At 43.6% G+C, this 72,089-nt stretch overlaps 3 non-coding genes and 1 pseudogene across 3 annotated transcripts; all 4 read right to left on the reverse strand.

Moving 5' to 3' along the window:
* Positions 1 to 7,125: 7,125 nt before the first annotated feature.
* trnar-acg (transfer RNA arginine (anticodon ACG)) lies at positions 7,126 to 7,198 on the reverse strand. The gene has a single exon. It is a non-coding gene; the product is annotated as a tRNA-Arg (tRNA).
* Positions 7,199 to 11,464: 4,266 nt separating this feature from the next.
* Positions 11,465 to 11,554, reverse strand: trnap-agg (transfer RNA proline (anticodon AGG)). Its single transcript is given in 2 exon segments — positions 11,465 to 11,500; positions 11,519 to 11,554. It is a non-coding gene; the product is annotated as a tRNA-Pro (tRNA).
* Positions 11,555 to 18,860: 7,306 nt separating this feature from the next.
* LOC144484230 (Ig heavy chain C region pseudogene) lies at positions 18,861 to 20,176 on the reverse strand (annotated as a pseudogene).
* Positions 20,177 to 30,373: 10,197 nt separating this feature from the next.
* trnap-ugg (transfer RNA proline (anticodon UGG)) lies at positions 30,374 to 30,463 on the reverse strand. The gene is given in 2 exon segments: positions 30,374 to 30,409; positions 30,428 to 30,463. It is a non-coding gene; the product is annotated as a tRNA-Pro (tRNA).
* Positions 30,464 to 72,089: the final 41,626 nt, after the last annotated feature.

The raw sequence follows: 72,089 nt of genomic DNA on the forward strand, positions 1-72,089 counted from the left end.
TTAATTTACGTAATTCAGGATGTGAAAGAGAGTTTCACAAACTCGACCAACATACGATGCCACCACCGGGTGGCGTGACTTTCATTGCGAAGTTTTCAAGTTGGCGCCTGAGAATCAATAAATGTCTTTTCTATTTGTCTCATTCAGTGAATTCATAGTGAGCAGAGAGCATGAGGATGCCACAGTAACTATGAAGCGGACAGATGAAGTCAGCAATACCCATTGAAGGTCACTTGTGTTCCCTGCTGTTGCATTGGCTGGAAATAGATATTGTTCAGCTAACATAAGGAGAGATGGAATTAGGCGCTTTGGAATCACAGAAAAATAGGCAGAGGAATCGACAGAAATGCAAGGACAATGACAAGTCAGTGAGAGAGTTAAGCGGAGACACAGTGAGAAAAACAAATAGACAAAGGGAGAAGCAATGACTGAGATGGCAGCAGAAATTCAAGGAATATATGAAGTCAACAATATAAAGTACAATCTGATATGGGAAAGGTTTATCCTGAAACATCTACTCGATTGAACTGTGATTGTAGAGCATCAGGTCACCGGTTCATTTAAATAAGTTTACATTTTGGGCACAGGTCAGGGCACAGTTGGTTATGTAGAGAGTGATCATCATTAACAATGGAATTTGATCAATGTAACAGAGTCCAAAACAAACATAGTGGTCTCCTAACAAGTAAGGCAAATTATAAGGATGTTTGCAGATTTCTGAATTGGTGACTTATGATGAGAATAATGAAAGTCCCCATTCCCCAGTGCCATGCGACGTCTTGATTGAATACGTGATGCATGAGCTTCCTCTTTTGGTGCTGAGTGGTAAATGGCCTTCTCTCTGGAGATTCAATGTATTCATTATATTTTCAAAATATGTTTCTGCCAAATCTTTCCTGATTTGTATTATTGTTACTGTGATGCAAGCTGTAGATTTTAGGACTCCTGTGAAATTGAATGCGAGTTGTTTTCTACATAGATAGCTTTGAAATTTGCTGTTGAGTGCAATGACGGTGGGTTCAATGCCTGTAATGTTTTGAGAACAGTCCCCAATTAACAAAGAAGGCTTTTATTCCCAACCGTGGTCGCAGCCAATGGAAACATTCCAACGACCAGGGCATTAATTGTGTCGCAGCTTGAGGTATTTCCATTCACTGGTATCCAGCTCACCACCGACTGGTGCAGCCAGACCAGAAAGTGGCATGATTGTCTTTTGGAAGAATGAGTCGAGTATGGTTCTGTGCTGGATCTGCCTGACAGATTGGATTCTGCAGTTTGTTTTCTCCATTGCGGCTGGAAAGAGTTAGGTTTCAGTTTCATCTGAGGTTAACTTAGTTTCCTCTGTTTGTGTTTGAGCGGCTCAAAACTCACTTAACCTCTGGCCATGAGTCTCAGCAATCCTCAGTCGCCACGAGCTCACATCTCCAGTGTTAAGCAGGTTTCTGAATGAGGGTGAGCCTTCTTTCTATCTCTGTGAGTCTGGACGCGCAAATATAAACGGCAGCATCAGTCAGGCTCAGGTCAAATATACTTAAACTCATGAATTTGTACGAGGTCTGGAGATAGACGTAGAGTCATGAAGTCATAGAGATTTACAGCATGGATCCAGGCCCTTCGGCCCAACTTGTCCATGCCGCCCTTTTTAAAAAAATCCAAAGCTAGTCCCAATCGCCCGCATTTGACCCATATCCCTCTATACCCATCTTACCCATGTAACTGTCAAAATGCTTTTTAAAATACAAAATTGTACCCGCTTCTACCACTACCTCTGACAGCTTGTTCCAGACACTCACCATCCTCTGTGTGAAAAAAACTGCCCCTCTGGACACTTTTGCATCTCTCCCCTCTCACCTTAAACCTATGGCCTCTAGTTTTAGACTCCCCGACCTTTGGGAAAATATATTGACTGTCTAGATGATCCATGCCCCTCATTATTTTATAGACCTCTATAAGATCACCCCTCAACCTTCTACGCTCCGGAGCAAAATGTCCCAGTCTATCCAGCCTCTCCTTATAACTCAAACCATCAAGTCTCGGTAGCATCCTAGTAAATCTTTCCTGCACTCTTTCTAGTTTAATAATATCCTTTCTATAATAGGGTGAACAGAACTGTACACAGTATTCCAAGTGTAGCCTTACCAATGTCTTGTACAACTTCAACAAGACGTCCCAACCCCTGTATTCAATGTTCTGAGCAATGAAATCAATGACGCTGAATGCCTTCTTCAGCATTCTGTCCACCTGTGGCTCCACTTTCAAGGAGCTATGAACCTGTACCTCTCGATCTCTTTGCTCTGTAACTCTTCTCAATGACCTACCATTAACTGAGTAAGTCATGCCCTGGTTCAATCTACCAAAATGCATACCGCGCATTTATCTAAATTAAACTACATCTGCCATTCGTGAACCCACTGGCCCAATTTATCAAGATCCCGTTGCAATCCGAGATAACCTTCTTCACTGTCCACTATGCCACCAATCTTCGTGTCAACTGCAAACTTCCTAAACATGCCTCCTTTTTCCTCACCCAAATCATTAATATAAATGACAAATAACAGTGGACCCAGCACCGATCCCTGAGGCACAACGCTGGTAAGAAGTTTAACAACACCAGGTTAAAGTCCAACAGGTTTATTTGGTAGCAAAAGCCACACAAGCTTTCGGAGCTCTAAGCACCTTCTTCAGGTGGTCACAGGCCTCCAGTTTAAAAAACAACCCTCTACAACCACCCTGTGGCTTCTGTCATCAAGCCAATTTTGTATCCATTTTTAGCTACCTCCTACAGAGCGACATTAGCTACATCGAAGCGACTTTTAAAAACATCTGCTTTATTTTCATAACTATCAGTATCTTTCCGCACTATAAACACGGGCTGTGTGTCTGGATGTTGTCGGTACCAGTACAGCCTATAGTCGCTCTCTGCTCCTTGAAAGTGGAGTCACAGGTGGACAGAGTGGTGAAGAAGACATTCAGCGTGCTTGGTTTCATTGCTACAGGTTAAAGTCACGATCTCGCCTTCTCTCTTCACATCTGATGTGAGCGGCTGGGTGACAGAATCTCCATGTCTCAAATATGGAAATAACAACACAGAAAATGGTCAGAAGGGTGTATGATTAATTTGTGGTCTGGAACCAAGCTTGGGAAACGTGTGAAACAGTGCAGTGTTTTTTGCACATAATTGCCTGTCAGGAATGACCCCCACAGCAGCTGCATTGCCGCTCTGTAAAAGGGGAGCTGTGTGTTTGATTTTATCCGGTCTAATCCCAGCCTTCAATAATCAGCTTCCTTTTTTCGTATGTTCTCAGCTCCCTCCCTTCTGTCCCCAGTGGTGCTGTGTGACACCCAGGTGGTGAGATAACAGACAGTAACCAGACGCACCGTGAACTGGATTAATATAATCATCCTTACAGAGAGACCTTCCACATTTAGCCATTGACTTGGGGAAGAATGTAGAAAAATGGGGTTTACGAACATGGGACAGCAGTAGGCCATTCTGTCCTTCGATTCTGCTTCGTCATTCAGTTAGATCAGGGCTGATCAGCCTGAACGCCACTTTCCCGCGCTATCTGCATAGCGCTTAATGCCATTAGGCTCCCAAAAGCTGTTGATTTTATTGAACATGCTCAATAATTGACATTCCACGAAAAGCCCTTATTTTCTTACTGTGACCCGGAAGCTAATGGAGGCTAAATAGTTCTGCCCTTGTTTTTTTTTCTCAATACGTACATTAGCCTTATTATCAGGACAGTTTTAACAGTGATTCCAGTGAATTTTTTCTGTGTGTGGGACATGGATACCACTAGTTGTCCATCGGTAGTTGAGATCAACCACATTGTTTTGGCTTTGGAGTCACGTGTAGGCCAGACCAGGTAAGGACGGCAGATTTCATTCCCCAAAGTACATGAGTGAACAAAATAGGTTTTTCCGACAATCGACAATGGCTTCATGGTCGTCAATAGATTCTTAGTTGTCGATATTGTTTTCATTGAATCGGGTCCGCACAACATTCGCTGAGTTTCTGGATGAATAGTCTCAGGATAATACCCCTCGGCCATCGCCTCTCCTGTTGTGAGTATCAGCAATACCGAAAATGTATAGAAGCACCACAGAGTGAATCATGCTCTATTTATAGCCCAATATTATTACCATTCTCTGCTCCGTTCATCTTGTCACTCTGGGGCAATGTTTTTCTTTCATACCAGGCTCCCTCTGGTTTCTGTCACTGCGTCTCTCAGTCCACAGTAATACACCGCGCTGTCCGACAGCCGCAGCTCACACATGCTGAAGTTCCCCTCGCTTTTCGACCTCTCGATATATGCAGAAAATAGTGTTCCCACACCCTTTGCACTGGGAATATCTCCATAATAAGAGATATAGATCAAGAAGATGGGGGCTTTCTCCGTTCTTTTTGCTGGGAACTTTCTCCCGGTCCTGGCGATACAATTGAATGTAATATGCACCAGCTGCTGTGCAGTTAACCTATTGGTCACCGGGGCATTGAGTGTAAAAAATGGCGAGTCATATTGCAGCTTTATAGCACGTTAGTTAGGCCGCACTTGGAATATAATTTCAATTTTGGTCGCCACACTACCAGAACGATGTTGAGGCTTTGGAGAGGGTGCAGAAAAGATTTACCAGGATGTTGCCTGGCATGCAGAGCATCAGAATCATAGAAACCCTGCAGTACAGAAGGAGGCCATTCGGCCCATCGAGTCTGCACTGACCACAATCCCACCCAGACCCTACCCCCACATGTACACGTTAATCCCTCAAACCTACGCATCTCAGAACTCTAAGGGGCAATTTGAGCATGACTAATAAACCTAACCCGCACATTTTTGGACTGTGGGAGGAAATCCGAGCACCTGGAGGAAACCCACGCTGACACGAGGAGAATGTGCTTACGCCACAGACCGTGACCAAAGCCGGGAATCAAACCCAGGTCCCTGGAGCTGTGAAGAAGCAGTGCTAACCATTGTGCTACCATGTCGCCCATTAGCTAAGAAGAGAGGTTGGAGAAACTTGGTTTGTTCTCACTTGAACGACGGAGGTTGAGGGACGACCTGATACAAGTCTACAAGATTCTGAGGGGCATGGCTAGAGTGGATAGTCAGAAGATTTTTCCCAGGGTGGAAGAGTCAATTACTAAGGGGCATAGGTTTAAGGTGCGAGGGGCAAGGTTTAAAGGAGATTAATGAGGTAAGTGTTTTACACCGAGTGTGATGGGTGCCTGGAACACGCTGCCGGGGGAGGTAGTGGAAACAGATACGATAGTGACATTTAAGGTGCGTCCGGACAAATATATGAGTAAGATGGGAATAGAGGGATATGGTCCCCGGAAGGATAGCGGGTTTTAGTTCAGTCGGGCAACATGATCGGTGCAGGCTTGGAGGGCCTAAGAGCCTGTAACTTTCTTTGTTCTTTGTTCTTTGAGTCCCATTCAAACTTCATCGCTGTAACCGGCTCCTTTGATATTGAGTCTCCAGTAGTGACACCGGCAGAAATTTAGAAATATTGAAAGTTAAGGTGTTATTATCATTCTATTGTAACTCATAACATCAGAACACGGATCACATTATCATCTACAGCAAAGCGGACCTAAATTACTGTCGACATCGCTTGCAAGAAGAAGTTTATGTCCCTTGTAAACTTACCAGGCAAAAGAGCTGAAACAGTGAGAAACGAATACAAAATGATCCCCAATATGTTTGCAGCGAGTTTATTGCGGAATTAAACAGAATGGGTTCAATCTGTAATTGTTTGGGTGAAGATATTTACATGTATTTCCGGTCTCTCCAGCGATTGGTTAATTCCCAAACGAATCAACTGGTGACGTCCAATCATGTCCCTGATTCTCCAATTCATCCAATCAGCTCACAGACCCTTTGTTCTCCAGTTTATTACGTCAGCGCAGGGCCAGTGAATCAATGAAGTTGTTTTCCCCACAGCGGGACCGAAACGAGGATTCACCGCAATGTTTGACCTTTCGCCAAGACAGCTTCTGAGGTGGTGACAATGAGGTAAATGGTTAATGTTGTCCTTGTAACAATGTCGGGAGTTCCCATTCAACAGTCTGAATATTTTGCATATCCTTTTTCACGTTATATGAAATTGAAAATATCTACAACGAAGAACGAATGTTCCAAAATACCCTTTTTGATTTTGATGCCCTTGCATTTAATATCAGCGGGGTTCTTGTCAAACATATTGGAGGGCCGAAGGGCCTGTTTCCTGTGCTGTACTGTTCTCAACAGTGGGTGGGGGCGGTGGCCGGGGAAGGGGTGTGCTTCCACAGGTTGATCATCAGATTCAATGTCACCGAGGAGATCCATCTACCTGCCTAAAGAATGTTCCTGGAGACCCATCTTCTTTCTCAGGAGGTCCATGTCCACCTCAGAATTTCTATTACCTAAATTGACCGCATCCAACACTCTCGGAGGCAATGAGTTCCAGGTCCTGAGCACTCGCTGTGGAAAAAATGTTGCTTCCAAATCTTCTTCGCCCCCGCCTTGCCCAATATCTTAAAATTTGCCCCTCCCCCTCTAAACTTTCCCTAATCTAGTCCACCTCGATTAAATCGCTCCTCAATCTCCTTCGCTCCAATGGACAACAATCCCAGCATCACAAACCAGAAACTTCTGGCTAATTTGAACTTTTCAAAACTAAACTTACTCCAAAGAAATTCCTCCATCTGATTTAACTGAAATTTGTCAACTTTTAAAAAACATTTCTGTGTATTTTGCTTCTTAAAATTAAACATGTTTAATCAGAGTTCATCAACGTTTTAGAAAATGTTTTCACTATTTTGAAAAATGTAATGTTTCCACGTATTTTTCGAGAAATTTCCAACTTTTTAAAAGGTAGCTTAAACTTGCTAACATATTTCCCCGAATACTTTAACGAGAATTCGTCATTTAAAGAAACTATTTTTTTAAAAAAAACTTAATTGAACTTTATCAGTATTTTTTTCTTAAAATAGTCAACATTTTTTTGAACAATCATTGGCGAAGATAAATTTCATCATAGAAGCTGACTGCATTTGGTCAACATTTCTCTGAATTTGTCAACACACATTTTTCATTCACACGAATATGGAGTTTGTGAACTATTGTTAAATTATGACACCGAGCCAGCTAGGAGTCGAACCTCGAATCTTCTGATCCGTAGTCAGACGCGTTATCCATTGCGCCACTGGCCCACAGAAAAGCCGCATGCAGCAATGTTTACATATCGGTCCGAGGCTTCAAAATCGGCAGAAACATGGTCAAAACATTTTAGTGAGGAAATGTTGCATAATTAAAATTTTCTCTACTCACTTACAGTAATTCTACTTTGCCTTGAATTGAGTTAACCTGCTGTGTTGGAATTCGAACCCTGGTTCCCAAAGCTTCAGCCTGCTTCTCTGCTTTATCAATCCAGCGTCAACAACATGACTCGAAAACGTACCCCTCCCGCCAGTGAATCCACGATTGAATATTACCTGAATGTAGTATCTTACAATCATATGACATTGGCCCTTACTTGAGCCTCAAAATACATTCAGGAAAAGACAAAAGTGCGGAAAATTCACGACAAACAGCAGGAAAGAAGACACACCTATTCTGACTCAGCACGCATGTCATCAGTTTATTCAGTGGCTAAAAGAGCAGGGCAGAGGATGGGAATCCTGTGGGAGTAACTCACCTCCCGACTCCCACAAAACAGTCCACGATCGACGTGGCACAAGTCAGGAGTGCGATAGAATATTCTCCACTTGTCTGCATGATGCAGGAATCCACCAAAGGCATTTTAGACAGCATCTCCCAAACCCAAGACCGCTTCCACCTGGCAGCTCCCCTGCCACCCACCCCCCTCGCCCCCTCTCCCCCCCTCCCCCCTCCAACGCCACACAGCCAACACCACCCTCAAGTCCCTCAGCATTCTGATTTGGAAATATATCGCCGTTCCTTCACTGTCATTGGGACAAATTCGTGGAATTCCCTCCCTAACAGCACTGTAAGTGTACCTGTACAAATGGATTGCAACGTTTCAAGAAGGCAGCTCACCACTACTTTCTCAAGGCTAAATACTGATGGGCAGTGCATGCTGATCTAGCCAGCGACACCCACATGAACAAAAAGAAACATCCAGGCAGCTCACTGAGCCCATAATCATGGTGCCAGCTGAAGAGGTGAATGGAGATAAAATGAACGTCAAGTTACATCGCCAACCCTGTTGATCATATCTTTATTTTCGAGCGAGTGTGTTGTGCTGATAGTTTCCTCACAGTTTGTGCTCAGGTTCTCAAACGAAACCCCATGTGGACCAATCCCAAAGTCTGCAATGCAAAGAAAAAAACAAAATCTGCAGCTCATGAAATCTGATCAAATCTTCGTGGGAGAGGGCGGCACAGTGGCTAGTTCTGCTGGCTCACAATACCAGGGACCTGGTTTCGATTCTGGGGTTAGTCACTGTCTATGTGGATGGAGATATACAGCTTTTTAAAGTTGCAGCAGTAGCTCACCGATAGTCCCAGTAACCTAACGCGTAAGGCACTGGCTTCCTAAACCAGGGAGCATGTGTTCGAGTCACTTCTGGGATGCGGCTTATTTTAACACTTAGGTGTCCAACATTGGCAAATGCATTTCTTGCCAACTAATCCTGGCTATTTCTGGGCAGATATGTTTTGGGTGGTACATTGGTTAGCACTGCCGCCTCAAAACGCCAAGGTCCGAGGTTCAAATCTGGCATCGGATCGCTGTCTGTGTGGAGTTTGCACATTCTCCCCGTATCTGCATGGATTTCCTCCGGGTGTTCCGGTTTCCTCCCATTGTCCAAAGATGTGCGGCTAATGTTGATTGACCGTGTTAAATTGGCCCTAGTGTCAGGGGTATTAGCAGGGTGAATGCATGTAGTTACAGGAGTGGGGCCTGGATGGGATTGTGGTCCGTACAGACTTGATGGGCCGAATTGGCCTCGTTCTGTACTGCAGGGATTCTATGATTCTAATGGAACCTTATAACATTCTGACCGGATGAAACAGGGTAGATTCAGAAAGAATGTTCTCGTTAGTGGGGAGTCCTGAACTCGGGATAATAGTTTGAGGATAACGGCTGAGATGATGAGACTTCCTTCAGCCAGAGAGTGGTGAATCTGCAGAATTCACTCCCACAGAAAGTAGTTGAGGCCAAACACTATGATTTCAAGAGAAGTTTAATATAGCTCTTGGGGCTAAATGGCGGATCAGGGTATTGAATTTGATTATCAGGCATGACAACAATGAATGGTAGATGATGTTCCAATGACCTCCTCCTGCTTCCGATGTTTTGATGTAACAGGGATAAGAAGAAACAGTAGGGCTAGTCTCGGATTTCAACTCGGGATCTCGGTGGTTAAGGCATACCAAAATGCGATTCAGACCCCTACACCAAGGAGCCTATAAGCAGCCACTGATTGAAAGAAAAGATGCTCTCTTGGCCATTCAAAACCGATCAGATAACTGCAGCGAAGGCGGAAGATGCTGCAGAAACTTAGGAATTCAGCCAGAATTTGTGGACAGGGAAACAAAGCTCATCTTTTACGTCCATGGCCTTTCATTACAACAGGAAAAGGTGAAAAATGTGGGAATTTGAAACGACTGAAACTCAGGAGGGAGGAAATGTAACAACAGGAAGAGTGTGGAAGTCAGGAGAAATGAAACTATTTGATTTGGTTTTATTTATTATTGTCACATATATTAGTATGCCGTGAAAAGCATTTTTACTTGCGCGCTATACAGACAAAGCGTACTGTTCATAGAGAAGGAAACGGGAGTGCAGAATGTGGCATTGCAGTCACTGTCAGGGTGTAGACAAAGATCAACTTAATGCAAGGTAATGGCCATTCAAAAGTATGATGGCTGCAGGGAAGAAGCTGTTCTTGAGTCGGCTAGTACGTGACCTCAGACTTCTGTATCTTTCTCTCGAAGGAAGAAGATGCAAGAGAGAATGTCCGGGGTGCGTGGGGTCCTTAACAATGCTGGCTGCTTTGCCGAGGCAGCAGGAAGCGTCGACAGAATCAATGGATGGGAGGCTGGTTTGAGTGATGGATTGGACTACATTCACGACCCTTTGTAGTTTATTGCGGTCTTGGGCAGAGCAGGAGCCATATCAAGCTGTGATACAACTAGAAAGAGTGTTTTCTATGGTGCACCTGTAAACCTTGGTGACAGTCGGAGCTGACATGCCAAATTTCCTAAGTCTTCTGAGAAAGTAGAGGCGTTGATGGGCTTTCTTCACTATAGTGTCGGCATGGGAGGCCAGGACAGGTTGTTGGTGATCTGGAGACCTAAAAACCTGAAGCTCTGGACCCTTTCTACTTCGTCCCCTTTGATGGAGACAGGGGCATGTTCTCCTCGACGCTTTCTGAAGTCAATGACAATCTCCGTTTTGCTGACATTGAGGGAGAGATGACAGAAATGAGAAATGAGAAAATACTTTGCAGTTCACGGCCTCAGGGTGAGGTACGCACTAAATTAGAAAATGAGTACACCACAGAATGAGGCCATGCTAAGGAATGGCAATATAATTCCAAGTCAGGATGGTGAGTGACTTGGAGGAGAACTTGCAGGTGGTGGTGTTCCCATGTGTCTACTACCCTTGTCCTTCTGGATGGAAGTGGTCATGGGTTTCGAAGGTGCTGTCTAAGGATCTTTGGTGAATTGCTACCGTGTGTCTTTTAGATACATATCGCTGCTACTGAGCATCGGCTGTGGTGGGATTGAATGCTTGTGGATGTGGTGCCAATCAAGCGGGCTGCTTTGTCCTGGATGATGTCAATCTTCTTGTGTGTTGTGGGCGCTGCACCCATCCAGGCGAGGTGGGAATATTCCATCACGCTCCTGACTTGTGCCTTGTAGATGGTGGACAGGCTCTGAGGAGTCAGGCGGTGAGTTATTCGCCGCAGTATTCCTGGCCTCTGACCTGCCCTTGTAGCCATTGTGTTTATGTGGCGAGTCCAATTGAGTATCTGGTCAATGGTAACCGTATGGATGTTAACAGTGGGGGATTCAGTGATGGAACAACTATTGACTGTCAAGAGGCGATGGTTAGATTTTCTCTTATTGGTGATGGACATTGTCTGGCATTTGTGTGGCGCGACTGTTACTTGCCACTTGTCAGCCCAAAGTCTAATATAATGCAGCACACTGCGGACTTTCAAAATCTGAAATAGAAACAGAAAATACTGGGTTATGTCAGTACTTCTGGAAGTATCTGTGGAGCGAGAATCAGAACGAACGCTTCCCGTCCAGCTCTCACGTGGCAGGCGCAGACATGATGGATGTCCGCGCCTGCCATGTGGGTGTCCCAGTGGGCTCTATCCGTGCTGTAAGATTCTGTGCCTTTATGACTCTTTTTCGGAGCCAGTCAGCAGAAAGCCATCCCGCCGTTTGCACCTTAAACAAATCACAATATCTCCTTTCGAACACAATATTTCGGTCAAAACGGGGCTCGCCCGGGATTTGAACCCGGGACCTCTCGCATGCTAATGGGGCGAGGTACCCTAAGCGAGAATCATACCCCTAGACCAACGAGCCTGCACGTTAATAGCCAGCAAAATAAAAATTGTTTAACTTTCTACAAAGCAGTTCTGACACCTCGAGTGAAAGCCGAAATTGATTAAATAACTTACCGCATCAGCATTTGTGGACTTTAAGTTCCAGCAAAATATCCGTCCAATATTGTTACCTCGACTGTTTGCAACTGTGGGTTTTTGTTTATAAAGTACACATGTTACAGTCAATAATTTTAACCCAGCGACTTCAACATGTGACAACTCTGAGTCTGCCTTTGATACTTGATCACTTTTGAAAGGTGTGGTCTGTCTGATGACATGGTTCACCTGGGAGATCTGTGGGTTTGTGTGAAAGGATCGGGGAGCGATTGGACTTGATGTGATAGTAATATGAGTAAAAACATGTTAAACTTCCCAACAGTGACAATCAGTAACCTCAGTGAGGGAAAACACTTAGACGCGACTGTATTGTCAGGTTCACTATGAGTAAATTTTCGCTGATTTTTAACACCATGTGTTGTCCTGACAATGAATCATTGATTATCGACCTGTGCCAGATTTTGTATGAGGCCCGCGGGAGCCTCATTCACTGTGGCTCTCCCTGCCTCTGACCTGTGCCACACTTTTGTCCCACCTCACGCGTCCTACCTTGCTATTTACCACTGCAAACTCAATTTAGAAATGTAGTTATATTTTTCTTAGCAATGTTATTGTAGATGGATTACTTCAAAGTTATTATATTGTACATGTAGTTCGATTACAACATTGACACACTAACCATTACGAATTTTCACTTGGATACCACAGCATAAATCCATTTCTGCAGTATTATTGTTGCTGCTATTGGAAGTTATAGTTATTGCCGTGCAAACATGTAACTTTTGTATTATCAGTATCATTGTTGTGCTTGAATTATCACATTGTCACCTCTCTGCGCATGTAAATATGTATCATCTTCTCCCTGTTCCAGTGGGCGAATTACCACAACGTTATCACGATATAATTCTCGATATTCTTCGTGTTGTGGATATTGAGAGCAATGGATTGAGTCGTACAAATAATTGCTGTCTGAACATAATGAAATATTTTATTGACAGACCTTAGGTGTCAATGGGTTTTTGACAGTATAGGAGGATTGCAATCGTGGCTCTTTGGTGAGTAATTGGTACACACCCATAAAAAACACAAGAACACTATTTTCGTCTCCAGTCTGTATCCTGGACTCTCATTACACAAGTCACAATTTCTCTCCATTCTTTTCTGATTGCTTTGACTATGTTGACCGAGGTACGGTAACTGGAGGCATATTTTGCATGGAATATAAGTGATTTTGGAAATGCCTGCGGTCAGTTGCACGCCTCTCTCTGAAATTTCAGAAGACATATTGAATGGACCCAGTACTGCTTGCGAGCTCCAAATCTGATATTTACCTTCAAATATGCACTTCAGGTCAGATTTGTTCATTTACCCCTGCAATGAGAGTAAGACTCTCTTCAATTGCGTCCTTTACATCTGCCAGTTCCAGTATTGCATTATACACCAGCAATTACGGCTAATTCTCAGGTTAGGAGCTCCTTTCAACATTGCCTTTGTAAATTCAGAGAAACGCCAATTGGCTCCCGCTGTTTTGATTGAAGATTTATATTTTGGTTTAATGCAGGCATTTCCAACAGTGAATAGTTTAAGAATAATTCTCCAGATGGGGCAACTTTTGAAGTTGAACGAGATGGGAACTTTCCAGTTGAATATGGCAATTAATGTATTTTTATAATTACATATCCAACGTGTCCTGTAATAAGTTGCTGACTATTCCTGAAGTTGCATTTATGGTTATTTAATATTTTCTTAAATTTCATTATATTGTATTGCATTATGCAGTTCCATGTCACTGACCCAGCTTATTTATAATTCTTATGATTATGTGCATGGGAACCCGAACAAGGGACAGTTTGCAAAGCAGAATCAAGTCGCAAACGTTTCAATTTCTTGCACAATCTTGTATCATTTGGATGGGAGTTGAGAAAATAACATCTTGTCTATCGTGCTGTCACCCATATGTTCCCTTTCCTTCTCTATTTTACAGCAAACTTGGCAGTCATTTTAATCCTATACCGAAGGAGCTGTGGTCTCTCCAGATGTATAATTTACTATGTGGTGTCCATGGCGTTGATGGATCTCTTGGTCATTATCACCAGCGTGATATTAAGCCGGACTGCTGGGATTTATTTCCCCGGCAGTTTCCTGTCAATCACACCAATATGCATTCTGCACGTTGTGATAATCTACGCAACCATTGACAGTTCTGCCTGGTTAACGGTTGCTTTCACCTTTGATCGATTTGTGGGCATTTGCTGCCAGAAGCTGAAAATCAAATACTGCACGGAGAAGACAGCAGCGTGGGTCATAGGGACCGTCTGCACATTGAGCTCTCTAAAAACATCCTTCCTGTATTTTATCTTTGAACCTCTGCATATAATTGACAACATACCTTGGTTCTGTGTTATAAAACAATTATTTTATACATCCCCCGCATGGGACGCCTATGATTTGTTTCGAACAATTTCAATGCCCTGTATCCCATTTATTCTGATTTTATTGTTCAATGCTCTGACCGTCAAACACATTGTCGCGGCTAATCGGGCCCGCAGGAGACTCCGGGCACAGAGTAATGGAGAAAAACAGAGTGACCCAGAGGTGGAGAAGCGGAGAAAGTCCATTATTTTACTCTTTGCCATCTCGGGCAGTTTCATCCTCTTATATACGTTATTTTTTGTGACGATACTCTATGTCCGAATTGCAAAGGTTCCTTATTTTTCTGTTCCTGATATTAGTGAATGGTCATTTATCTTGGAGGAAAGCGGATATATGCTGCAGTTTCTGAGTTCCTGCATCAACCCGTTTATTTATGCTGGGACTCAAAGGAATTTCAGAGCCGAGTTAAAGAATGGAGTGAATTATCCACTGAAATTATTTATTAATTTGTTTAAGTTTTGAAAAATGAGATAGAAAACGAAAATTTCATTAAACTCCAACAATTCATCTACTTCTCAGTGCCACAATAGACCACCCTTCAAATGTTTCTTTTTTGTCGACACGTGCACAATATGCGAATTCAAGAATTTATAAAGAAAACTGAATCACTGTAAAACAAAATCGGTATTGCAATCTCGTGTATCCACGGGATTCGCTTGTCTCCAACCTCAGTGGTGGTCCAGTGATCAAGATTCGACCAGTTTATCTCCACGGCCGCGGTTTGATTCATGGTCAGTTAATATGGACCAAATCATTGTTCACCTATTATAATAATATGACTCATAGGAAATGCGTAACTCTTCTGAATAGTGGAGTGAGAGTTGAACATATAGACAAGGAACAGGCGGAGCCCGATCAGACACTCGAACGTTCTCAGCCATTTTAATAAGATCGTGACTCATCTGATAGTAATCTGCACTCCTCATAATCAAGAAAACCTAACACCCCCTTGCTTAGCAAGAATCTATCCACCTCTGCCTTAAGAATATTCAAATACTCTGTTTCTACCGCCTTTTCAGGCAGAGTTCCAAAGATTCACGAGCCTCTAGAACATAGAACATTACAGCGCAGTACAGGCCCTTCGGTTCTCGATGTTGCGCCGACCAGTGGTACCAATCTAAAGCCCCTCTAAACTACACTATTCCAATATCATCCATATGTTTATCCAATAACCACTTGAACGCTCTCAACGTTGACGAGTCCACCACTGCTGCAGGCAAGGCATTCCACGCCCTTACTACTCTCTGAGTAAAGAACCTACCTCTAACATCTGTCCTATATCTCTCACCCCTCAATTTAAAGCTATGTCCCCTCGTGCTAGCCAACACGATCCGAGGACAAAGGCTCTCACTATCCACCCTATCTAATCCTCTGATCATCTTGTATGCCTCTATTAAGTCACCTCTTAACCTTCTTCTCTCTAACGAAAACAACCTCAAGCCCCTCAGCCTTTCCTCATACGATCTTCCCACCATACCAGGCAACATCCTGGTCAATCTCCTCTGCACCCTTTCCAACATTTCCATATCTTTCCTATAATATGGCGACCAGAACTGTACGTAATACTCCAAATGCGGCCGCACCAGAGTTTTGTACAGTTGCAGCGTGTCCTCCTGGCTCCGAAACTCAATCCCTCTACCAATAAAAGCTAACACACCGTACGCCTTCTTAACAACCCTATCAACCTGGGTGCCAACTTTCAGGGATCTATGCACATGGACACCCAGATCCCTCTGTTCATCCACACTACCAAGTATCTTACCATGAGCCCAGTACTCTGTATTCCTGTTACTCCTTCCAAAGTGAATCACCTCACACTTTTCCGCATTAAACTCCATTTGCCACCTCTCAGCCCAGCTCTGCAGCTTATCTATGTCCCTCTGTAACCTGCCACTTCCCTCCTCACTGTCTACAACTCCACCGACTTTAGTGTCATCCGCAAATTTACTAATCCATCCTTCCACGCCCTCATCCAAGTCATTAATAAAAATGACAAACAGCAGTGGCCCCAAAACAGATCCTTGCGGTACACCACTAGTAACTGAGCTCCAGGGTGAATATTTCCCATCAAACACCATCCTTTGTTTTCTTACAGCGAGCCAATTCCTGATCCAAACCACTAAATCACCCTCAATCCCATGTGTCCGTATTTTCTGCAAAAGCTTACATGGGGAACCTTATCAAACGCTTTGCTGAAATCCATGTACACCACATCAACCGCTTTACCCTCATCCACCTCTTTGGTCACCTTCTCAAAGAACTCAATAAGGTTTGTGAGGCACGACCTACCCTTCACAAAACCGTGCTGACTATCCCTAATCAAATTATTCCTTTCTAGGTGATTATAAATCCTATCTCTTATAATCCTTTCCAATACTTTGCCCACAACAGAAGTAAGGCTCACCGGTCTATAATTACCAGGGTTGTCCCTACTCCCCTTCTTGAACAAGGGGACAACATTTGCTATCCTCCAGTCTTCTGGCACTGTTCCTGGAGACAATGACGACACAAAGATCAAAACCAAAGGCTCTGCAATGTCCTCTCGAGCCTCCCAGAGAATCCTAGGATAAATCCCATCCGGCCCAGGGGACTTATCTATTTTTACCCTTTCCAGAATTGCTAACACCTCCTCCTTATGAACATCAATACCATCCAGTCCAACAGCCTGCATCTCAGTACTCCCCTCAACAACACTGTCCCTCTCCAGTGTGAATACCGACGAAACATATTCATTTAGTGTCTCTCCTATCTCTTCAGACTCCACGCACAACGTCCCACTCCTGTCCTTGACTGGCCCTAATCTTACCCTCGTCATTCTTTTACTCCTATAGAAAGCTTTAGGGTTTTCCTTGATCCTACCTGCCAAAGACTTCTCATGTCCCCTCCTGGCTCTTCTTAACTCTTTCTTTAGGTCCTTCCTGGCTAACTTGTAACTCTCAAGCGCCCTAACTGAGCCTTCACGTCTCATCTTAACATAAGTCTCCTTCTTCCTCTTCACAAGAGATTCAACCTCCTTAGTAAACCTCTGAGTGAAAATATTTCACCTCATCTCCGTTCTAAATGGGTGACCACTTACTTTTAAACAGCGGACCCTAGTTCCTATGTGTGCAACAAGTGGAAACATCCTCTCTACATCCACTCTGTCAGGACCCCTCGGGATCTTATATATATTTAGTCAAGTCAACCCTCACTCTTCTAAATTCCAACAGATAGAGTTTACCCTATCTCACCTTTCCTCATAAAACAGCCCACCCATTCCAGGGAGTAGAATGATAAACTTTCTCTGAATACATTTACAGATTTTTTGAAAAAGTTGCTAATACCATACACTGTACAGCAAAATAGTCTCACTCGTGCCTTGCAGAGCTGAAACATTTTCGTGGTACTTTTGTACTTAATTCCCCTCGCATCAAGTGATAACAATCTATTAGTTTACCTCATTATTTGATGTACCTGCCTAATAGCCTTTAGTGATTCATGCACTCGGACACTCACATTCCTCTGCTCCTCAGAGCTCTGGAATATCTCGTCATTTAGATAGTATGCTTCATTCTCACAAAATGGAAAATTTGATTTCATTTTGTCATCTAAAGCTCATCAGAATTCTGCATCTGTCGGCCAGAATGCGAGAAAAAAAATAGCAAGTCTGGAAGCATTTGTGGATCGATCATTGAAACTCATATTTCATGTCCATGACCTTTCACATTGATTCCAGGGCACTCAGAGACAAATGCTTGCAAAAGGGTCCTTCCAACTCGAAGAAATACTCCACCCAATGTTGCCAGCTCCACTGTCTTGAACAGGGGTTTGATGGATACAAGGAAATCATAAATAACCTTGACAATGCTTAGTGGGAAGTGAACGTTCCAATATGCAGTTACATTGCACTTCATAACTTGCTTTGTCGAAGTACAATTCGGTGGAAAACCATAACCATGCGGCAGAGAAATTGATCCATCATTAGAATCAGAAAGTGCCATTCCAGACTAGGGGGCTGAAATAAATCTAGGGGTACTCGATATGGCTCAAAGTAACAAGAGATTTGTTGCCAAGAATATATTAGTATTTACAACAGAAGCTCAAATAAAATCTATGATGTAGATATGATTCCGAAGGATCTTAACATACAATCACATCAAGTGAACAGTGAGGAAAATAATGCAACTCTCCTCCCAGTCTCATGGGGCAATGGGCTGCGAGCAACTAAAGGGAGGGTGATGGACAACGAACGGACCAGAGACACAGGAATGTCAATTTCATACATGCGTTTGGTAGCAATGAGAAACGATCAGATTTCAACAGGAGGAAAGCTACGGTAATTATTCCGTGCAGCCATGTAGTGAATGAGATCCAATACTTCTCTCATTTGTGGCGTGTCGGAATTGGGAGCGCTCGGTGTAAGACTTGGGCCAGTGCAGGTACATTTCCGATTTGATTTGATTTGATATATTATTGTCACATTTATTGGTGTGCAGTGAAAAGTACTGTTTCTTGCGCGCTTTACAGATAAAGCATACCGTTCATAGAGCACAAAGGGGAGAAGGGAAGGAATGGGTCCAGAATGTAGTGTTACAGTCAGAGATACGACGTCCAGAAAGACCAGATTAATACATAGTTAGTCCATTCAAAAGTCTGATGGCAGAAGTGAAGAAGCTGGTACTTCCCTACTAAACAGTTTTTTCTTTGACAAATTACGCAGCATGAATTGAACGCCAACGCCCGTGTAATAAACTTGGGCTTGAGGGAAGGCCTAATATTGCTGTTTATTTAAGAGCTGAAATGTAACCGACTGTTTCTCATTCACATGAATTGATGATGTCTGTCAGTGCAAGGGCAATGTTCACAAAACTAGGTTTACCGCTGGATTTATCAACTGTTCTGTTGATGATCTTCAAGGGGATGGCTTCATGTCCCACCACACAGGAGTAAGAAGCGCCGCTGGCCCACTCCTCCGCTGCAATGGATAACAGGCTGTACATGAAGAAGGAGCTATTGACCTTCTTCCCCATCACCTGGTTGTTCCTGTAGTTCCCAGGATTCACCGGCTGGCAATTGACGGTCCACTTGACAAAGGTCTCTCGTGGGGAGAAACCTCTCACAAAGCAACTGAGGGAGACGAATCTCGGAGAGGAGACTTCTTCTGCCGAGGGCAGGAGGACAGAGACGGACGGTGCACGAGGATTTGGATCTGCAGAAAATGCAAAATAAATGTCAATAAACTGGAGAATTCCAGAAGTAGTGAAAGAGGTTGACAAGTGTGAGAAGAATCTTTGTTCTCCTGAATGTAGAATATTTTCCTTGTCCCCTTTGCATTCTTACCCTGCTCGGAGTACGGACCAGTGCCGTCATTCTCTCCGAAAACTGCGAGTTGGACTTGAAAGTTGGATAGAAATGACAGCAGAGAAGCAGGCCGTTCCGCCCCAGTGCTCTGTGCTGGTGGTTAATCTCCACAGTTTTTTCGACGAGTATTCAACCCTTGTATTCTTTTTCTCTTTCGCTACCTTGCACAATTTTCCCTGAAATCTATGCCCTGTACATTCAAAGGTTTTGGTTCGTGGCATTATCAATTATCATTGTGATTCACTAAAACAACAAAAAAAAACAATGTTCTTTCCACCAGCGTAGGGGAGAGGCACAGGCATCATTTTATTGCTCCAATCTCACCTCGCACCTTCTTTCTTCTGTATGAAATTGCTTAAATCAAACGGCAGATCCGGATGGCTCACCGCACAATCAAACTCAGCCCCACTTTGCCAGGCTACTGTCGAGATGTTTAAATTGCTGACCACGCTGAAAGGATCCTCTCCAGGTATTTCGGCAACCTCTGATTTCAGACGCTTCTTTTCTCGAATCCAGGACACGTTGACTCCATAAGGAGCATCAGAAATTACGCAGGTTAAGGTCACGGTCGCCTCCAGTAAGACCTGTTCCATTGGTGGTGGCAGTATCATCACTGTGGCATCAGGATATCGGGGAGGATCTGTGCATGAAAGAAATGAACATCAACCCAAGTTCCGTCTTCAGAATCAGGACAGCAATGTTCAGCATTTAGTCTCTAAATAAAAATAAATCAACTGCGAAATATCAACCTCTATCAACTTTTACGTTCCATATTTATTGGAAAAGCAACTTGGTCAGTACTCAAAGTCGCTTTATAGAGTGGATACACTTTCCAACGCTGTATCACAACGCTATTACCAGTAAAGGGTCCGAAACATCTATGGGATATGGCGTGTTTTGCGAGGCCAGCATTTATTGCCCATCCCAATGCCCTTGAGAAAATGGTGGAGAGCCTTCTCGATCCAATGGAGCCTAGGTGCTCCATGTCCACCCACAATGTTCTTAGGGATGAAGTGAAGGATCAGCGATATATTTGTAAGTCAGGATGGTGAGTGGCTTGGAGGCAACATCCAGGAGGTGGTCCTCCTCCTGCCCTTGTCGTTCCTGAGGGCAGTTGGCGTGGGTTTAGAAGGTTTTGTCGAAGGAGGCTTGGTCAGTTCCTGCTGCGCATCTTGCAGATGATACACACGGCTGCCACTGTGCATCAGCCTGGAAGAACAAAATATTTGTGAAATGGTTGCCAATGGAGCGGCCTAGATAATGCTCAGCTTCTTGAGCGTTGTTAGAGCTGCACTCATCGAGGCAAGTTGATAACGTGTGAAACTCACTCACTGAATGGCAGCAAATTAGAATGAAACTGTCTTTGCTGATGTGATGAAATTTTGAATGATGAGCAACCCGAATATATCTCTTACATCATAATGAAACGCAGATTACATGAGTGAAAATTAGAAGTTATGTGCTTTTTATCAACTTCAGTAAGTCCCTGGTTATAATTAACATTAAAAGGTTCGTCATTGCAAGAATCAATTCCGGCCTCCCAGATTGCCTGGATCCACGACAGTTCGCCGACCGCCGCAACAGGTCCATAGCAGATGCCATCTCCCTGGCCCTGAACCCAACCCTGGAAGTGATAGATAACAACGACACCTATATCAGGCTCCAATTTATCGAAGACATCTCAGCCTTCAATAACAATATTCCTATGGAAACTCTTCTCCAAACTCCGTGGCCTGGGGATCGGCTTTTCGGTCTGTGACTGAATCCTGAACTTCCTCACCCACAGACCGCAATCAGTAAGGATTGGCAACAACACCACCACAACGATCATCCTCAACAGCAGTGTCCCACGAGGTTGCTTCCTCAGCTCCTTGCTGTATACTGCTTATACGCTTCTGACTGTGTGGCCGAATTCTCCTCCATCTCGATTTTCAAATTTGCTGATGACACCACTGAAATGGGCTCGATCTCAACCAATGTCGAGACAGAGTACAGGGATGAGATAGCGAATCTGATGAAGTGGTGCGACGATACTAATCTCCCCCTCAATGTCAACAAAACGAAGGAGATAGTCATCGGCTTCAGGAAGTATAGTGGAGGACATGCCCCTGCTTATATCAAAGGGGACGAAACAGAAATTGTCGAAAGCTTCATGTTTTCAGGTGTCCAGATCACCAGCAACCTGTCCCACTCCTTCCACGCCTACGCTGTATTTAAGAAAGCACCAACGCCTCAACTTTCGTAAAAGACTACGGATATTTGGCATGTCCGCTACGACTTTCACCAACTTTTACAGATGCACTGTAGAAAGCATTCTTCCTAGTTGTATCACAGATTTGTATGGCCTGCGCTCTGTCCAAGACCTCAAAAAACTACAAAGCCCAGTTCATTGGAAGTAAGTGTGCATTTAGAAGACGGAGTAAAGAAGGCAAGTTGTATGTTGCGTTCAAGGTAAAGAGGATTTGCGTATATTTTTCACAATCAACCACACTTTCTACAACAGAATAGGTAGAATTGCTAGTTGTCACTTGTCAGCCGAAGCCTGGCCTTGCTTCATTTGTGATGTGGAGATTCCGGCTTTGGACTTGGGTAAACACAGTGAGAAGTCTCACAACACCAGGTTAAAGTCGAACAGGTTTATTTGGTAGCAAACGCCATTAGCTTTCGGAGCGCTGCTCCGGAATCTGGTGTCATCCTTCATCATTCCCCACACCCCCACTTCTTGCCTTCAAACAACCGCAGAACCTCAAACAGACCATTGTCCGCAGCAAACTACCCAGCCTTCAGGAGAACAGTGACTACGACACCACACAACCCTGCCACAGCAAATTCTGCAAGACGTGCCGGACCAACGATACGGATGCCATCATCTCATGTGAGAACACCATCCACCAGGTATACGGTACATAGACTTGCAACTCCGCCAACGTTGGCTACATGATACGCTGCAGCAAAGGATGTCCCAAGGCATGGTACATTGGGGAGACCATGCAGACGCTACTACAATGGATGAATGAACACCGGTCGACAATCACCAGGCAAGAGTGTTCTCTTCCTGTTGGGGAACACTTCAGCAGTCACGGGCATTCGGCCTCTGATCTTCGGTAAGTGTTCTCCAAGGTGGCCTTCACGACACACGACAATGCAGAGTTGCTGAGCAGAGACTGATAGCCAAGTTCCGCACACATGAGGACGGCCTTAACCGGGATATTGAGTTTATGTCACACTATCTGTAACCCCCACGACTTGTCTGGGTTTGCAAAATCTCACTAACTGTCCTGGCTGGAGACAATACACATCTCTTTAACATGAGAACATAAGAACATAAGAAATAGGAGCAGGAGTAGGCCATCTAGCCCCTCGAGCCTGCCCCGCCATTCAATAAGATCATGGCTGATCTGAAGCGGATCAGTTCCACTTACCCGCCTGATCCCTATAACCCCTAATTCCTTTACCGATCAGGAGTCCATCTATCCGTGATTCAAACGTATTCAACGAGGTAGCCTCCACCACTTCACCATTCCAGAGATTCACCACCCTCTGAGAGAAGAAGTTCCTCCTCAACTCTGTCCTAAACTGACCCCCCTTTATTTTGAGGCTGTGCCCTCTAGTTCCAGTTTCCTTTCTACGTGGAAAGAATCTCTCCATCTCTACCCTATCCAGCCCCTTCATTATCTTATAGGTCTCTATAAGATGCCCCCTCAGCCTTCTAAATTCCAACGAATACAAACCCAATCTGGTCAGTCTCTCCTCATAATCAAAACCCCTCATCTCTGGTATCAACCTGGTGAACCTTCTCTGCACTCCCTCCAAGGCCAATATATCCTTCCGCAAATAAAGGGACCAATACTACACACAGTATTCCAGCTGCGACCTCACCAATGCCCTGTACAGATGCAGCAAGTATCTCTGCTTTTATATTCTATCCCCCTTGCGATATAGGCCAACATCCCATTTGCCTTCTTGATCACCTGTTGCACCTGCAGACTGGGTTTTTGCGTCTCATGCACAAGGACCCCCAGGTCCCTCTGCACAGCAGCATGTTGTAATTTCTTTCCATTTAGATAATAATCCAATTTGCTGTTATTTCTTCCAAAATGAATAACCTCACATTTGTTAACGTTATACTCCATCTGCCAGATCCTCGCCCCCTCTCTCAGCCTGTCCTAATCTCTCTGCGGACCTTCTACGCCCTCCAGACGATTCACTTTTGCACTTATCTTTGTGTCGTCTGCAAACTTTGTTACCCGACACTCAGTCCCCTCCTCCAGATCGTCTATATAAATGATAAATAGTTGAGGCTCCAGTACCGATCCCTGCGGCACGCCACTAGTTACCATCTGCCAAGCAGAAAAGCACCCATTTATTCCGACTCTCTGCTTCCTGTCGGATAGCCAATCCCCAATCCACGCTAACACCCTACCCCCAACTCTGTGTGACCCAATCTTCTTCAGCAACCTTTTGTGAGGCACCTTATCAAATGCCTTTTGGAAATCCAAAAACACCGCATCCACTGGGCCCCCTCCATCAACCGCAATAGTCACATCTTCATAAACATTCAACAAGTTCGTCAAGCACGACTTTCCCCTCATGAATCCATGTTGCGTCTGCTTAATCGAACCATTCTTATCCAGATGGCCTGCTATTTCTTCTTTAATGATGGATTCCAGCATTTTCCCAACTACAGACGTTAAGCTAACTTTTCCTGTGCTTAACCCTCTCTCCACTCACATAGTCCGTACCTTTAAGATTTGATTATCTGCAAAGACTCGCATTCCAACCATTATTTTGTAAATTGAGTTTGTCTTTATATGCCCTGTTTGTGAACTGAAATCCCACTCACCTGATGAAGGTGCAGCGCTCCGAACGCTGGTGGCTTTTGCTACCAAATAAACCTGTTGGACTTTAACCTGGTGTTGTGATACTTCTTACCTTGCTTCATTTAGCCATAGACTGCTTCAAGTGTCTCTGCATTTGCAAATGATGCTGAACATTGCACAATCATTGGAGAACATCCCTCCTACTGACCCTATGATGGACGGAAGGTCCCGAGGAACTCCTGTAGTGATGTCCTGGAACCTGAGTTGATTGACATCAAGCAACTGAAACTATATTTTTTTGCTCGGTCTGCCTCCATCCTGAGACGTATATTCCCCTGATTTCCACTGACTGCAGTTTTGCTCGGGTTCCTTGACGCCGCACTCCTTCAAGTCACATCTTTATGTCAAGGGCAGCCATGCACATCTGTGGTTTAGACTTTGTGCAATAAATCTCATCATCACGTTATTTTGCAATTTGATCCCTTTGTAATGACTGTTGCCCACGATAAAAGGAAAATGGAAAAATGCCCACATTTTAAAACGGAGAAATGCAGAACTTGAGAAATTATAGACCAGTTAATTTGAAACAGGAGCATCCGGAGGAAACCCATCCAGACATGGGGAGAAAGTGCAAACTCCACACAATCAAGTTATGTTCACAATAATTGAATAATTTATTTGAAATTAAAACGATATTCATTTCAAACTCGCATTGATTTCTTTGTACCAAGATGAGACATTTTCTTGAGCTGAACACAGTTTATTTAAGGATGCATTCGTTTCTAAGTTCATTGAGGTGCACTTAAACATACTCCCGAACTGATGGAATTTTGCATTCACTGAAATGACATTATATTACTCCAGTGGGAAAGATCTGTTATGTTGAATTGATTCGCACTCATATTAGCAAATCATAGAGAACAGAAGAGGCCCTTCGACACATCGAGTCCGCAGCGACACATTAGGGTCACCTAACCTCCCCCTTAATCCCATTTGTCAGAATTTGGCCCATAGCCCTGAATGTTAAGATGTGCCAAGTGCTCATCCAGATGTTTTTTAATGGATGTGAGGCAATCTGCTTCTACTACACTCCCATGCAGCAAATTCCAGGCCATCACCACCCACTGGGTAAAAATCTTTTTCCTCACGTTCCCTTAAACCTCCTGCTTCTCACCTTGAACCTCTGTCCCTCGTAACTGACCCTTCAACTAAGGGGAGCAGCTGCTCCCTATCCACTCTATCCATGTCCCATAATCCTGTACACTCGATCAGGTCGCCCCTGAGTCTTCTCTGCTCCAATGTAAACAAGTCAAGCCGACGCAACCTCTCTTCATAACTTAAATGCTCCATCCCAGGCAGCATCCTGGTGAATCTCCTCTGCACCCACTCCAGTGCAGTCACATCCTTCCGATAATGTGGGGACCCAACTGTACACAACGCTCCAGCTGTGGCCTCACCAAGGTTCTATACAACTCCAACATGACTTCCCTGTTTTTGTCCTCTATGCCTCGACTGATAAAGGTAAGTGTCCCATATGCGTTTTTCACCACCCTACTAACATGCCCTTCTGCTTTCAGAGATTTGTGGACAAACGTTCTTGTGTCCTACCATTCATTGAAAGCTTTCTTGTCAAATTACTCCTTCCAAAAGTGTGTCATCTCACACTTTGCATGGTTAAAATTCATCTGTCACTTATCTTCCCATTTGACCATTCCATCTATATCTTCTTGTAGCACAAGGGTAACTAGCCCAAGGCCTCACTGCTAACCACCTGTCCAGTCTTTGTCTAATCCACAAATTTACTAATCGTACCCTCCACATCGGCATCAATGTCATTTATATAAGTGACGAACCATACGCACCCCAAGATAGATCCCTGTGATACGCCACTGGACATTGGCTTCCAATCACTACAGCAGCCTTCTGTCATCGCCCTCTGTCTCCGACAAATGAGTCAAATATGAATGCACTTGATTGAATCACCCCGTATCCCATGTGAATTTACGTTCATTACAAATCTCCCATGTGGGGTCTTGTCAAAGATTTTGCTGAAATCCATGTAAACTCCATCGGCTTCACTACCCTGTTCACCTGCTCAAAAAATTAATCAAATACTATCGGCATGACATTCTTCTGACGGAGCCATGCTGACTAACCCTGGTCAGCTTCTTCAAGCGGCACGGTGGCACATTGGGTAGCAGTGCTGCCTCACGGTGCCAGGGACCCGGGTTAGTTTCCTGGCTTGGGTCACTGTCTGTGTGAAGTTTGCACGTTCCCCCCGTGTCTGCGTGGGTTTCCTCCGGGTGCTCCGATTTTAATCCCACAATCTGAAAGGCGTGTTGGTTAAGTGCATTGACCCGAAAAGGCGACAGAGTGTGGCGACTAGGGGAATTATCACTGTAACTTCACTGCAGTGTTAATATAAGCCTTACTCGTGACGAATAAATAAAGTTTTAAAAAAACCTTTAACTTCAAGTGAAGATAAATGCCCTCCTTCAGAAGCTGGAGGTTAATTTTCTTGATACCTGATTTATAGAGTATGAAAATAAAACACTGTTTAATGATTCGAAAATGTTTTTTGCTTTGTACTTCATGAAACAATTAGGTTTAATTAAACTCACAAGACACCTGGCCGTTGTTATAAAACCAATTTCAAATTATCATATATATATTAAATATATATTTAATTAAGTCGAATCTAATTTTAACAATTTGAAATGAATCATACCTTCGACTGCTTGATTTATCCATAAACTTGTAAACTCTCGACGTTTCTAAATGCGCTGATATATCATATTCTCAGTGATTATTTTCCATGTTGAATTTACGAAGGAACGTTTTGGGACTTTTCAAATCTGTCTGAAATCACACCACACTAACATGATGGGCAGTAACATTAGTTGGTCCCTGAATTAGGACTTCCTGGATTACTATATTGAAACTCCAATATGATCGGTAAAAGTACTATCTAACTTTAATAACATTGGTTTTTTTCATATTTTCTCTGGTGATTCGTACAATCTACGAAAATGCGTTTTAAATACATTTGTTGATGGATAGAATATACAAAAATGATAAACTTTATGAGAAAAAAGTGATTGAGGTAATCTGCAACACTGAAAAGTAATGATCAAATCGAGTTGAGTTTTTGTTCCAATTAATATTTAATGGAATTATGAATATGGTCCAGCTATTATCTGTTTTTCTACTGTAAATCTATTCTCTGTACAGGACAGTGATGTGAGACAACATTTTGTTATTAAACTCATAACTTAAGTTAACCTTTTAAAATTATATTCATTGTTTGAAGCCAAGCTTTTATTTGTCAGTCTCTAATCAGGAGGGTTCAGGAGGGTTTCCTGACACAGCATGTGGACAAGCCTACAAGAGGAGAGGCTGTACTTGATCAAATACTGACCAATGAACCTGGACAGGTGTCAGATCTCTCAGTGGGAGAGCATCTTAGGGATAGCGATCAGAACTCTATCTCCTTTAGGCTTGCATTGGAAAAAGAGAGGATCAGGCAAGCTAGGAAAGTGCTTATATGCAGTAAGGGGAAATATGAGGACATTAGACAGCAAATTAGAGGAGTAAATTGGAAGGAGGTATTCTCGGGGAAATGTACTGAAGAGAGTTTTTCAAGGAATGTCTGTCTAGAGTTCTACAGGACAACGTTCCGAGCAGACAGGGAGGAGTTGGTAGGTTAAAGGAACCGTGGTGCACGAAAGTTCTGCGGGACCTAGTCGAGAAGAAAAGGAAAGCGTACAAAAGGCTCAGAGAGCTTGGCGAAGATAGGGATTTAGAAGAGTATACGGCTTGTAGGAAGGGACTAAAGAAGAAAATTAGGAGAGCCAGAAGGGATCACGAGAAGGCCTGGCAGGTAGGATTAAGGAGAACCCTAAGGCGTTCTATAAATATGCGAAGAGTAAAAGGATGAGACGTGACGGAATAGGGCCTATAAAAGGTGAAGGCGGGAAAGTCTGTAAAGAACCAGTAGAAATCGCAGAGGTGCTCAATGAGTATTTTGCCTCGGTTTTCACAGAGGAGAAGGACCTGGGTGGATGGAGTGCGGGCGTGCGGTGGACTGAAAGGATTGAGTATGTGAACTTTAAGAAAGAGGTTGTGCTGGAATCTTTGAATGGCATCAAGATAGATAAATCACCGGGTCCGGATGGTATGTACCCCAGGTTACTGTGGGAGGCGAGGGAAGTGATTGCAGAGCCTCTGGCGATGATCTTTGCGTCGTCGATGGAGACGGGAGAGGTGCCGGAGGATTGGAGGATTGCGGATGTGGTTCCTATTTTCAAGAAGGAGAATAGGGACAGCCCAGGTAATTACAAACCGGTGAGTCTAACCTCAGTGGTTGATAAACTGATGGAGAAGATCCTGAGGGACAGGATATATGAGCATTTAGAGAGGTTTAGTATGCTCAAGAATACTCAGCATGGCTTTGTCAAGGGCAGATCTTGCCTTACGAGCCTGGTGGAGTTCTTCGGAAATGTGACTAAACACATTGACGAAGGGAAGGCGGTAGATGTGGTTTATATGGATTTTAGCAAGGCGTTCGATAAGGTCCCTCATGCAAGGCTTCTAGAAAAAGTGAGAGGGCATGGGATCCAAGGGGCTGCTGCCTGGTGGATCCAGAACTGGCTTGCCCAAAGGAGGCAGAGAGTGGGTATAGATGGGTCTTTTTCTAAATGGATGTCGGTCACCAGTGGTGTGCCCCAGGGATCTGTTCTGGGACCCTTGCTGTTTGTCATTTTCATAAATGACCTGGATGAGGAAGCGGAGGGATGGGTTGGTAAGTTTGCCGACGACACGAAGGTTGGTGGGGTTGTGGATAGTCTGGAGGGATGTTAGAAGTTACAGAGGGACATAGATAGGATGCAAGACTGGGTGGACAAGTGGCAGATGGACTTCAACCCAGATAAATGCGTCGTGGTCCATTTTGGTAGGTCAAATGAGATGAAGGAGTACAATATAAAGGGAAAGACTCTTAGTACTGTCGAGGATCAGAAGGACCTTGGGGTCCGGGTCCATAGGACTCTGAAATCGGCCCCGCAGGTGGAGGAGGTGGTTAAGAAGGCGTATGGTGTGCTGGCCTTTATCAATTGAGGGATTGAGTTCAGGAGCCCGGGATAAAGATGCAGCTATATAAGACCCTCGTCAGACCCCACTTGGAGTACTGTGCTCAGTTCTGGTCGCCTCACTATCGGAAGGATGCGGAAAAGATTGAAAGGGTGCATAGGAGATTTACAAGGATGTTGCCTGGATTGAGTGGCATGCCTTATGAGGATAGGCTGAGGGAGCTCGGTCTTTTCTCCTTGGAAAGACGAAGGATGAGAGGAGACCTAATAGAGGTGTATGAGATGTTGAGAGGCATACATCGGGTGGACTCTCAGAGGCTTTTTCCCAGGGTGGAAATGTCTGCTACGAGAGGACACAGGTTTAAGGTGCTGGGGGGTAGGTACAGGGGAGATGTTAGGACTAAGTTTTTCACACAGAGGGTGGTGGGCGAGTGGAATCGGCTGCCGTCAGTGGTGGTGGAGGCGAACTCAATAGGTTCATTTAAGAGACTCATGGATGAATACATGGAGCGCAATAGGATGGAGGGTTATAGGTAGGTCGAGAAGGTAGGGATGTGTTCGGCACAACTTGTGGGCCGAAGGGCCTGTTTGTGCTGTAGTTTTTCTATGTTTCTATGTTTCTAATCAGATAAAATCTGAGCCGTCCTACAATTTAAATAAAATCGTCTGATTAATTCCTCGACTGCCAGTGATGTTCAATACTCAGAAAACTAGAATCATAGAAACCCTACAGTACAGAAAGAGGCCATTCGGTCCATCGAGTCTGCACCGACCACAATCCCACCCAGGCCCTACCCCCATATCCCGACATATTTACCCACTAATCCCTCTAACCGACACATCTCAGGACACTAAGGGCAATTTTTAGCACAGCCAATCAACCTAACCCGCACATCTTTGGACTGTGGGAGGAAACCGGAGCACCCGGAGGAAACCCATGCAGACACGAGGAGAATGTGCAAACTCCACACAAACAGTGACCAAGCCAGGAATCGAACCCAGGTCCCTGGAGCTATGAAGCAGCAGTGCTAACCACTGTGCTACCGTGCCACCCATAAATACGGGCTTGTCCGGGATTTGAACCCGGGACCTCTCGCAAGCTTGTACAGTTAAACACCCAAAGCGAGAATCATACCCCTCGACCAACAAGCCACCAAACTGCCTCAAATTGGAGGAGTGGCAATTATGTCGCTGTCCAAATAGCAAGGACAGTGAAGGAATAAAAATACCAAAAATGTATTAACTGCATACATCTGTTGCCAAACATGAGGGTTAAACTGTTGCTTTGATAAACGAAAACTTCAAGTCATCTGTTTTCATCAGGGATGCAACCATTATTTCCAATCCACATGTCAAACTTAACACTGCTGAAGACTCAGGATCTTCTTATTGAAATAATTTGAAGCATAATCCAAAAGAAAATCCAGTGGTGTTGATCGTATGCAGAGCGCTGCAGAATTGTGAAAGAATTATATTACCACGAAAGCATATTTAGTCAAAGTATATTGCAGCCACATAAGTGGCAGTTATTCAATTTATATTGTCCCTCTTAGCAACAACAGTCCTTTGGAGGATCACGCCAACATATCATAACATTTGATGGATGGGTTGATGGTTAACAGGAAATACAGGCAGACTATAAGGCAGAGGATACATTTTGAAGAGTTAGTCATATTGCCCTCCATCTGGAGACTAATATAGTTGAGTTCAGGGTACGATGGAGGATTCCCTTCACTGGTGAATCAGAGAGGTTCCCATGACAACTGTTAGTTCCAAATTCCATTCTAATTGCCTTCAAAGCCACCACCTACTCTGATGGGATTTGTTCCCATGTCGCCACAGCATTATCCCGGGCACCTCGATTACTGGTCAAGTTCCATTAATAATATGCCACTGTCTGCCCGATAAAATAAAGAGGTGATGGGGGTAATGTAACAAACAGTGACATTTGGATGCCATGACATTTTGTTTCCGGGATCAATGAATGAATTGATTGATATATCCATAGATGGGCCCGAAAGACGTTGTTCTACATTCTCCCCTTTGTTCTCGTGTACTTCATTAATTGAACCAGGTCCTTTATTTCATCTGTGTCGACCACCTTCATTCCTTACAGAGTTGTTGAGTGAATTCAATCCCCAGACTATCAGGAAACATCGACTGTCCGTCACCAGACGATATTCCCGCTCTTCTGCTGATTCTTCCACTACTGATGGTGAGTCTTCACCTCAAGGACAGAAAGAGGGAACATGAAAAGTATGTCGACGGAGGGTTGTAATATTTGGAACATGTGATCCTTTCATGGACAACAAACCACTCAGCACATCTTCGCCCAAATTAGTGAAGCTAACAGATGAAAAACTTAACGATGTGGCAATGTAACTACTTGATAGCTGGCATTGTTTAATTACTTTCCAAAGCGGAGTTATAATTAATAAAAAATAAAGATTCATTGTCGTTACAAATCACCATGCACTCCAGTTAGATATCAGCAGTTTCTGTGATTATAGAATCCCTACAGTGCAGAGAGAGGCCATTCGGCCCATCAAGCCTGCACCGACAATAATCCCACCCAGGCCCTATCCCCGTAACCCCATGTATTTACCGTCCTAATCACCTTGTGTACGTGTGAGAATGAGAGAGAGAGATTGCGTGTGGTGTGAATAGCTCCCTCTCTCCTTCAAATACACTGTCATCAGCAACTTCTCAAACAAGTCTTTGTCACATGCCCTTGTAAACTAACATCTCATCTACCATTCCTCCCTAAAGCCATTGAATGTTTTACCTTCCACATATTGTAAATTGTTTTACCTTTCTAATCGTGTATAGTAAAGTTTGTTTTTATTCAGATCTGTGGAATCTTATGCCTTTATTCACTTGCGAACCATCAGAAACAGTGCCTCATGCAATGTCCAAGGAGGGCCTGACCAGCACAATAGTAATGTGGTTCAGCGAAACATAAATTTGGAAAGAAATGACTGTAATAATCAAGAGGCCTAGGACTGTATAAAACATATCTGATAATTTCCATATGTTTTTCAGTCTGAACTTTGTTGACGCTCCCACGTGATGCGCGTTGGACAATTTTATGATGTTTAGCGTGCTGGGTAAATGCGTAAAAATGGTGTGAGAATGCAGGTTCTCTGGTGTGGATGACCTTTGGCTACTGCCAGCATCATTTATACTGTGTGGAAATAACTTACCTTTTGTGAGGAACTATGTGTTGCAGGTGACTTTTACTTCAGTTATGGGAGTACATTCGACAGCATATGACTTACATTGCCATTCCGATTCTCTTCTGTTCCAATGTCACTGAGCCATGCTGGTTTTAGCCTCATGGCTATCATATTTCTTAAGCAATACCAAATAATGAATATTCCACATGATAAGCATGTCTTACATTTGCGCAAGTATTAACTAATTAATTCTAAACTATGTTAGACTGCACGGATCGGCAGCTCCCTGTGGTCTCGAAGCATTCTAAACCCCTCCCTGAATGATCATGGGAAGTTACTGCTCAATCAGTTTGTTCAACAAACTGTAAATAGTTGTAGAATTTAATTGCCTCCCTATAGAATTCCAATAGTATAAATGTGGATTTATTGGACCTTGTCACAGAGAATCCCTGTGATCAACCGTCATTATTTCTCATACAGAATGCATGGTCGAATAACTGGTGTAGTTTATGGCATTTACTATCCAATTATTGCTGCCATTGGGGTTCCGGGTAAGTCATTCTACGAAATCATTAACTTGACGTGCCGCTGTTTTATGAAGTTAGTGCTGAACATGGCAATAAAGCACATGACATAATTGTTTCCAGGTATCTTCTAAAAACTTATTTGCTCAGTGGTGGCCTATCATTTCATTATTTAATTATGTTTTATTTAAACTCAAGTCTTACTCATTAAGTCTCTGACACATTCAATACTCTGTGGCTGTTCTTGCCAGCATGCGTTTATGAAAGCGAGGCTGCTCATTTCTTTGAAATCTATAGTTGCTGTGAGAATACATTTACAGCAATACAAACTTTGGGCATGATTCCACAATCACCGGACATGACATCCCAGTATATACCCTGTATGGCTGCTGAGAATTCTCTTTCAACGAGGTCGCCACTCACGCATCAAACTCCAGTCAATATATACCATTTTTCGCTTCTCATCATGGAGCAATTCATATCATTGCTCAGCAGAATGGAAACTGCTGTTTCCAAGCCAGCAGGATTTCTGATGCAAACCATCTGATGCTCCTTAAATTGCATTAACTTGATACATCCTACCTACTGAGAAGATTCCCGTGGAATTCTAACAAGCCAAACTGAATCCTTATCACATTATACAGTTTAACAATGCAACTGTAACTGATATATCAACCGTATTTACAGACTATTTCGTTTATGGGATACATGATACAAAGGTTGAATGCCAAATGTCGTATACGATCTGGGCATCTTCAGCCTTTCAGTCCTTAAATTTGCAATTATTGTCCAGAATCACATTGCCTTTCTTCCTCACTCTGTTCCTCACATGCTTTCCTTAAGCGTATTTCGTCGTCCAGTTATTCAGCATTTAACATAATTAATATCTGCTCCTGTTGTTCGATGTCAAATTGTACTGCAGCACTTTCCTGTTAAGAGACTTGGGAAACCTTTTGCCTTCAAGGTGCAACATAACTGGAGGTTGCCCTTGTAGCTCTTTCTGAAACACAATTGACATTGAAAAATAATCAATAGCCGTCTCTTCTAACGAAGGTGAACTGGAAAATATGTCCAAATAGGTCTGTCACACCCAGTCCTTGTTTGGAATTTGTTGAATAACTTTACAACTTTAATTTTCTTTTTCCTCTCAGTTAACGTGGTGGCGATTGTGATTCTGTCCCGAGGAAGGTGTGGTCTCTCCAAATGCATTACTCGTTACCTGATTGCCATGGCAGTGACGGATCTCCTTGTTGTTGTCATCGCTGTAATATTCAATCGGATTATTGGCATTTATTTTCCAGTAAGTTTTATGTCGTTGACTCCAGCCTGTACTCTGAGTTCTGTGATAATCTAGGCAAACATGGAGTGTTCTGTTTGGCTCACCTTATTTTTCACCTTTGATCGTTATGTAGCCATTTGCTGCCAGAAAGTGCGTACAAACTATTGCACTGAAAAAACAGCGGATGTGGTGGTAGGAACGGTTTGTTTGTTGAACTGTTTGAAAAGCATTCATTCGAACTTTATATATGAGCCAGTCTATATAGTGGAAAATGTGCCTTGGTTTTGCAAGATAAAATCAAGCTACTACACTTCCTTCTCATGGGCAGTTATGACTGGTTTGCACGTGTATTAAATCCTATTCTGCCTTTCCTTCTGATTTTGTTGTTTAATGCACTGACCGTGAGACACATCCTGGCGGCCAGTAGATCCCGCCGGAGACTCCGGACTCACAGCAGTGCAGAGAATCAGAATGATCCAGAAATGAAGAACAGGAAGAAGTCTATTGTTTTACTTTTCACCATCACGGGAAGTTTTATTCTGTTGTGGACGACATACGTTGTGAATTTCCTCTGTGTGAAAATCATAAATGTATCTTATTTCGCAGGGTCCAATTTCAACGACCCTAAATTCATTCACCAGGAAAGTGGAAACATGCTTCAGCTGCTGAGCTGTTGCACTAACATGTGCATTTATGCAGTGACGCAGAGGAAATTCAGAGAGAAGTTCTAAAATGCAGCAAAATATCTTGGCAATCTCATTGTAAAAATAGTAAAGTAGAATTCCAAAAGGTTTGGTTTAAATTGCAAATGGAAATGTATCTTGTCATCTCTGGCTTTTTCTCCTTGACATGTGGGGTTAAATCGTCTTCGGCAGCTCTGTAAAAAAGTGCCAGCATTTTCTCTTCTGTTCCACTGAGATGCCATGTAAGAAAGTTAGTAATGTGGATGAACAGAATCACTGGACGGCCAATTATCTTTTAAGTGGCAGATGGACTTCAACCCGGATAAGTGTGTAGTGATCCATTTTGGCAGATCCAATGGGATGGAGCAGCAGTATAAAATGAAGGGTACCATTCTTAGCAGTGTAGAGGATCAGAAGGACCTTGGGGTCCGGGTCCATAGGACTCTTAAATCGGCCTCGCAGGTGGAGGATGCGGTCAAGAAGGCGTATGGCGTACTAGCCTTCATTAATCGAGGGATTGAGTTTAGGAGTCGGGAGATAATGCTGCAGCTTTATAGGACCCTGGTTAGACCCCACTTGGAGTACTGCGCGCAGTTCTGGTCACCTCATTACAGGAAAGATGTTGAAGCCATTGAAAGGGTGCAGAGGAGATTTACAAGGATGTTGCCTGGATTGGGGGGCATGCCTTATGAGGATAGGTTGAGGGAGCTTGGTCTCTTCTCCCTGGAGAGACGAAGGATGAGAGGTGACCTGATAGAGGTTTACAAGATGTTGAGGGGTCTGGATAGGGTGGACTCTCAGAGGCTATTTCCAAGGGCTGAAATGGTTGCTACGAGAGGACACAGGTTTAAGGTGCTGGGGGGTAGGTACAGGGGGGATGTCAGGGGTAAGTTTTTCACTCAGAGGGTGGTGGGTGAGTGGAATCGGCTGACGTCGGTGGTGGTGGAGGCAAACTCGTTGGGGTCTTTTAAGAGACTTCTGGATGAGTACATGGGATTTAATGGGATTGAGGGCTATAGATAGGCCTAGAGGTGGGGATGTGATCGGCGCAACTTGTGGGCCGAAGGGCCTGTTTGTGCTGTGACTTTCTATGTTCTATATATGTTCTATGAATAGATTGACAATAACACAATCCTCTTTCATTCCACTCATCTCCTGCTGCAGTGAGCGCACAAACACAGTGAGGGCGCTCCCTCTTGTGGCGATGTGAGGTAAATGGTCTCTGTCTGGGAGATCACTGAATCCTCAGATTACTGAAGGATCATGTTGAAACATAGAAAAGCTGGAGGATTGTGCTGCTGTATTTTCTTATTCCTATTATATTTATTGTAATGTCGACGAAACTATTCACAGAATTGATACCAATCTCAGAAACAGCTGCAAGTGAACTCGCGCACACACACACATTCACAGACATCCACTCTCAGACAGACCCAGGCAAACTCGCACACACACGCAAGCACATTCACAGATATACAATCTCAGGCAAACACAGGCAAACTTGCACACACACATTCGAAGAAATACACTTTCAGACAGACACAGGCAAACGCGTAGACATCCACAAACACACTTGCAATCACAGACATGCAGACAATGTAAAACACTGAGACGTACACAAATGCACCTACACACTCAAATGCAAACACTATCACACACACACTCCCAAACACAGCGAGAGACTGAGATCATGCACGGTTGATGCCAATTTCAGTCTAAATAACCTGCTGGGCACTAAAATAATAACAGAAGCAAATCTAAAGCTCGGTGTGTGGGTCTTATTGCGAAATGAGAAACTATATCAATATACCCCCATAGCTCAGAGTGGGAGTGGAATTGATGATTTGTCGGCTGTCTGTGATCTGCCTGAACAAATCTTAAATTTGAGAGGTTATAAAGTTTGAATTCTAGCTTGTATAAAGCAGAGACAAGATGATGTTGAAAATAATCAGAATGACTGCCATTATCTGTCGAATTGGAAAAATATGTTCACGTGACCTTTCACCTGAACTGAAAAAACATAGAGCAGTTTTAAGGAAGTACCAAGGCGTAGAAACACTGCAAAGGGTACAGAACAAAATGATAGGATGGCACGGTTAGGATAGGATGGCAGGCAGAAACACTAAATAAAAAAGCAACAGTGGTACATGTTGGATGTAAAAATGTGGAAATGGAATAAGAGCTACTGTGTATCATCTGAAATATAAAACATACACACAAGCATATACACAAACACGGACACACATCATGCACACATACACACAAACGCACGCACAAATACACGCACATAAAGACACACAAAACGAAGGCGCATGCACAAACATACACAAGTACAAGCACACACACAAATGTACACAAACAAATGTACACACACACACGCGCGTGCACACACACAAAGACATGCAAGCAGACACAACCATATGCAACAATACTGAAAATCATCGCACAAACGCACACACAAATTCACGTTGCAAAGTTGGAGATGGGGTGCGGCAAGATTACAATCTATCATTGCTGAAATCAGCATTGATTCCCTGATTTTTGGCGACGCACTGACATTTATCCTTATGTTCGGTTACAACATTTGGGAGCAGAGAGCAGCGAAAGGCATTGTGAATTCTGTTGGGTCAGTTTTTATAATGATATTTCAATTGTTTTCCGAAAGTCGATTTTTCATTGACATCATGCTGGAAAGTTTACACAGAACCCCTCTGTGTGAAAAACATCCATGTTCACTCTATAAAACAAAGTTTTCAAATCAGAAACAAAACCTCTCAGGCAGAGCAGTTCAGTCCGTGCAATGAACTTTTAATTAGGTGTGAAAATATGCTGAAGTATTTGGATGGCAGTCTAAAAACAGAATTAGGGTCTCATCTGATGACAGAGTCCTACCAAGAATGAAGGAGTAGTCATTCTCATTTCTAACTATCTGTGAACTTTAATTCACAGAGAACCACCATCAGTTTTCTCAGCTGAAGGGAGATTTACTAAAAGTGTTCAAATCCATCATGTATTTCGATGGTGTAAACAAGGAACAAACGTTTCTAATAGCAGGAGGCCCTTTAAACTGAAAACAATGATTTGAGGCGACTGGAAAAATCAAAAATGGCATGACAGTGAGTTGTGAATTCGAACGCGCTGCGTGAAAGGGCGCTGGCAGCAGCTACAAAAATATCTTTCAAAAGAGGAGCTGGTACATGGTTGCAGGGGTGTTTGTTTAGAGGGCTCTGGGGAAAGAAGAGGAGAAGGAGATTAATTGAATTTCTCCACCAATCAATCTAAGAATGTATGGCGAGCCGATTTGCCATTTTCTGTTGTATTTCATTTAACAATTCCCTCCCCTCTCTTCTTATTGTACATAGAACATAGAACAGTACAGCACAGAACAGGCCCTTCGGCCCACGATGTTGTGCCGAGCTTTATCTGAAACCAAGATCAAGCCATCCCACTCCCTATCATCCTGGTGTGCTCCATGTGCCGATGCAATAGCCGCTTAAATGTTCCGAAAGTGTCTGACTCCAATATATCTACAGGCAGTCCATTCCACACCCCAACCACTCTCTGCGTAAAGAACCTACCTCTGATATCATGAACCCTATAGTTATGCCTCCTTGTAATAGCTCCATCCAGCCGAGGAAATAGTCTTTGAACGTTCACTCTATCTGTCCCTTCATCATTTTATAAACCTCTATTAAGTCTCCCCTCAGCCTCCTCCGCTCCAGAGAGAACAGCCCTAGCTCCCTCAACCTTTCCTCATAAGACCTACCCTCCAAACCAGGCAGCATCCTGGTAAATCTCCTCTGCACTCTTTCCAGCGCTTCCACATCCTTCTTATAGTGAGGTGACCAGAACTGCACACAATATTCCAAATGTGGTCTCACCAAGGTCCTGTACAGTTGCAGCATAACCCCACGGTTCTTAAACTCCAACCCCCTGTTGATAAAAGCTAACACACTATAGGCCTTCTTCACAGCTCGATCTACTTGAGTGGCAACTTTTAGAGATCTGTGGATATGGACCCCAAGATCTCTCTGTTCCTCCACAGTCATCAGAACCCTACCTTTGACCCTGTAATCCACATGTAAATTAGTCCTACCAAAATGAATCACCTCACATTTATCAGGGTTAAACTCCATTTGCCATTTTTCAGCCCAGCTTTGCATCCTATCTATGTTGCACTTTGGAAGGACAAACCAAAGAAGAACGTACAGGGTAAATGGTAGGACTCTGAAGAGTGCAGTTGAACAGAGGGATCTGGGAATACAGGTACAGAGTTCCCTAAAAGTGACGTCACAGGTGGATAGGGTCGTAAAGAGTGCCTTTGGTACATTGGCATTTATAAATCGGAGTATCGAGTATAAAAGTTGGAGTGTTATGGTAAGGTTGTATAAGGCATTGGTGAGGCCGAATTTGGAGTATTGTGTACAGTTTTGGTCACCTAGTTACAGGAAGGATGTAAATAAGATTGAAAGAGTGCAGAGAAGGTTCACAAGGATGTTGCCGGGACTTGAGAAGCTGAGTTACAGAGAGAGATTGAATAGGTTGGGACTTTATTCCCTGGAGCGGAGAAGATTGAGGGGAGATTTGATAGAGGTGTATAAGATTTTGATGGGTATAGATAGAGTGAATGCGAGCAGGCTTTTTCCGCTGAGGCTAGGGGAGAAAAAAACCAGAGGGCATGGGTTAAGGGTGAAAGGAGAAAAGTTTAAAGGGAATATTAGGGGGGGCTTCTTCACGCAGAGAGTGGTGGGAGTGTGGAATGAGCTGTCGGATAAAGTGGTAAATGCGGGGTCACTTTTAACATTTAAGAAAAACTTGGACGGGTTCATGGATGAGAGGGGTGTGGAGGGATATGGTCCAAGTGCAGGTCAGTGGGACTAGGCATAAAATGGTTCGGCGCAGACAAGAAGGGCCAAAAGGCCTGTTTCTGAGCTGTAATTTTCTATGGTTCTATGGTTCTTTCTATGTCTCTTTGCAGCCTACAACAGCCCTCCACCTCATCCACTACTCCACCAGTCTTGTAGATCGAAGCTACATCATGGAATCAAGAAACATAAGAACATAAGAAATAGGAGCAGGAGTAGGCCATCTAGCCCCTCGAGCCTGCCCCGCCATTCAATAAGATCATGGCTGATCTGAAATTGATCAGTTCCACTTACCCGCCTGATCCCTATAACACCTAATTCCCTTACCGATCAGGAATCCATCTATCCGTGATTTAAATATATTCAACGAGGTAGCCTCCACCACTTCAGTGGGCAGAGAATTCCAGAGATTCACCACCCTCTGAGAGAAGAAGTTCCTCCTCAACTCTGTCCTAAACTGACCCCCCCTTTATTTTGAGGCTGTGTCCTCTCGATCTAGCTTCCTTTCTAAGTGGAAAGAATCTCTCCACCTCTACTCTATCCAACCCCTTCATTATCTTATAGGTTTCTATAAGATCCCCCCTCAGCCTTCTAAATTCCAATGAGTACAAACCCAATCTGCTCAGTCTCTCCTCATGATCAACACCCCTCATCTCTGGTATCAAGCTGGTGAACCTTCTCTGCACTCCCTCCAAGGCCAATATATCCTTCTGCAAGTAAGGGGACCAATACTGCACACAGTATTCCAGCTGCGGCCTCACCAATGCCCTGCGTCCTCCTCTTCTTACCTGCCATTTTCCTTCGTTGTCCTATTGCTCTTTCTATATTTATTGAAGATCCTTAAATTTAATTGTTTTATTTTTCATCCCCACTGCTTTTTTCCTTTTTTTTATTACCCTTGCACTTATTTTAATAAGATGGCACTGACAGATGAATTGCAATTTCTTCATAGATAAGGATCTCCTGTGAATTTGAGCGGAACTTGCGCAATTCGGTTTTACATCATCCAGGTGATTGCAGGTTCCAGGTGGTCTAGTTCCCAGGTTTGTAATCTGTTGTCAAAGGACCCATGGCAAGTTGCTGCAATGTAGATAATACACGCTGTATGCGATGTGGAGAAAGAGAATGCAAAATCTGTGGATGGGGTGCCAAACATCAAGGCTTCTTTTACCCTGGATTGGGTCTTGCTTCATGATTGCTGTTGGAGATGCGCTCGTCCAAGGAAGTGAGCAGTGTGTCCATCACACATTTTGCATGCTAGATTGGGGAGTGGCTTCATGGGAATCAGGATGCGCATCGCTCCGAGAGAGCAATCTTTCTATGTAATTCGACGTTAAAGGTAAATTGTGGATTTATACGGCTCTTCGCAATACCGGTTGACATTTCAAAATATTTTACAGCCAATAATTTATTGTAAGTGCACTCGCTATTATAACAGAGAAAGTACACACGGAAAAGTAACACAAACAGCAATGTGGCAATGATTACAGAATCTGTTTATGTGATGTTGATTTTGGGATAAACATTGACCTGGACACCAGGGAAAACTCCACTACCCCTTGTATATTTTATTTATAATGCACGATTACAATCTGCATAATCACATTATATGACAATTCAAAGTTAGTATCACAAAAATTGCAGTAAAATTGAACTGTTTTTCAATACATTACAAAACTATCTGAGGTGTCTTTTATTTACCGTTAAGACTTACATTTACTTTTTTTTGTCAAACGCTCTCTGATTCATTCTCTGTCCACTTCCTGTGATACTTGAATTGAAAACTCGTTTGAAGACAGGCAGGAATTCAGAGAGACACACGATCTATTCATCCAAATTCAAGAAGAAACGATTGAAAAGAATGGGGTAAAAAGCCAGGAAGGATCCATTTGCATAGTGCTCACACTGCTATCTGTGAATTAAGAGATAGAGGGTTCATACCATGACACTGACTACAGACAGGAATCAAGGGTCCAAATTCTGCTTGGACATCTAGTGAGCTACTCAGCTATGGAAGTCCCCTGACCTCTTCCTGTGTCTCCCAATAATGCCCTATCTCCCGCAACCAACAATTATTTCCGTAATCATTCACTGCCCCCTCTCCCACTGCAACTTCCATTCCATTTCTGACTCTCCCATTCCCCTCTCTCCATTATTCCGTCTGCCTCTCCGACTCACTCTCTCCCTTCCTCTTTCAAGATCCCTTTCTGCTTTTCTCAAGCCCTGTCATGGGCTCTGATGAATAGGAGCAGGAAAGGGTTAAGTGCCGCCTCAGAACTGCTCTGTCATTACCTCTTGAACATCCTTGAGTAAATGCACCTTTCCTTAAGAGCACTGACGGAAACTGAACTCTTTTCTCCAAACGTGGCCCGACCAAAGTCTTCTTCCATTGCAGCAATTCAACCATTCTCGTGTCGCTCAACTACTTTGGAATGAAGGTCAAAATTGTATTTGCCTTCTGGATTGCTGTCTCCACCTGTAGGTTACATGTGTACACAAGGACGGTGAGAGATGTCTGCACACCAACATATAATTGATTCTCACCATTTAAGTGTATTATTTTACTTTTCTCTATTTTTCTCGCCAATGTGAATAACCTCTTAATTTTCCTCAGTATATTCCTGTCGATCATTTTTTTGCAAAAACGCTCATGTTCCCCTATCCATTTGCAGCCTCTGTGTGTCTCGCCTTGCTTTGTATCAACGCTAAATGTACATTATCAGAAAAGAATGGCGAAGTTAAATCGATTCCTTCTCTTTATTAATAGCATCCTATTGGATCACAGCGTTTCAGGAACGGTTTCTTTCCCAACCCGGGACTGTAAATCCGGATCCATTCCCTTTTATAAGGACAGTAATTGCATTCAGTGTCAGGGTGTTGTTAGTAACTGCCTGCGACCTCACGATATGTCAATCTGGGGACACAGGAAGTGAGCTGAGAACATGCTGAAACACGACAGCAGATTATAGAAGGCGAGGTTTACAAAGGGTATCTTCAAATATCGAGCAGCCCTTTTACAGAGCGGGAAGATAGAATGCGACTACTCAGCATCTGGGTTGTGTGGGGGGCATTCCTGACAGGTAACGATGGAGGAAAGACATTTCGTCCTTTCTCTAGTTTCCCAGCCATGTGATAAATCAGAATTTGATCAGCTGCCGATCGTAACTTTTCTGTTCTTCTTTCAGATGGGGCTCATGCAGACACTGTCACTCAGTCGCTCTCATCAGATGCAAAGACAGAAGGAGAAATGGTGACTTTAAACTGTAGCTATGTGACTGCAATGAACGGCTATACGTTATCTTGGTACCGACAGTATCCAGAGACACAGCCCGAGTTTGTACTGCTGAAGGACACGAATAATTATGAAGAGAACGCAGATTTTGCTGAAACACGTTTTTCCGTGGAGCTCCAGATCTCGACTAAATTCACCAGTTTGACTATCTCAAGTTTGCAGCTGACAGACACTGCCACATATTACTGCGCTCTCAGCCTCACAATGCTACAAAGCAGTCTCGCCCCTGTACAAAAACTGCGTGTGGGAGCTCCTGTCTGTTGGGGGTTGTGTGGAATCTGGGACAGATGCAGCCACAATGAGCAGCACCGTTCTCAGCCGCTCAAACACACAATGCAATTAAGCCACATGAACCTCGAAACAAACTGACTCACAACTGTTTCCTGGAGCGACATAGAAAATGGAATAAACTGTAGAATCGAATTGGACAGACGGACACAGACCAGAATCATACCTGAATCTATCTAATCCTGGGTCTTAGAACTACTGTGGTGCAAGTCTTCCCTGTAGTAAATTGCATGCCAGTGAATGGAAACGCCCAGAACTGGACTGATCTGTTGTTCCGATAGGGGAAATTCATTGAGGTGTTTGAGATTGAGACTGAAAGACAGTTTTGTCGATGATCACCATTAAATCAAGAACTAATTGAGAACGAATATATTCCAGAATGAGGGAGACGTTTTGAATCAAAATAGATTCTCACTCACTGTCCTGGCTGGCTACAATTCACACCTCTTTAAGCTGTGCTTAGCCCTCTCTCCACTCACATTTTTTGCATCTGTAAAGAATTGATTACCTGTTAAGACTCGCATTCCAACCATTATCGTGTAATTGAGTTTGCGTCTACATATGCTCTGCCTGTGAAGCAAATCCTGCATTCACCTGATGAAGGGGCAGTGCTCCGAAAGCTCGTGCTACCAAATAAACCTGTTTGACTTTAGCCTGGTGTTGTGAGACTACTTACTATGCCTACCCCATTTCAACGCCGGCAACTCCACATCATGAATCAAAATAGATATAGGAACGGTCTATTTTTGAGATTGGTTTCGTCACTACCCTGCAAAATATGCTCCTTGTAACTTAACTGATTCTGACCAAAAGCTGAGTCCAATTGAATATATGGTATTATACCGCGCTCATAGGGTCCAGGAAACTAACAGGGGTGATAGGAGAAAGAGGGTGATGACAGAAGGCTGCCATTTTGGCTGGAAGCCCGTGTCCCGTGGTGTACCACAGGGATTAGTGCTGGGTCCCCTATTATTCAGCATTTATATAAATTACATAGATGACTCTGTGCGGGTAGGATTAGTATCTTGCGAATAGACATTTAAAAATAAACTTGTTTTGGGTGCCTGCGATACCTGCAATCTTCTTAGTCCGCTTCAGGAGTGATATATCATGGGACAGAAACAACCAAGAACATCCCTGTTTGTGACTTGTAGGGCGTTGGGGAGAGTCACAAAACAAAGCGATCTTGAGGTACATGTTCATAGCTCCTTGAAAGTGGAGTCACAGGTGGACAGAGTGGTGAAGAAGGCATTCGGCATGCTTGGTTTCATCGGTCAGAACATTGAATTCAGGAGTTGGGACGTCTTGTTAAAGTTGTACAAGACATTGGTAAGGCCACACTTGGAATATGGTGTGCAATTCTGGTCACCCTATTATAGAAAGGATATTATTAAACTAGAAAGAGTGCAGAAAAGATTTATTAGGATGCTACCGGGACTTGATGGATTGAGTTATAAGGAGAGGCTGAATAGACTGGGACTTTTTTCTCTGGAGCGTAGGAGGCTGAGGGGTGACCTTATAGAGGCCTATAAAATAATGAGGGGCATAGACAAGGTCGATAGTCAATATATTTTCCCAAAGGTAGGGGATTCTAAAACTAGATGGCATAGGTTTAAGGTGAGAGGGGCGAGATACAAAAGTGTCCAGAGGGGCAACTTTTTCACACAGAGGGTGGTGAGTGTCTGGAACAAGCTGCCAGAGGTAGTAGTAGAGGCGGGTAAAATTTTGTCTTTTAAAAAGCATTTAGATAGTTACATGGGTACGATGTGTATAGAGGGATATGGGCCAAATGCGGGCAACTGGGATTAGCTTAGGGGTTTAAAAAAAAATAAGGGCGGCATGGACAAGTTGGGCCGAAGGGCCTGTTTCCATGCTGTAAACCTCTATGACTTTATGACTCTATGACTTGAAACAAGCAGTCAGCAAAAAAAACTCAACGCTTTAACTCCAAGGCGAATTTCATGATTTCATCAGAAATGAAACGGTTGGAATGGTAGATAGCTGTTTTTCTTTTTGAATTATTTCTGGACCTGATTGCTGAAAAACGATAATCAAAGGTGCTTATGAAGTGTTGTTTATCAAATAATTTGTATGCTGAAGTTACCACTGGATTGACTGAGGAAGTTGTCTTAGACAGAAATGTGCACTCTTCATCACTGCACTGTGAAAGGAGGTTTTGTAGTAAGGCTTCCACTTTATAAGGGTAAGACGCAGGTTGCAAGAAGTCATGATGCGAACAAAAAATAAATGCAATTGTAGGTTGGAGGAACAGTTTCCACGTCATTAATCCACATGGAATATTTTGGTCTGAAAGAAGCCCCAACATGTCCTGGATGAGTGAGAATACGTTCTTCCAGGCTTCGGTCAGGTAAAGTGTATTGGTCTACAAGAATATATGGCAGGGATTCAATTGGGCAGATAGATGGCAGATGGAATTTAAGTCTGAAAACTGTGAGACGATGCACTTTGCCAGGATCAATTTGACAAAGAGACTTTCAATGATTGGCATGACACTTGGAAGTTTTGTTCAACAAAGGAACTTTGGCGTGTTTGCCCGCAGGTCTCTGAAGACGGACGGAAATATTAGTAGGAAAAATCATTTGGGAAACTTGACTTCATCAATCGAGGCATTAATTACAAAAGGAGGGAGGTCATGTTGGAGTTGTATGGAACTATCGTGAGGCCACAGCTAGAGGGCTGTGTGCAGTTCTGGATGCCACATAATTGGACGGATGCGATTGCACTGGATGGGGTTGCAGAGGAGAGTCAGCAGATTGCTACCTGGGATGGAACATCTAAGTTATGAACTGAGTTTGGATGTAGGGTGAGGGACGACTGTATAATTTCACTTCGTTGCTGAACATTATCAGAATATCATCTTTAGAACATAGAAAAGCAACAGCACAAACAGGCCCTGCGGCCCACAAGTTGTGCTGAACATGTCCCTACCTACTCAGCTTACTTATAACCCTCTATCTTACTAACTTCCATGAACTTATCCAAAAGTCTCTTAAAAGACCCTATCGAATCCGCCTCCATCATCACTACCGGCAGCCAATTCCGCGCATCCACCATCCTCTGAGTCAAAAACTTACCCCTAACATCTCCTCTGCACCTACTCCCCAGCACCCTAAACCTGTGACCTCTTGTGGCAACCATTTCAGCCCTGGGTAAAAGCCTCTGAGAATCCACTCTATCAATACCTCTCAACATCTTATACACCTCTATCAGGTCACCTCCCACCCTTCGCTTCTCCAAGGAGAAAAGACCTCGCTCTCTCAACCTATCCTCAGAAGGCATGCCATCGAATCCAGGCAACATCCTTGTAAATCTCCTCTGCACCCTTTCTTATGGCGTCCACATCCTTTCTGTAATGAGGCGACCAGAACTGGGCACAGTACTCCAGGTGGGGTCTGACCAGGGTCCTATACAGCTGCAGCATTATCTCCCGATTTCTAAACTCAATTCCTCTATTGATGAAGGCCAGTATTCCACACGCCTTCTGAACCACAGCCTCGCCCTGCGACGCTGCTTTGAGCGCCCTATGAAGCCGGACCCCAAGATCCTTCTGATCTTCCACACTGCCAAGCGTCTTACCCTTAATATTATATTCTTTCATCCTATTCGACCTGACAAAATGAACCACCAGACACTTATCTGGGTTGAAGTCCATCTGCCACTTCTCCGCCCAGTCTTGCATTTTATCTATGTCTCGTTGCAACTGTTGACATCCCTCTACACTATCCACAACACCACCAACCTTTGTGTCATCAGCAAACTTGCCAAGCCATCCTTCCACTTCCTCATCCAGTTCATTTATAAAAATCACAAAGAGATCTTTGCTCTGACCTCAACCTCAAATTCTTTCTTCAAAATCAGAAATGCTGACTTTTATGACGCAATGAAAAGAAAGATGACGTGCACATATTAACATCTCGTTCAGTCTACAACAGAATTTAATGGGTTTATAGATGCAGACTAAATGATTTAATCACCGTCTGAACAATGTCTAATAGTAGTTTGTGCTCAAAAAGACACACAAGTAATTCTGTAACTGAGCCAAGAGAGAATGGCACGCATTTCCCAGAAACATATTTTCAAAAATCGTTCTTCATAATAAAGAAGTAGAAAACAAACACTGAGGCAGATGAGGAAATCGAGACATTGCGGATCTACTGGATTTTCCTGTAGATGGACGGAATTGAGGAGCCTGAATGTGTCACACTCATAATAAAAAAGAATTAAGTATGGCTAACAAATAATTATTCAATCTTTTCCGTTTAAAAATAGTTGATATTGTTTAAAAGCTTACTGTAGTCAATCTCAAATAAGCACCACGGGATCTGTATTACCCGGTGACTCCATTCATTTTGTTGATCTGTTATGTTTGCAATTTAGTGTTATTGGAACCTGCAGCAACACAGCGCTGTTGATCATTGCAGACAGGCCGATTGGATGCAATGCGCTCTTAGCTGTTTCTGTAGTGCAGTGGTTATCACGTTTCCCTCACACGCAAGCGGCCCTCCTCCCGAAACCGGGCAGGAACACTGTTGGATATTTCTCATTACGCGTGAGCGATGTGTGCATAATTTAATTTCATTGCCCAACATCATGCGAATCTCGATGTTACATCCATATTATATTGGCTTTGACCTCGGCCTCAAATGTCTTTAGGAAAATCAGAAATTCTGTATTTTAGGAAGCAATGGCAGCAAATAAATGTTTGCATTGTTTGTGCACATATTCGCAACTCGTTCAGTCCACAGCAGAATTGAATGAGTTTACAGGTACAGACTAACAAAGTTGATCACCATGAGAAACATTTCGAATAGTAGTCTGCCATAAGACAGACACAATTTAAACTGTAACTGAACTAGAGGAAATGGCATATATTTCCCAGAAGCATCCTTTTTAAAATTGTTCTTCTTGATAAAAAAAAATAGGAAAAGCCACTCAGACAGATGACGAAATCAAGAATCAGTAGGAACCTGCTGGACTTCCTACAGATGAATGAGATTTAGTCATGTTGCATACAACGTTGTATATTTCAGAGATATGCAATTCAGAATGACATATGTGTTAAATAAATGTATTGATAATAAATGTTGTAAAACGAGAAATACTGGGTATAACTGGTTGCAATTATTCGACGGAAGATGAGAATGATACATTAATGACAAAGAAATCATTGCTCGCTTAGATATTTGCCGGACGAACCTTTTTCAATTTTGAGATTCTAGAAAAGTTGAGATATCAGGTTGAAAGTAACAGATGTGTTCTTACATTAAGTGACATGGGTCCTCAATCTAACCATCCGAACCTGCAACAACGCAGTAGAATTGAGCATTGTAGTCAGGCCAATTGGCGGCGCTGAGCTGTCACTTGTCTGTGTAGTGTAGTGGTTGTCACCTTCGCCTCACATACGACAAGTGCACGGTTCGAAACCAGGCAGAAGTCTTCATTAAGCTTTCTCAAAGAGAGTGAAGGAAATCTGCATGATTTCAGCTTGCTGCTGAACATTACCCTAATCTCTATGTTACAGCTGTATTATCTTTGCTCTGCTCCATGCCTCAAATTCTTCCTGTTAAATAAGAAACGCTGATTTCTCATGCATTGTCAGGAAAGAAACGTCTCTATTTTGACGACGTGCACACTTAGCATCTCGTTCAGTATCCAACAAAATTTAATGTGTTTACAGGTGCAGACTAACATAGTTAATCACACCTGAAACATGTCAAATAGTGTGTGCTCAAAAAGACAGACACAAATGATACTGGCAGTAAACTGAGGGAAATGGCGCACATTTTCCAGAAGAATGGTTTTTAAATTCGTTCTTCATAACAAAAACACAGGAAAAAAACACTCAGGTAAATGAGGAAATCGAGACTCAGTGCCGATCAAATGGGATTTCCTACAGATGGCCGAAATTTATGCGCCTGAATATTTCACACCCATAGCCAAAAAGGCTCAATATAACTAGCAGATTACAATTCAATCTCTTCCATTTAAAAATAGTTGACTTTGTTTAAAAGCTGGCTATGGTCAATCTCAAATAAGCATCAAAGAACAAAGAACAAAGAACAATACAGCACAGGAACAGGCCCTTTGGCCCTCCAAGCCCGCGCCGCTCCCCGGTCCAGGATTGAATCCTGAATCCAGGATCCCCGCCCAATTTTCCAGCCTATCTACATACCAATATCCTATCCACCGAGCTGTCCCCCACAGCTACGATGCTTTGTTCATTACAACCTATTAACTCACCCCCACCCCCCCATTCCAGACCATGTGATCTCCAGGGAGAGGCGAAAACCCAGAGTGAAAAACCCCAGGGCCAATATGGGGAAAAAAAAATCTGGGAAATTCCTCTCCGACCCCCTGAGGCGATCGAAACGAGTCCAGGAGATCACAATGGCCCTGATCGGAAAATGCTTCCCAACCCTAGTCATTTCCACTTCCACGAGAAACAAGGAACAATTAGCCCGCGCCGCTCCCTGGTCCAAACTAGACCACTCTTTTGTATCCCTCCATTCCCATTCCGTTCATATAGCTGTCTAGATAAGTCTTAAACGTTCCCAGTGTGTCCGCCTCCACCACCTTGCCCGGCAACACATTCCAGGCCCCCACGACCTTCTGTGTGAAATATGTCCTTCTGATATCTGTGTTAAACCTCCCCCCCTTCACCTTGAACCTATGACCCCTCGTGAACGTCACCACCGACCCGGGGAAAAGCTTCCCACCGTTCACCCTATCTATGCCTTTCATAATTTTATACACCTCTATTAAGTCTCCCCTCATCCTCCGTCTTTCCAAGGAGAACAACCCCAGTTTCCCCAATCTCTCCTCATAACCAAGCCCCTCCATACCAGGCAACATCCTGGTATGGGACATGGGATCTGTATTACCCGGAGACTCGATTCCTTTTGTTGGCCAGTTATGTTTGCAATTCAGTGATATTCAATTTCAGAGATATTCAATTCATAAAGAGGATATATGTGTTAAATAATGTTTTGATATTAAATATTGAATAACGAAACAAATGATGAGTACAACTGGTTGAGATTATTCGAAGGAAGATGAGAATGATGCATTAATGAATGAGCAGAAATCATTGCTCCCTTAGATATTTGCCAGGCGAACGCTCTTGAATTTTGTAGTACAAGATAAGTTGAGAAATCAGGTTGAAAGTAATGGTTTTCTTCTTGAATCAAGTGTCATGAGCTCTCAGTCTAACCATTCGAACCTGCAGCAGCACTGCGCAGTTGAACATTACAGATGGGCCGATTTGCTATAGCGTGCGGTCAGGTGTTTATGTAGTGTAGTGGTTGTCACGTTTGCCTCATATGCCGAAAGTCTCCGGTTCGCAAACCGGGCAAGAAGCGCTGTTGGGTTTTTTTTCCGTTAAGCTTGAGCGAAGTCTGCCTGATTAAGTTTCATTGCTTAACATTAAGCGAATTTCGATCATGCATCAAATCAAATGCTTTTCGGAAAATCAGAAATGCTGTATTTTAGGACGCAATGGAATGAAATAAATATTTGTATTCTTTGTACACATATCCGCATCTCGTTCAGTCTACAACAGAATTTATTGGGTTTATGGATGCAGACGAACATAGTTAATCACCATCTGAAACATGTCTAATTATTGCGTGTTCATGAAGAGTGGCACAAGTAAAACTGTAACTGAACGAGAGGAAATGGCGCACATTGCCCAGGAGCATATTTTTTAAATTGTTCTTCATAATAAAGAAACAGAAAGAAACACTCAGACAGATGAGGAAATCGAGATTTAGGCGCCAGAATGTTTCACATACTGAATAAAGAAGGATCAGGTATAACTAACAGATCATTCTTAAATCCCTTTAAAAATACTTGATTTTGTTTAAAAGCTGATTGTGCTCAATCTCATATAAGCACCATGGCATATGTGTTACCGAGTGACTCGATTTCTTCTGTTGGTCAGTCATGTTTTCAAATCAATATTGTATATTTCAGAGATATTCAATTCAGAATGAGGACATCTGTGTTAAATAAAAGTATTGATATTAAATGTTGAATAACGAACAAATACTGGATATAACTGGTTGAAATTAATTGACGGAAGATGAGAATGACGCATTCATGATTGAGCAGAAATCATTGCTCCCTTAGACATTTGCCAGATGAACGCTTTTAAATGTTGAAATTCAGGATAAGTTGAGATATCAGGTTGAAAGTAACGGTTGTCTTGTTGTATTGAGATACATGGACTCTCAGTCTCACCATTAGAATCTGCAGCAACGGAGCGGAGTTGAACAATGCCGACAGTCCGATTGTACATTCCAGAGATATTAAATTCAGAATTAGGACATATACATAAAATAAATGGATTAATATTAAATATTGAATGAAGATGCGCTATTTAAGTGGATTGGGCATGCTAAATTGCCCATTGGGTTCGATAGATTAGCCATGGGAAAGGAGTAGTGTTACGGGAACAGGCCGCGGGAAAGGGGTGTAGTTACAATACTCCGGAGTCGCTGCAGATTCGTTGGGCTGAATGGCCTTTCCGGCACTGTCGGGATTCCATGATTCCATGAAACAAATACTGCGTATAATTGGCTGAAAATGTTCGCAGGAATATAAGAATGAGGCAGAATGGAGGAGAAATCATTGCGCCCTGAGACATTTGGCGGGCGAACGCTTTTTAATTTCGATGTGCAAGATAAGTTCAGATATCAGTTTGAAAGTAACGGATGTATTCTCGTATTAAGCGACATGGGCTCTCAATCTAACTGTGAGAACGTGCAGCAACACAATGGAGTTGAACATTGTAGCCAGGTCAATTGGCCGCATTATGCTGTCACTTGTTCCGCAGCGCAGTGGCTATCGCGTTCACTTATCACGTGGAAAGTCCTTAGTTCAAAACCGGGCAGAAACATTCATTAGTGTTTCCCTTGTCTATTGAGGGAAGTCTGCATGATTTCAGTTTGTTGCCGAACATTATCGAAAGCTGAATGTAACAGCCATATTATCTTTGCTGTGACCTCGGTATCAAATGCTTTCACCAAAATCAGAAATGCTCATTTTTATGACACAGTCGCAGCAAAGAAACATTCATGTTTCGACACTGTGCATATGTTAGCATCTCATTCAGCCTACAACAGAATTTAATGTGTTTATAGGTGCAGACTAACATAGTTAATCACCATCTGAAACATGTCTAATAGTAATGTCTGCTCAAAAAGACAGATACAAATGATACTGTAACCGAACTAAGGGAAATTACGCACATTTTCCAGAAGCCACTTTTTAAAAATCGATATTCCTAATAAAGAAATACGAAAAACGACTCAGACAGATGAGGAAATCGAGACTCAGTGCGGATCTACTGAACGTTCGATTCCGTGGACGGAATTTAGGCGCCTGAATGTTTGACATTCATAATAAAAAGGGATTAATTAGAACTAACAGATAATTCTTCAATCATTTCCATTTAAAAATAGTTGACTTTGTTTCAAACCCTTTGCCGCAGAAGGCTGCGGAGGCCGGTCAATGGGTGTCTTTAAGACAAAGATAGATACGTTCTTGATTAACAAGGGGATGAGGGGTTATGGGGAAAAGGCAGGGGAATGGGATGAGGAAAATATCAGCCATGATTGAATGGCGGAACAGACTCGATGGGCCGAGTGGTCTAATTCTGCTCCTATGTCTTATGATCTTATGGAAATCTGGCTATCTCAAATACGCACAAATGGGACCTGCAGTACTCGGTGACTCGATTCTTTTGTTGGTCAGTTATGTTTGCAATTCAGCAATATTCAATTTCAGAGATATTCAGTTCATAATGAGGACGTGTTAAATAATGTATTGATATTAAATATTGAATAACGAAACAAATACTAAATACAATTTATTGAGATTATTCGAAGAAAGATGAGAATGATGCATTAATGAATGAGCAGAAACCATTGCTGCCTTAGATATTTGCCAGACGAAAGCTTCTAAATTTGGAAGTTCAAGGCAACTTGAGATATCAGGTTGAAAGGAACGGACGTCTCCTTGGATTAAGTGACATGAGCTCTCAATCTCACAATTAGAACTTTCAGCAACACAGTAGGGTTGAATATTGTAGTCAGGCACGATTGGCGGTGCGTTGCTGTCTTTTGTTTCTGTCGTGCAGTGGTGGTTGTCACGTTCGCTTCACACGTGAGACATCGCCGGTTTGAAACAGGGCAGGAGCATTCTTTAAGCTTCCTCATGCAGGGTGAGGGAAATCTGCGTGATTTCAGCTTGTTGCTGAACATTATCCGAATCTCGATGTTGCAGCCATCTTATCTTTGCTCTGACCTCGGCTCAAATGTTACTTCAAAATCAGAAATGCTGAATGTTATGACGCAAATTTTACAAAATTGTGTAAATTCTCTAAGGTAATTTGAATTATCTCAAAAATGCATTTGAGATTAACATTCATTTAATGTCTTAAACTGACTTAATGCAAATCTTTCGTAGAATTTAACTTAAAATAGTCGGCTTCTGTTGAAAAACAATTAGATAACATTAACTTCTCCAGAGAAGCTGACTAAAGTTCGTCAGCATTTATCTCAATCGGTCTAAAGTTATAAAGTCAACTCTCTTATCGAAAGTAACATGGAATTTGTGAACATAGTTTAAAAGTTTACGCCGAGCCAGCGAGGAATCAAACCATGGAATCTTCTGACTTACAGTCAGATGCATGATCCATTGTGCTACTGGCCCACTTGCCAATGCGCGGCAGTTGTTACATATTGGTCCGATGCTTCGAAATCAGGCAGAAACTTTGTCAAAAACTCTGCGTTGTTTTGTGAGGAAATGTTCCATCATCAGCATAGTCTTTGTTCATTTACAATCATCCCAAAATTGCCTTCGAAATGAGTTGCTGAGTAAATCTGCTGTGTTGTAACTCAAATGCTGTCGAAAGACAATAGGACTACCCAACCACTAACCATTCCCCTCAGTGAATCAACTGTCGAATAGTACTTGAATATTGTATTTTATACCCAAATGACATTAGCTGTTACGTATGCCGCAATAGGCAGTCTGAAAAACGAAGTAGAAGTGTTGAAAATTCTCTGTACCCTGAGCAGGAAAAGAAACGCTCCTATTTTGACTCAACACACATTTTATCAGTTCATGCAGTGGCTACAAGAACAGGTCAGAGGCTAGGAATCCTGGGGCGAGCAACTCAGCTGACTCCCCAACGCCTGTCCACCATCCACAAGGCACAAGTCAGGAGTGTGATGGAATATTCTCCACTTATCTGAGTGATGCAGGAACTCACCAAATATAAATTAGAGAGCCCCTTCCAAACACAAGACCGCTACAACCTGGAAGTTCCTCTCCAAGCCAATCACCATCCTGACTTGGAAATATATCGCTGTTCCTTTTTCGGTCACTGGGACAAGGCCCTGGAAAAGAAACATCCAGCTAGCTGCCTGAATGGGCAATCATGGGGTCCATTGAACTGGTGAATGGTGATCAAATGAATATTCCCTGACAAGTCAACCCTTTTGAAAATGTTTTTCTAGCGAGAGTGTTGGGCTGATGGATTCCCTGCAGCTTGTGCTCAGGTTCTCAAACCAAACCCCGTGTGAACCAATCCCGCCTTCTGTACCGGAAATAAATGAACAAAATCTGCGGATTCGGCAATAAGAAACAACATTAAACGGCTCGTCTGGGATTTGAACCCCATACTTCTCGCCACCATTTAGCTTTGAAATGCCCAAACCGAAAATCATACCCCTAGATCTGCTGTAATTTTGGAAAGTGAATAGATATTCTCTTCTTCGTAAAAATAGAAGAGCAGGAAATATTTGAAAAAGTTAAGTGTTAAAATTCAAAGCAAAATCGGTGTTTTATACAAGCAATGCATAAAGCTAGCATGTAGGTTCAGCAAATAACTAGGAAGCGAAGTTGCATTTTGGTATTTAATGCCGGCAGACTGGAGTACAAGAATAACGAGGTGTTGCAGCATTTAGATTTGTTGAGACCACATGTTGAATATTCAGAGCAGTTATGATATTCACGTTTAATTAAGGATATGCCTTCATTAGGAACGGTACAGAGAATGCTGAACAGATTGGTCCCGAGATGTGGGAGTTGTCCTGTGAAGAGAGGCTGAGTAAATTGGGCTGAAATTCTCTGGAGTTTCGAAGAATGAGCGGCGATCTCATTAAACTTATACAGTTCAAATTTGGATTGAAAGATGGAGATAAGAGATTATTTTTCTGCTGCTCGGGTAATCTAACCCACGGCGGCACAGATAACTGGCTGATCATTTAGGGCTAAGATAAGGAGAAATTTCTTCACTCAAAGGGCTGAGAATATTTGGCATCCTCTGTACTTGGCAGTTATGTAGACCCCATCATCGAGCATATTTAATGTTGGGATCAACAGGTTTCTGGTTTCTTGGGGAATTCAGGAATATAGGGAGCTGGTGGAAAAGCTGAGTTGTCGCTCAAGATCAGCCATGATGGCGTTGAATGGCGGAAAGGTCTCCATGGACCGAATGGTCTGCTTCTCCTCCAATGATTCATGTTGTAATAAAAATGGAAAGTGCTGGGATTTCTCAGCAGGGCATGCAAAAAATGTGGATCAAGACAGAGTTAAGTTTCCGTGTTCAATATCACTCTTTTCAAACCGTAACCGTGTGTGAATTATAACAATTAGCACAATATCGAGACTGCGAATTGAATTGGATCCAGGCAGTGAAAGCCCTGAATTTAAACCACTGCAGGATTTCTGTAGGAAACTTGTTCAGTAAAGTTAGCTGCCAACTGGAAGGCTGGAGGTTTCAGAGCACCCGAGCCAAATAGACTCCCTCAATTCCTGTTTCTAGAACAGTACAGCACAGAACAGGCCCTTCGGCCCACGATTTTGTGCCGAGCTTTATCTGAAACCAAGATCAAGCTATCCCACTCCCTATCATCCTGGTGTGCTCCATGTGCCTATCCAATAACCGCTTAAATGTTCCTAAAGTGTCTGACCCCACTATCACTGCAGGCAGTCCATTCCACACCCCAACCACTCTCTGCGTAAAGAACCTACCTCAGATATCCTTCCTATATCTCCCACCATGAACACTATAGTTGATCCCAACATTAAATATGCTCGATGATGGGGCCTACATAACTGCCAAGCACAGAGGATGCCAAATATTCTCAGCCCTTTGAGTGAAGAAATTTCTCCTTATAGTTGTAGTAGCTCCATCCAGCCGAGGAAATAGTCTTTGGACGTTCACTCTATCTATCCCCTTCATCATTTTATAAACCTCTATTAAGTCTCCCCTCAGCCTCCTCCGCTCCAGAGAGAACAGCCCTAGCTCCCTCAACCTTTCCTCATAAGACCTATCCTCAAAACCAGGCAGCATCCTGGTAAATCTCCTCTGCACTCTTTCCAGCGCTTCCACATCCTTCATATAGTGAGGTGACCAGAACTGCACACAATATTCCAAATGTGGTCTCACCAAGGTCCTGTACAGTTGCAGCATAACCCCACGGCTCTTAAGCTCCAACCCCCTGTTAATAAAAGCTAACACACTTCTTCGTAGCTCTATCCACTTGAGTGGCAACCTTTAGAGATCTGTGGATATGGACCCCAGGATCTCTCTGTTCCTCCACAGTCTTCAGAACCCCACCTTTGACCCTGTAATCCACATTTAAATTAGTCCTACCAAAATGAATCACCTCACATTTATCAGGGTTAAACTCCATTTGCCATTTTTCAGCCCAGCTTTGCATCCTATCTAAGTCTCTTTGCAGCCTACAACAGCCCTCCACCTCATCCACTACTCCACCAATATATTCCGACATAGATATTCTTTGTGTCCTTCTGCAACAGGGAAGTACTGTCCAAACTTTGCCAGTCTTGTTGCTATTCAGTAAGTTGTCATACAAATCGATCGATGAATATTCATTTCAAATAAAACGAGATATATTAGTTCATGCTGCTGCATCGTTCCAACCTATTCGAAATATGGGATTCACAGTAACTGTAGTTGCAGATATAGAACTGGAACACACCATCACACCGAGTGAATCCACTGTCTGTTTAAATGTTGATCAGTGAAAATTTCAATCATCATCTGCTGTGGAACATACGGCCATTGAGTCAATAAGCAATAGCCAGTCAAAAAAAGCCTCAATCATTCAACATTTCTCGCAACTTTCAAACATGTTGTTATTCTCTGTCCCATTTGCCATTCAGGTACATGAATAAGTGACCTCAGTTTGTGATGGTAAAAATGTTTTCAACCCCTCTGGGAACTGAATCAGATGCACAGAGGAATACACACAGACACCGAGACTGACAGAGGGCTGACAAGACACAAACACCCATAGATCAAGGATGTCACCAACTAGGTTCAGTTTTGTTCCATTTCTGGCTGGGGTTTTGGTGAATTCAAGCTGATGAACAGAAATGAAGGAACGGGGAAGTAAAGCAGGAAAAACAGATGGGAATATTTGGAATGTTTTGATTCCATTGAACGAATAATTAATTCTGCAGTCACCTACAGGAATTAATGCTGAGCAGCGCAGTGGGGGAGGTTCAAATCTTCGTGATAAAACAGCAATTTCAAATCCACCGCCTAAGCCGCTTGGCCACCACTGCAACCGGTGTCAATGTGTTAGTGTTACTCATATAAAACTATTGAATAGTTACAACAACAAAAGGGAACATTTGGTCCGAGGAGGTCACGCTGCACCTTTCATCACTCTTTTTTCTTCCTTACAAAATGCCACTTGTCGAACAGACAAATGAGCTGCACTTTTTGGCAGTAGCGGGATTTGAACGCACACAGTTTCAGATATGAAGTTTAAATTAAGCAACTAAAACCATTCGGCCCAATACCAGTCGAAGCCACGTGCTAACTGTTGCTCAGAGTGATATCGGCAACGTGTTAGAATATAATTGGGATTTTGGATAGAACATTTCGCCCCTCAAGCCCCTCACAATATTTTGGAATCATAGCCAAGCAACTGTTTTCCATCTGTCACATTTCTGACTTTTCCAGCTCTGATGAAAGATCCAGCTGCAAGATTGGTTTTGTTTCTCACTCCACAGACGCTGCCAGATCTGGTTTCATTCAATGAGGGATTGCTTTTCATGGTGTCAGTTCACACAGCAACACAAACGAATTAATCTCTGGCTGGGAATTCATTCCAGACCACAGTGATGAAAGTGCCAAATCCAAACCACTGGTCCAGCAGGGAAGCTGACAGTGACTTTCCCAATCAGCGGATCATCGTCATTTTAGCCATTCTCTTCCTTCCCTTCCGGCACACAACAGACAGGTTTCTCATTTTTAAAAAAATACTCTGCTTATTTCCACATTTGTCACCTGCCATCGAGCCCATGGTCGTGAAAACGATGACTTTGCACCATTGGAACCCCCGAGTTCCGCCATCACCAGCTCAATGTTGCCTTGTCTATCATTCCTTGTGTCAAATAATACATCCTCCCTAGTTTTCTGTGACAAACCTCACCTTCTGCCATTTTTAATGAGTGACCCCTGACTTCACAATTAGAAAATGCAGGAGAAGCCCATCAGACTATTTAAAAATTGCAAATATATGAATAAGAGAACTTTGCCCTCAGTCTGCAATGAAAATGATTTGGGGAAAAAATGCTACCAGTTTCATGCCGTGGGAGGCGGACGCGATAACTGTCGTGGAATTATTCCTGTAATTGGCTGAACACTTCTCTGGTGTTGAAACAGAAGGTGCCATTTTGCAGGAGAAGTTTGTGGTGCAAGTGGTCTGGCGTGGAAATTAAAATAACAAAAGGATCGTGGACAGAGCAAATTGTAAAACACGTTGCAATCTGTTGGTCTGGTGGTTAGAGTTTGAAACTTTCACTGCTGTTTTGATTGCAGGTCAGGAAATGAAGATTTATTGCTCTCCTTCAAACCGTGAGAACAAATATCAGTTATTTCCTGGCAGAACGCACAAATTTCAGTCTCGCCTTGTGTCCTGTTCCTTCCTCAAGTTCAACAGGAAGCCATATTGTCCTTTCTGGGAGCCAGACGAGGTTAAGGACAGTTTAAATGGAGCCGGCCCTTCACTGCAGCTCATTGTGTTTCTGACTGGAGGTGATTTTTGTTTGCTTCACATTTCAGGATCAAAGAACAAAGAACAAAGAACAATACAGCACAGGAACAGGCCCTTCGGCCCTCCAAGCCCGCGCCGCTCCCCGGTCCAGGATTGAATCCTGAATCCAGGATCCCCGCCCAATTTTCCAGCCTATCTACATACCAATATCCTATCCACCGAGCTGTCCCTCACAGCTATGATGCTTTGTTCATCACAACCTATTAACTCACCCCCACCCCCGCCCCCTTCCAGACCATGTGATCTCCAGGGAGAGGCGAAAACCCAGAGTGAAAACCCCAGGGCCAATATGGGGGAAAAAAATCTGGGAAATTCCTCTCCGACCCACTGAGGCGATCGAAACGAATCCAGGAGATCAGACTGGCCCGGATCGGAAAATGCTTCCCAACCCTATTCATTTCCACTTCCACGAACACCATATGAATTCCCTGCCCCCGAGACAGGTTCCCAACTATCCGCAGTCTCGCTCTGTACTGGCACCAGCAAGATGATCATAGAATGAAGCCTTGAAACGAGAAACAAGGAACAATTAGCCCGCGCCGCTCCCTGGTCCAAACTAGACCACTCTTTTGTATCCCTCCATTCCCATTCCGTTCATATAGCTGTCTAGATAAGTCTTAAACGTTCCCAGTGTGTCCGCCTCCACCACCTTGCCCGGCAACACATTCCAGGCCCCCACCACCCTCTGTGTAAAATATGTCCTTCTGATATCTGTGTTAAACCTCCCCCCCCTTCACCTTGAACCTATGACCCCTCGTGAACATCACCACCGACCCGGGGAAAAGCTTCCCACCGTTCACCCTATCTATGCCTTTCATAATTTTATACACCTCTATTAAGTCTCCCCTCATCCTCCGTCTTTCCAAGGAGAACAACCCCAGTTTCCCCAATCTCTCCTCATAACCAAGCCCCTCCATACCAGGCAACATCCTGGTAAACCTCCTCTGTACTCTCTCCAAAGCCTCCACGTCCTTCTGGTAGTGTGGCGACCAGAACTGGACGCAGTATTCCAAATGCGGCCGAACCAACGTTCGATACATCTGCAACATCAGACCCCAACTCTTATACTCTATTCCCCGTCCTATAAAGGCAAGCATGCCATATGCCTTCTTCACCACCTTCTCCACCTGTGACGTCACCTTCAAAGATCTGTGGACTTGCACACCCAGGTCCCTCTGCGTCTCTACACCCTTTATGGTTCTTCCATTTATCGTGTAGCTCCTCCCTACATTATTCCCACCAAAATGCATCACTTCGCATTTATCAAGATTGAACTCCATCTGCCATTTCCTTGCCCAAATTTCCAGCCTATCTATATCCTTCTGTAGCCTCTGACAATGTTCCTCACTATCTGCAAGTCCTGCCAGTTTTGTGTCGTCCGCAAACTTACTGATCACCCCAGTTACTCCTTCTTCCAGATCATTTATATAAATCACAAACAGCAGAGGTCCCAATACAGAGCCCTGCGGTACACTACTAGTCACAGGCCTCCAGCCGGAAAAAGACCCTTCCACTACCACCCTCTGTCTTCTATGACCAAGCCAGTTCTCCACCCATCTAGCCACCTCCCCCTTTATCCCATGGGATCCAACCTTTTTTAATAGCCTACCATGAGGGACTTTGTCAAACGCTTTACTAAAGTCCATACAGACAACATCCACGGCCCTTCCTTCGTCAACCATTTTGGTCACTTCTTCAAAAAACACCACCAGGTTAGTGAGGCATGACCTCCTTCTCTCAAAACCATGCTGACTATCGTTAATGAGTTTATTCCTTTCTAAATGCACATACATCCTATCTCTAAGAATCTTCTCCAACAACTTCCCCACCACGGACGTCAAGCTCACCGGCCTATAATTACCCGGGTTATCCTTCCTGCCCTTCTTAAATAACGGGACCACATTGGCTATCCTCCAATCCTCTGGGACCTCACCTGTGTCCAGTGACGAGACGAAGATTTGCGTCAGAGGCCCAACGATTTCACCTCTCGTCTCCCTGAGCAGCCTTGGATAGATTCCATCAGGCCCTGGGGATTTGTCAGTCTTTATATTCTCTAACAAACCTAACACTTCCTCCTTTGTAATGGAGATTTTCTCCAACGGTTCAACACTCCCCCCAGAGACACTCCCATTCAACACATCCCTCTCCGTTGTGAATACCGACGCAAAGTATTCATTTAGGATCTCCCCTACTTCTTTGGGCTCCAAGCATAAGTCCCCACTTTTGTCCCTGAGAGGTCCGATTTTTTCCCTAACAACCCTTTTGTTTCTAACGTATGAATAAAATGCCTTGGGATTCTCCTTAATCCTGTCTGCCAAGAACATTTCGTGACCTCTTTTTGCTCTTCTAATTCCCCGTTTGAGTACTTTCCTACTTTCATTGTACTCCTCCAGAGCTCCCTCCGTTTTTAGCTGCTTGGACCGAACATACGCCTCTCTTTTCTTTTTGACCAGTCCCTCAATTTCCCTGGTTATCCACGGTTCTCAAATCCTACCCTTCCTATCCTTCTTTTTTACAGGCACATGCTTGTCCTGTAGCCCTAACAACCGTTCCTTAAAATACTGCCACATACCAGATGTGGATTTACCCTCAAACAGCCTCTCCCAATCAAGAGCTGCCAATTTCTGCCTGATCCCAATAAAGTTAGCCTTCCCCCAATCCAACACCTTACCCTTGGGACACCACTCATCCTTTTCCATCACTATCCTAAAGCTAACAGAATTGTGGTCACTATTTGCCACATGTTCCCCAACCAAAACTTTGAAGACCTGACCGGGCTCATTCCCCAGTACCAGGTCCAGTATAGCCCCCTCTCTAGTCGGGCTGTCTACATATTGTTCCAACGAACCCTCCTGTACACATTTTACAAATTCCTCCCCATCCAGAGTCCCTGCCCTCAGCGATTTCCAGTCTATACCGGGGAAATTGAAGTCTCCCACTACAACAACCCTATATTTCCTGCACCTATCCAGTATCTCCTGACATATCCATTCTTCCACTTCCCTTGGGCTGTTGGGGGGCCTGTAGTACACCCCCAACATAGTGACTGCGCCTTTCCTGTTTCTAAGCTCCACCCAGAGTGACTCGTTACACGACTCCTCTGAATTGTCCTCCCTCTGCACCGCTGTAATATGCTCTCCAACTAATACCGCTACTCCCTCTTTTGGCCCCTCCTCTGTCTCGCCTAAAACACTTGTACCCTGGAATATTCAGCTGCCAGTCCTGCCCCTCTTTCAACCAAGTCTCTGTCACCGCAACCACATCCAAATTCCTCGCGCGCATTAAGGCCCCAAGTTCGTCTGTCTTACCTGCTACGCTCCTTGCATTGAAGTATAAGCACTCCAGACCTCCAGGCTCAGTGAGGTCGTCCTCCCCCAGAGTGCTCTTCTTCTTTGCCAGCCTTGTCCCAGCCCCAAGCTCGTCCCCAGCCACCACACTTATAGACCTAATAGTTTGATCCCCACCCCCCTGCCATACTAGTTTAAACCCCCCCGAACTGCACTAGCAAAGCTCCCAGCCAGGATATTTGTGCCCTTCCAACTTAGTTGTGACCCCTCCCTCTTGTACAGGTGCCATCCTCTCCTGAAAACCTCCCATTGATCTATGAAAATAAAGCCCTCCCTCCTGGACCAGTCCTTTAGCCAGGCATTCGTTTGTGCCAACTCCCTATTCTTAGCCTCACTGGCACGAGGCATTGGGAGCAGCCCAGAGATGGCCACCCTAGTGACCCTACTTTTTAACCTATTTCCCAACTCCCTGAATTGCTCTCTTAGGACCCCTCTACTCTTCCTATCTACGTCATTTCCACCAATGTGTATAATGACATCTGTTTCTTTATCTTCCCCTTTTAATATGCCTCCTATCCGCTCGGAGACATCCGTGACCCCAGCACCAGGTAGGCAGACTACCATCCTGGAGTCCCGTTCGGCCCCGCAGAATCGCCTGTCTGTGCCTCTAGCTGATGCATCCCCCACCACTATCGCTCTCCTAACCCCTCTCTTCCCTTTCCGGGCCACAGAGCCTGACTGTGTGCCAGTGACCTGGTCACTGTGTCTTACCCCTGGAGAGGCACACTCCTCCACACTATCTAAAACAATATACCTGTTTTGGAGTGGGACAACCACAGGTGACCCCTCTTCTAACTTTTCACTCCCCTCCCCTCTCACACTTGTCACGAAGCCCTTCCTATTTTGAGAGACCACCACTGGAGTCCTCCCTTGTACTTTACCCTTCTGCCCTTTACTCCTCCTAACTGTGACCCACGTGTCATTCTCCCGATGCCCCGGTGTAACTACTTGCCTATAACTGCTGTCAATTTTTCTCCCATTTTCCCTGACTAGCCTAAGGTCAGCGATCTGCAGCTCCAGTTCCCTGACACGGTCCCTCAAGAGCTGCAGTTCCACGCACCTGGCACATATGTGAACCTGTGGGAAGCTAGGTGTTTGCAAGAACTCCCACATCGGAAGCACTGAACTGGCCGATCACTCATACCTGCCCTTGTCCTTTATAGGGATGGGTAAAAAAATAACTAGCCTTGCCTCGCCCTTTCAGCCCAAGCCCTGTGAGCCAAAGCCCTTATAGTGCACACTCTGCTACCCACTCACTCCACTGCCCGCTCCCGACGCTGCCCGCTGCACCCGGATTTTTATGCTCCAGTCGAACCCCCCAGGTAACTGCTTTTTATACTAAGACTCAACCTCCCAGAATCCCCTTCAGCTGACCTCACTTCCTCAATTCAAAACCCTGAAAAAAGCCCGCGAAATATACTAGGAATACCCTTAAATGAATAAATGAATAATTAAATCACTTCTTAGCTTACTCTCAGCACTCCTGCTAAGACTCTCTCCCCCAGTCTCACTCCAGTTAAACAAAGAGATCGAACCCCCCAGGTAACTGCCTTTTATACTAAGACTCAACCTCCCAGAATCCCCTTCAGCTGACCTCACTTCCTCAATTCAAAACCCTGAAAAAAGCCCGCGAAATATACTAGGAATACCCTTAAATGAATAAATGAATAATTAAATCACTTCTTAGCTTACTCTCAGCACTCCTGCTAAGACTCTCTCCCCCAGTCTCACTCCAGTTAAACAAAGAGCTCATTAAACAATGAGATCACCTCATTCGGGGACGATTTCGTCATTGCCCATCCCAACTCCACGGATTTTGATATATTTCAGTATTAATGCAAAGAAACGACATGACTACCACGCTTCCCTGTGTGGTAGCGTGGCCGAGCGGTCTAAGGAGTTGAATTTAGGCTCCAGTCTCTCTCGAGGCGTGGGTTCGGATCCCACTACTGCCAGAGTTGATGCAAGTTTCCGTCCTTGGAGCTGAAGTCCAACAGCTCAGGTTGAACGCAGGAGTCACTGCGGTGTCGTTTTTAACAGACAACCTTGTCAGAACAGGATATTGCGCTTGACTCATCGATCGACAGTTCCGACACGCCACAGCACAAAACCGCACCGACCACCTCAGAAGACAAGTACGGGACACGGCCGTCAGAGTCCCCTTCCTCCTCCAGTACGTCCCCAGAGTGCAGAAGCCTATCTTCTTCGGAGTGGCAGATGCGATGACATCTCCTTTGGAGCCTTCAGCGTACAATCGATGAAGACGAATATCACGCGAAGGCCATCTCCACGCCCCCACGACTTGCCTTCAAATAACAGAGCAACCTCAAACAGACCATTGTTCGCAGAAAACTGCCCAGCCTTCAAGAGAACAGCGACCACGACACCACACAACCCTGCCACGGCAACCTCTGCAAGATGTGTTGGATCATCGACCCGGATGCCATCATCACACGTGAGAACAGAATCCACCATGTAGACGATACATACACATGCAACTCGGCCAACGTTGTCTCCCTCATACGCTGCAGGAAAGGATATCCCAAAGCATGGTGCATCGCCGAGGCCATGCAGACGCTACGACAGTAGATGAATGGACACCGTTCGACAATCACCCGGGCAGAGTATTCCCTTCCTGTCGGGGAACAGTCAAGGGCATTCAACCTCGAATCTTCGGGTAAGCGTTCTCCAAGGCGGCCTTCAAAGACGCACGACAACGCAGAATCGCTGAGCAGAAACTGATTGCCAAATTCCATAGACATGAGAACGGCCTCATCCGGGATCTTGGGTTCATGTCACTCGACTTGTATCCCCCACCATTTGGCCTGGGCTTGCAAAATCATACGAACTGGCCTGGCTTGAGCCAATTCACACTGCTTTCACCTGTCACTGTCCCCCTCTCCACTCGCATTGTCTGAACCTGTAAATAATTGATTCCCTATTAAGACTCGCATTCCAACCATTATCTTGCAATTGAGTCTGTGTCTTTCTATGCCCTGTTTGTGAACCCAACTCTCCACTCACCTGATGAAGGAGCAGTGGTCAGAAAGCACGTGCCACCAAATAAACCTGTTGGATTTTAACCTTGTGTTGCGAGAATTCTTACTGTGAGGGAGAGCAACAATGATTTTACTGAATGGCGGAACAGGCCCTAATGAAAGAGCAAATGGTCCATTGCAACACCTCTTCCCTATTCTCTTATGTTCTTCTGTTCAGCTCATTGTTCTGAGAACAGATTCAAATGGTTCCTGCTCCTCCCTCTGACGTCATGAATTGGAGACTGAAGACACTCGGAGCTGATTGGGTGAAATGTAGGATAAAGGAGCTGTGAGCTGATTGGGTGTCTCCTGCTGGAAAGGAATGAACCTATCACCATTGGGGCCGGATATTACTCAACATCGTCTGAACTCTGAACTGAAACAATTGAGCTTTAACGCATTGAGTTCCCTCAGACATTTGCTGGAGGAACGCTTTTTAATTTGGAAGTCCAAGATAAGTTGATACATCAGGTTGAAAGTAACGAGTGTGTTCTTGAATTAAGTGGCATGGGTTCTCAATCTAACCATGCGAACCTGCAGCAACAAAGTGGAGTTCAGCATTGTAGTCAGGCCGATTGAGGGCGATATGCTGTCATTTGTAGTGCTTGTAAAGGACCCCGGTCCGAAATCGGACAGGAGAATACATTAAGATTTTTCATGTCGGGTGAGAGAAATCTGAATGATTTCAGTTTGTTGCTGAACATTATCCGAATCTCGATTCATGTTATCTTTGCTTGACGTCGGCCTCAAATGCTTCCTGTAAAATAAATGCTGAATACTTTCGCGCACTGACAGGAAAGAAATGTTTCTATTTTGACAGCATGCGCACATCAGCATTTCGTTCAGTCGACAACAGAATTTAAAGGGTTAATAGGTGCAGACTAACGTAGTTAATCGCCATCTGAAACATGTCTAATGGTAGTCTGTGCTCTAAAAGACAGATACAAGTGAAACTGCACGTGGGCATTGTCAGCTGTTCCTGAAGTGTAGTTGTTATCACATTCGCCTCACACGCGAAAAGTCCCCGGTTCGAAACCAGGCAGAAACACTGTTGGATCGTTGTCATTAAGCAAGAGCGAAGTCTGCATGATGTAAGTTCATAGCTCAACCTCATGCGAATCCGATATCACGGTCATGTTATATTGACTTTGATCTCGGCCTCAAAAGCATTTCGGAAAGTTAGAAATGCTGTCTTTGAGGACGCAGGGAATAAAGAACTCCATTGTTTGTACACATATTCGCAACTCGTGCAGTCCACAAATTAATTTAATGGGTTTAGATGTGCAGACTGACGTAGTTAATCACCATCTGAAATATATCGAATAGTATTGTGTGCTCATAAAGACAGACACAATTGAAAGTCAAACTGAACTGGAGGAAATGGGCGCATTTCACAGAAGCACCTTTGTAAAATTGCGCTTCACAGTAAAGAAATAGTTAAAACGACTCAGACAAATGTGGAGATCGAGATTCAGTGCGGACCTCCTGGACTTCCGATAGATGGACGAGATTTAGGCGCCAGAATACTTCACAGACAGACGAAAGAGGATTCAAGTACATTTTATTTTCTTTAAAGGATGAATGTGGTCAATCTCAAATAAATATCATGGCATGGGCATTACGCAGTGACTCTATTTCTTTCGTTGGTCAGACATGTTTGCAAGACAATGTTGTATATTTCAGAGAAATTCAATTCAGAATGAGGACATCTGTTTTAAATAAACGTATTGAAATTAAATGTTGAATAACTACAAATATTTGATATAACTGTTTGAAATTATTTGACGGAAGATGAGAATGATGTATGAATGATTGAACAGAAGTCATTGCCACCTGAGACATTTGCCAGACGAACGCTTTTTAATTTTGAAGTTCAAGATAAGTTGAGATATCAGGTTGAAAGTAACGGATTTGTTCTTCCATTAAGTGACATGGACCCTCAATGTGACCATGAGAACCTGCAGCAACACAATTTACTTCAACATTGTAGTCAGGCCAATTGGCGGCGTGGCGCAGACAGGCAGATTTGCTCCAGCATACTTCGAGCTGTTTCTGTAGTGTCGTGGTTATCACGTTCGCCCAACACGCGCAAAGTCCCCTGTCGGAAACCGGGCAGAAATATTCACTAAGCTTTCTCATGTCGGGTAAGGGTAAATTGCTTGATTACAGTTTGTTGCTCAACATTATCCGAATTTCGATGTCAAAGGCATGTTATCATTGCTCTGACATCACCCTCAAATGCTTTCTGTGAAATAAGAAACGCTTTTTTATTTGACGCACTGACAGGAAATGTCGATTTTGACACCGAGCACTTATTCGCTTCTCGTTCAGTCTACAACAGAATTTAATGGGTTTACAGGTGCAGACTAATATGGTTAATCGCCATCTGAAATATCTGACAGTAGTGTATGCTCAAAGAGACAGATACAAGTGATACTGTAAGTGAACGAGAGGAAATGGCGCACATTTCACAGAAGATCTATTTTAAAATCGTTTTTCATCACTGAGAAACAGGAAAAGCCACTCAGACAGATGAGGGAATCGAGGCTCAGTGCGGATCGACTGGACTTTCCGGTAAAGGTCTGGAAGTTATGCGCATGAATGTTTCACGCCCATAATAAAAAAGGCTCAACTGTCACGAGCAGATAATGCTTGATTTTCCTCCATTTAAATGGAGTTGACTTTGTTTACAAGCTGAAGATAGTCAATCTCAAATTTGCGATCTGTATTGCCCGGTGATTCGCTTTGTTCTGTTGGTCATTTATGTTTGCAATTCAGTGATGTTCAATTTCAGAGATATTCAATTCATAATGAAGACATATGTGTTAAATAATACATTGATACTAAATATTGAAACAAATACAAATATGAGTACGATTGTACAATGAGCTTTGATAAAGTGTCATCTGGTCTCGAAACGTCCGCCCTTTTCACTCCTTACAGGTGCTGCCAGACATTGTGAGATTTTGCAGCATTTTCTCTTTTCTCATCCGCAGTAATTTGTTTTCATTACTGAGTACAATTGATTGAGATTATTCGAAGAAAGAGGAAAATGATGCATTAACGAATGGGCAGAAATCATTGCCCCCTTAGATATTTGCCAGAAGAACGATTTTGAATTTTGATGTACGGAATAAGTCGTACAATCAGATTGAAAGTGACGGTTATCTTCCTGAATTCAGTCACATGGGCTCTCCGTCTCACCACCGGAACCTGCAGCATCACAGCGGAGTTGAACATTGCAGCCAGGCAGATTAGCTCCAATACTATTCCAGCTGTTTCTGTAGTGTAGTGGTTATCGCATTCGCTTAACACGCGAAAAGTCACCGGTTCGAAACCAGGCAGAAACATTCATTAAGCTTCCTCATGTTGTGTAAGGGAAAATTGCTCGATTCCAGTTTGATACTCATCATTGTCCGAGTCTCGATGTTAAAGACATTTTCTCATTGCTCTGACATCACCCTCAAATGCTTTCTGTGAAATAAGAAACTTTTTGTTTTGACGCACTTACAGGAAATTTCGATTTTGACACCGAGCACTTATTCGCATCTCGTTCAGTCTCCAACAGAATTTAATGGGTTTATAGGTGCAGACTAATATGGTTCGTCACCATCTGAAATATCTGACAGCAGGGTGTGCTCAAAAAGACAGATACAAGTGAGACTCAAGCTTTCTCATGTGGGAGGGAAAATTGCTTGTTTTCAGTTGTTGCTCATCATTATCCGAGCCTCGATGTGAAAGGCATGTTATCATTAACAGTGTAGTGGTTGTCACGTTCACCTAACACGCGGAAAGTTCCGGTTCGAAACCTGGCAGAAACATAGGGCAGCACAGTGGCACAGTAGTTAAGAGTGCTGCCTCGAAGCGCCAGGGTCCTAGATCCAATTCCCGATTTGGATCACTGTCTGTGCGGAGTCTGCATCTTCTCCCCGTGTCTGTGTGGGTTTCCTCCGGGTGCTCCGGTTTCCTCCCACAGTCTGAAAGACATGCTGGCATCACCCTCAAATGCTTTCTGTGAAATAAAAAACGCTTTTTTTTGACGCACTGACAGGAAATTTCGATTTTGACACCGAGCACATGTTCGCATCTCGTTCAGTCTACAGCAGAATTTAATGGGTTTATAGGTGCAGACTAATATGGTTCGTCACCATCTGAAATATCTGACAGCAGGGTGTGCTCAAAAAGACAGATACAAGTGAGACTCAAGCTTTCTCATGTGGGAGGGAAAATTGCTTGTTTTCAGTTGTTGCTCATCATTATCCGAGCCTCGATGTGAAAGGCATGTTATCATTAACAGTGTAGTGGTTGTCACGTTCACCTAACACGCGGAAAGTTCCGGTTCGAAACCTGGCAGAAACATAGGGCAGCACAGTGGCACAGTAGTTAAGAGTGCTGCCTCGAAGCGCCAGGGTCCTAGATCCAATTCCCGATTTGGATCACTGTCTGTGCGGAGTCTGCATCTTCTCCCCGTGTCTGTGTGGGTTTCCTCCGGGTGCTCCGGTTTCCTCCCACAGTCTGAAAGACATGCTGGCATCACCCTCAAATGCTTTCTGTGAAATAAAAAACGCTTTTTTTTGACGCACTGACAGGAAATTTCGATTTTGACACCGAGCACATGTTCGCATCTCGTTCAGTCTGCAGCAGAATTTAATGGGTTTATAGGTGCAGACTAATATGGTTAATCACCATCTGAAATATCTGACAGTAGTGTGTGCTCAAAAAGTCAGATACAAGTCATACTGCAAGTGAACTAGAGGAAATGGCGCACATTTCACACAAGATCTATTTTTAAATCGTTTTGCATCACTGAGAAACAGGAAAAGCCATTCAGACAGATGAGGGAAGCGAGATTCAGTGCGGATCTACAGGACTTTCCGGTTAAGGTCCGGAAGTTATGCGCATGAATGTTTCACGCCCATAATAAAACAAGCTCAAGTGTTACGAACAGATAATTCTTGATTTTTCTCCACTTAAATGGAGTTGACTTTGTTTAAAAGCTGACGATAGTCAATCTCAAAATTGCGGTCTGTATTACCCGGTGATTCGCTTCCTACTGTTGGTCAGTTATGTTTGCAATTCAGTGATGTTCAATTTCAGAGATATTCAATTCATAATGAAGACATATGTGTTAAATAATGCATTGATACTAAATAGTGAAACAAATACTGAGTACAATTGTACAATGAGCTTTGATAAAGTGTCATCTGGACTCGAAACGTCCGCCCTTTTCACTCCTTACAGATGCTGTCAGACATTGTGAGATTTTGCAGCATTTTCTCTTTTCTCATCCGCAGTAATTTGCTTTTATTACTGAGTACAATTGATTGAGATGATTCGAAGAAAGCTGAAAATGATGCATTAACGAATGGGCAGAAACCATTGCTCCCTTAGATATTTGCCAGACGAACGATTTTAAATTATGATGTTCGGGATAAGTCGTACAATCAGATTGAAAGTAACGGTTATCTTCCTGAATTCAGTGACATGGGCTCTCAGTCTCACCATTGGAACCTGCAGCAACACAGCGTAGTTGAACATTGCAGACAGGCAGATTTGCTGCAGGTGTGTTTAAGCTGTTTCTGTAGTGTAGTGGCTATCACGTTCACCTAACACGCGAAAAGTCCCCGGTTCGAAACCAAGCAGAAACATTCATTAAGCTTCCTCGTGTCGTGCAAGGGGAAATTGCTTGATTCTAGTTTGGTGCTCATCATTATCCGAGCCTCGATGTGAACGGCATGTTATCATTGCTCTGACATCACCCTCAAATGCTTTCTGTGGAAGAAGAAACGTTTGTTTTGACGCACTGACAGGAAATTTCGATTTTGACACCGAGCACTTGTTCGCATCTCGTTCAGTCTACAACAGAATTTTATGGGTTTATAGGTGCAGACTAATATGATTAATCACCATCTGAAATATCTGATAGTAGTATGTGCTCAAAAAGACAGACACAAGTGATACTGCAAGTGAACTAGGGGAAATGGCGCACATTTCACAGAACATCTATTTTTAAATCCTTTTTCATCACTGAGAAACAGGAAAAGCCACTCAGACAGATGAGGGAATCGAGACTCAGTGCGGATCTACAGGACTTTCCGGGTAAGGTCCGGAAGTTATGCGCATGAATGTTTCACGCCCATAATAAAAAAAGGCTCAAGTGTC

The sequence above is a fragment of the Mustelus asterias genome, unplaced genomic scaffold (assembly GCF_964213995.1).
Source record: "Mustelus asterias unplaced genomic scaffold, sMusAst1.hap1.1 HAP1_SCAFFOLD_96, whole genome shotgun sequence".
In the NCBI taxonomy this organism is placed as follows: Eukaryota; Metazoa; Chordata; class Chondrichthyes; order Carcharhiniformes; family Triakidae; genus Mustelus; species Mustelus asterias.